Below are 71,197 nucleotides of genomic sequence, written 5' to 3' on the forward strand. Positions count from 1 at the left end.
GATGGAAAATGCCACATGATTGCTGCTATTCACTCGATTCAACATGTATGCCATAATGACACAATGTGATCTAGCGCTGTTTACACAACACTGTATCACTTCCCGCTGTCAATACTTCCCCATTTTAACTATTTTTGACCAGTGCCAACTGGTCCAATGAATGACAGTGTGTGTGGCTGGCTGGCTGGGGTTGTGTGTAGCATGAAAAACAATACCGTTCCTGACTACTGGGTTCTCAAAGTGCAACAGCACAGTACAGAAGACTACCTAAGGTATGGCTAATAAAGGCACTGGTCAGTTCACACTGGTGTCATTTTTTATTATTGAATACAATAGAATTGACTGGCCCTAATATCACCTGTTGATTTTGGCGGTGTTGGCGAGAAACTTCCAGTCTGACATTGTTTGGACTCCGTGGCTCATGTGCACTATAAAGGACTTTATCCGTGACACCTTGGATCCAGCGTTGTTTCGTGCATTCAGACTGGGTTCAGCTCCCTGCCGGGCGTGCTGAAAAGTCTCGAGGACCTTCTCTGTAAAGACAATGTAACACGCACATACACACACACATGCTGTAAGCTAGTAGATTCCCTGTTTTTGGTGCATGATACGCTGCCATACAAGACTCGTTGAAATCTATGAGATCAAAAACACTGAAATCAGTCTTGGGGACTGAGAACTTTAATGTGTGTGTGTGTGTGTGTGTGTGTGTGTGTGTGTGTGTGTGTGTGTGTGTGTGTGTGTGTGTGTGTGTGTGTGTGAGAGCGTGCTCGCGTGCGTGCGTGAGAGAGAGAGAGAGAGACTCGCACTCACCAAAGGATGCAGGCATTAGGAGTTTGCGCATTGGGTTTCCGCGCCCCCTAACAGACCAGGGCCAGTCTGGAGTAGTCAACTCCAGACTTAATGAATTAAAGCCCTTTTTAGATGACACCGTCTAAAAGGAAAAAAAAAAATAATAATCACAGGTGAGATTCTGCTACCTTCAGTGACGAGCATGCAAACAGATTGTGTGCTTGACACAGAATGTCTGCTTGAATGTACACCAAGACACAGAGCAAACATACAGTACTCATATTTATGGATACAGTGGATTGTTTACCAGTGGAGTTGCCATGCTTTTTCAATACATTACCCTTACCAAGAACTTAATGATTAAACAGACACTTTAACATAGCATTCTGACATCAATGACTAATAAGAATTATTTTCAAGTGAAGTACTTCTTAGACCATGGTATAATGAAGACAAGACCAATTTGAACTCTTACAACACATCTACAAAAAGTCAAGATAAAAACATTAATGGTTTTGGAAGATTTCATTGTATGCGCAAAGCATGTGGAATTATGCAAGTTGCACTATTTGAAGTTAAATACTGCAATAAAATCAACCCTTTTTTAATAGTATTCTAATTAATTGAGCAGCACCTGTAGAGTGCATGTATGTGCTGCTACTCAGGAATGCCGGTGTAGCATAAATAAATTATACGTAAACAGAGTGATATTAAAAGACATCACTACATGAATTGTGCTTGTTGCATGGTACAGTGAATACCTTTACTGGGGTCCCCTTCCTTTTTGAAGCTCCGGCAGAGCCCATTGCATCGGGTGGCATCTGTCCACACAAAATAAAACAAAGTTTAGTATTCTATCCTATTTCTATTAAAATAAATCTCATAAAGGAGGGTATGCGCGTGACATCATCATCATACCTGGAAGTTGTTCATAAACACTATAATGAGTGGCAAAAAACTACTGTCTGGCCTTGACGTCTCATACAGTCATTGAAAAGTCCTGATTTAATGCAGTCCGATTGGCTTAAACAATGTTAAACTCACTTTGTTACTCTTGCCACTTGATTTGCCATAGACGATTGACAATTTAGATTTTATGTTGTATGTGTATGTGTAAAACACCACACTACAAAAACAATTGCCTAAATTATACATGAACAGAATGTGATTAAAAGACATCTCTACATGAGGTGTGCATGATGTTGAGGAGAAAGTGAAATTATTAGAGGTTCATACCTTTACTGGGGTATGAGAGGGGTCAGGTGTGGCCATGTGAGAAGGGCTGCCGGCGGTAACCATCTGCCCACCCTTTCAATAAAACAAAGTTCAGTAATGTACCAGCCCAAATCAACCATTGGATAAATTAAACACAAACAGAAGACATCTCCACATAATGTGTGCCTGATGTTGAGTGGAAAAGTGAATTTATTAGAAATTAATACCTCAATGCGGGTCTCCATCTGCTGGGATGTGGAAGCTGTGGCCACGTCCTGTGCTTGGTCCTCACTGGGGAAAGGTCCAGGCCCATAAAGGTCTGGACTGGACACCAACGGAGCGTCATATTGTGGACTCCGCTCATGGAGGGCGTCATAGTGGAACCGGGAACTCTGCGCAACCATGGCATCATTGTGTTGAATCAGCTCAGCGTCAGTGCCTGGTCCTCGTTCATACCTGGGGGACTCTGGACTCGGCTGGTGTGGAGAAGTGAACTACAGTTAAACAACCTGGACTTCGTTTAGTACAGCAAGTTAAACAGTTGCAATCTAAATTATTCCACCCCCACTGCAAATGAGGTTTATTTGTAAAACGTACAAGCGAGCAGCTATTTAGAAAACAGTGTTCAGTCTTAGCCCATTGCTCATGGACAAGGGCCTCCAGGACTTAGGTATGCTTTGGATCATTGTCCTTGGTCCAATGACACCTAACATTCAGTTTCTTGACAGATAACAACAAATTAATGTCCCACCTGCAGAGAGCTCTGTTGCAATTGGGCAACCCTCCTGAAGGCCCAGAAGTCTCTCTTGGTTTTTCTGAGCTTGGCCCTGAGGCTGTTGTGCTGCCTTTGACTGGCAGACAGCCGCCTTTGCAGAACCTGCACTTGTTGCCGGAGGGCCCGACATCCAAGCCTGTCACAACGTTCGGCTTGCTGGTGGTCAGGGCTTGGATCGTCTGGCTGGTCCACAATCAGCTCGTCCATAATCACCTCATTTACCTGTGAGAGGGAGAGAAGATAATGGTCAGGAGAAGCACAGACATCCAAAGACATCTGACGAGTGCCAGTCAAAGAACAAAAACATTAACTAAAGCAAAGATATGCACGCCATCTAGTAAACCTCCGAACATTTCTTCTCAGAGGGTTTGCCACAATTGGAGCACTATATAGATCAAATCAGGGCATTAGGTGGTCCGGTGGCCACATGCGGTCTTTTTGTGTGAGTTTGACCTGCACTTGACAAGTTAATTAAAAATTGAAAAATGCAATGCTTTATTATTTTTCCTGTAACTTCCTTTTTTCGACAGTATATTAAAAGTCAAAATGTGTTTACATTGACCCCAAAACTGATGAGTTATAAAAGTGTTATATTTTGTTTACCATTCTTTAGAAAAAATGCATTGAATAAACAACATTTCTGTAAGGTAACCTCACTGTTCCATTGCCCAACATATAGTACGTATACTCCAGGGGTGTCCAATCGTTTTTTTTTTTCAAAAGGGGGCAATATTAGAAAATAATTAAAACACCCAAGGCCAACTACAACTGACATAATGCACCTTCGGACCATAACGAAGTCACACATGTACATATTCATCACATTTAAACACTTAAACCCAAGCATTGGTATTGTGAGGAAAGCTTTCACTGACATTTACAGACCGACAAGCGCACGGCGCGTCGCGTTGAGTCACGTTGAAAGAAAACTGGAAATACACAAGCATTGAACCCTGAGAGACTCCGGACACCCATACAGCACAGGGTTCAAGTGGATAATAAAGATTTTCAATGTAAAAAATGTGGCACATACATTGTCCAAGGTGGTCACCATCGGAACCGTGGGGTTGCTATCGCGAAGCTCCTGGAGCAGCTTCTTCGTCTGCATCCTCCTGACCTGGTCCTTTAAAGTGGAACATGCAGGTTAAACACTAGTTATCAATTATATGTAGTGTAGTAACTAAGTTGGCATTTCATTTCATTATTTATAGTTTACCTTATTAACCCATAAATTCTGCTCAAAGTTTTTAAATGGACAATCACGAGGAGCTTGAAGGGCACTTATAAAGCTATGTGACATCACAGCAGACCGCCCCCCTTGGAATTGATAGCATGTAAAACCATGTTTGTGGCTATCAAGTCAGTCAGACAAAATGTCTGATAAAATCGCAAAAACTGAGTCAATAATAATATAAATATATATTTTTAATCTTCATGAAAAGCATTGAATTGAGCTCACACTAAATTCAACCTGAAGGCTTACCAATAGGACTATGCATTGGGCATGGCCGAGATTCTTATGGACCGATTCCACGTGTCTCTCCAACTGTTTTCCCTCGGCAGCACACTCTGGAATCGGGCATGGGCATTCCCGAATCCGGGTTTTCCTATTGCAGAGGTTCAGCATAATTTTTCGCTCACGCCCATTTTCTACCTGGTGCTGTTCCTTGAGGTGGGTGGGCAGGTAGCCCACCGTGTACAAAGTACCACACAGGTAGCAGTATGGCATGCTAAAAATTAAGAGGGGGGGAGAGAGAGGGAGGCATTGTCAAAGACTGCAACAGGAAAGAAATTATTGTCTCTCATATTTAGCCTGAATTGATTGTAAATATTGCTGATAGAGACATTGGCTGATGTCATAAGGCATGGCAAAGTAGTTTGATTTGCAAGTAAAGATTACAATATTGGCAAGAATGCTATTGTACAAAGAATGTCTATAAATCAGGGATTCAACTGATTGTGAGCCAGGGACCACCACCCTTACTAACTCAACCACTGGGGCCCACCATTATTTTGGGATGGGTGATATAACCTAACGCTTATTATGCGTTCCATGTATATACACATATCGTGAGCAAATAGACCGCCATTTGATGATTTAGCATCTCAGAGACAAAACATTATTACGAATCACATAGCCTACCAAACCTTTTCATGTCAAGGGCCCCAAAATTGACACACGTTTGCAGATCCCCATTTGAAAAGATAAGGGAGGGAGCTCCATTAAGAGGATATTTTCACACCTCTATCACGTTGTGACCTTGTGAGCTTGTAGATCTGCTATTTTTGGTGAAGAGAGTTGGTGTAGATAGAGTAATGACTCAATCGAGTACACACATCAGTTATTTTACTAAGTATACATAGTAGTACGCGCACCCCCTTATTCTTTTCTAATTTGGATTTTTGGCATCCTTATGACCTCTAATATAGATATTTTGATGATCCCAAGAATCTATAGACCTCTGTACTGAATCAATAACCCAAAATACAGTATACATAGACCCTTGTACTGCACCTGTAGACCACACGCATTGACCACTGCACTGTATTTATAGACACTTATACTGCATCTTAACTCAACCAACTCTAAATGTATTTATAAAGCACATTTAACATGACCTGGCCACCCAAAGTGATGTACAGGTTAAATCAAAGCATAGTAATGCTATATAAGTAGGCATTAGCATAAAAATACCAATTAAATAGAAACAAAAACAAAGATATTTGCACCAGTTAAGGAAACAGATGGACTGTCATGCTTAGCTATCACTAAAGGACCGGAATCTCTGTAGTACAAGTGAATATGTGGACAACTGTACTGTACAGAGGTGTCATAGGGGTTATAAAACATTGAGGAAAAAAAAGAAAAACACAATAGGGACACTTTTTCTTCTTGGGATCATCAAAATATCTATATTAGAGGTCCTAAGGATGCAATAAATCCAAACTAGAAAAAAATAAATAAAAAAATAAGGGGGGTGCGCGTGGACCCCTCCTGGGGGCTCTACTAAGAGGATCTAATTGGTTAAACTTAATGAAGTGATGTTGGTGAATTCCAAATATTATCAACTGATTCTGAGGCACTGTCCTAGAGAAAGGCTCTAGGCCAGAGAGAAGCTCACACACCTGTGACTTATTATTGATCAAGCCACCCAGAGAGCAGACAGCAGAGTTTGTTTGTTGAGCAAAGGACTTATTTCATGTGCCATTCCGTGTATAAACATAAGAAGACCTTTACATTTAGAGAACCAGTGGCTTAAACAAAGTTAAGTGTTGGTTACCTGATTCCTGTATATTTCTGTCTTCTCTGTCTGTGTAGCACTGCAGCCTGTTCACTGTGCAGATCCAACTGGCCTGGAAGGGTCCATTTGATGAGGGGTGTTCCCATCGGGAAAGACCAAACCTTTTGGAGGGGTGTTTGCTTGACACTGATAATATCCTAATCCTTATGTTGAATGTCCATTCCACTGTAAAGTGAATCAAAAACCGAAAACTGTAATAATAATCAAAATCTACAAAGTGGTCAGGACCAGGCTAACAGCCAAGCTTAATTAATCCAGTGCCTTGTTCTTCAAGTTTTGTGATATAGCTGTTAGTCCAATGACTCCAATCTTTAACCAATGACTTTTTCCACAGTTAATTCAACACATATTTTCTTTTATATGGACTCATTTTAATGACCCTGCATTCAAATAAAATGAAATAAATGCAATAAGATATATCAATTTAATTATATTACTGAAATAGTGTGTGACCATGAATCATAATTGTTTCACAATGACTCATGTGATATGTCATTGTCACTCTGTTAACACTATAGTTCACATTGTAGATGTTTGATAATATATTCGGGTTTTTTTATTATAAAAAATGTCTGACATACATACATACATACATACATACATACATACATACATACATACATGTTTCAAATAATTGTAGTGGAGTAAAAATATGAGATTTAGTGGAGTAGAAGTAAAAGTATTGGAAATTGGAAATACTCGAGTAAAGTACTAATGCCTCAAAATTGTACTTAAATACAGTACTTGAGTACATGTACTTCATTACTTTTTAATTATTATTTGATTATTGAGTATTACATTGATTTGATTATTATTACAAAACATACAGTAAGAAAATAGCCGATCTACAAGCTCACAATGCATCACAAATCACAATTTGATGCATTGTGAGCTTGTAGATCTGCTATTTTCAAAAGATTTGTATACATTTGAAAACTTGAATTGGGACATTTTGTATGAGTACTTTTACTTTTGGTATTTTCGTGTGTGAGCTGTCAACAGGTGTTGACTGATTGATTGGCAGACAGCTGTCAATCAGTGACTGTCAATCAGTCTGGCTGCCCAGCGAGAATCTTACTCTCTCTGCTCTTTGGATACCTACACAAATGTATGTAGAGTGTACATGGATACCTACATAAATGTATGTAGAGTGTACATGGATACCTACATAAATGTATGTAGAGTGTACATGGAAAAACAAGAGCAGAAAAAAATGAGTGATATGTTTTCTTTTATTTTCCTGAAGCGATTATTTTACAATGATCTCAATCATTCAGAAATAATGTTTGTTCATGAGCTGCTCCAGCTGGCTCCATCCACTGCAATGTTATTCATCGAACTTCCGGTGCGATTTTGCCACCCGTGAGTGTCACGTCATATATCTGGAGAACGGACGGACTCTGTCCTTTCCTTTCAAAATCTTCCTTGAGGGGACTCAGGGGTAATAACATCACACAGATGTTATTACAATAGTTTCACAATATAGTAAAATAGTAAAGCAATAGCTTCTCTGTGACTAACTCCCTAAATTTCAGACTGAAGCTCCACGATGCTTCGAGTTCGGGCTGACAATCAGAACTATCTCAAACTGCTCTTCCTCCTCCTCCAGCTCCTCCTCCTCCTCCTCCTCCAGCTCCTCCTCCTCCTCCTCCTCCTCTTCCTCCTCCAGCTCCTCCTCCTCCTCCTCCTCCTCTTCCTCCTCCTCCTCCTTCTCCTCACAGCGTCGTGGAATGTCTTCAGGTTCCATTCTGTACAGTTATCATAAAGAGAAAGATTTCAGATTGCAAATCACCTTTTTACATATCAGGTCATTTGACTCCCTACTTTCAGATTTGGGCTCCCTAACATGTGTTGGTCATCAACGTTCAACTCTGTGGACTTTAATATGTAGAGTGGGCGGAGTTGCATTAGAGCCCTTCAATTTTGGGCACTCTGACCATATATTTTCAATTCCAGGTATCCGGGCATCAGGGTCAATCTATACACATGTTTGTTTCAGTGTTTTTGAACTGTACTGTACAGAGGTGTCATAGGGGTTATAAAACATTGAGGAAAAAAAAGAAAAACACAATAGGGACACTTTTTCTTCTTGGGATCATCAAAATATCTATATTAGAGGTCCTAAGGATGCAATAAATCCAAACTAGAAAAAAATAAATAAAAAAATAAGGGGGATGCGCGTGGACCCCTCCTGGGGGCTCTACTAAGAGGATCTAATTGGTTAAACTTAATGAAGTGATGTTGGTGAATTCCAAATATTATCAACTGATTCTGAGGCACTGTCCTAGAGAAAGGCTCTAGGCCAGAGAGAAGCTCACACACCTGTGACTTATTATTGATCAAGCCACCCAGAGAGCAGACAGCAGAGTTTGTTTGTTGAGCAAAGGACTTATTTCATGTGCCATTCCGTGTATAAACATAAGAAGACCTTTACATTTAGAGAACCAGTGGCTTAAACAAAGTTAAGTGTTGGTTACCTGATTCCTGTATATTTCTGTCTTCTCTGTCTGTGTAGCACTGCAGCCTGTTCACTGTGCAGATCCAACTGGCCTGGAAGGGTCCATTTGATGAGGGGTGTTCCCATCGGGAAAGACCAAACCTTTTGGAGGGGTGTTTGCTTGACACTGATAATATCCTAATCCTTATGTTGAATGTCCATTCCACTGTAAAGTGAATCAAAAACCGAAAAATGTGCCTAGTTTGACATCCATTTAAGCGGTTGTTGTTCATGCTTATTGGAAGTTTATCTTGTAGATCTGCAGATTTCAGGTTATTTGTGTATTGCTATGCTCCTCGCCCAGTGTCTCTAGTTTAGTTTATTGATCAAAATTGTGAAAACACACCCAAATATGGAGACACGCGTCATGTCCATGTTTACCCCCCCCCCCCCCCCCCCCTTCTAAACCCAGAGGCCAAATCTAGCTCAGGCTTAGAATGCGGCCTCTGCACCTTAAATTGATTAAATATTTCAAAGAAACAATCCTTTTGTTCCAAGCAAGACTCATTATGAATATTTGAGGCGGGCTGAATCCAATAAAATTGGTTATTGTGGGAAAAGCTTTTTGCAGAAAATAACTGCTCGACAAGCTTACAACTGTGACGCATTGTAAGCTTGTCGAGCTGCTATTTTCTGCAAAAGCCTTCCCCCCGACCTTTGTCAAACACATTTTTGGACACTTCTCGCCCTGCTATATCTCCGCGACCATTGACCCTATCTACGCCAAACTTTGCACACACACTCCTTGGGGGATAAATTTCAACCTCCGGCCCTGATTTCTCACATGGACCCCTCTAGCGCCACCACCAGGCCATCCAGTGATGCAACTTTCCCTATAACTGCGACCTGACGGTCGCTTATCTCCCGCTTAGGGAGTCTTACTGGTAGTAAGTGGCTCACTGCGTTTGCAACTATGGGCGGTGTACAGTGTACACAGTGCATAGTTAGAATAGTTTCCCTTAGCTTACTTACTATTAGCGGTGTACAGTGTACACAGAGGCCAGTTATAATAGTTTCCTATAGCTTATTTCATGGGCGGTGTACAGTGTACACAGAGGCCAGTTATAATAGTTTTCTATAGCTTATTCCATGGGCGGTGTACAGTGTACACAGAGGCCAGTTATAATAGTTTCCTATAGCTTATTCTATGGGATGTGTACAGTGTACACAGAGGCCAGTTATAATAGTTTCCTATAGCTTATTCCATGGGCAGTGTACAGTGTACAGAGAGCACAGTTCTAATAGTTTCCTATAGCTTATTCTATGGGCGGTGTACAGTGTACAGAGAGCACAGTTCTAATAGTTTCCTATAGCTTATTCTATGGGCAGTGTACAGTGTACAGAGAGTACAGTTCTAATAGTTTCCTATAGCTTATTCTATGGGCGGTGTACAGTGTACACAGAGGCCAGTTCTAATAGTTTCCTATAGCTTATTCCATGGGCAGTGTACAGTGTACAGAGAGCACAGTTCTAATAGTTTCCTATAACTTATTCTATGGGCAGTGTACAGTGTACAGAGAGCACAGTTCTAATAGTTTCCTATAGCTTATTCTATGGGCAGTGTACAGTGTACAGTGTACAGAGAGCACAGTTCTAATAGTTTCCTATAGCTTATTCTATGGGCGGTGTACAGTGTACAGAGAACACAGTTCTAATAGTTTCCTATAGCTTATTCCATGGGCGGTGTACAGTGTACAGAGAACACAGTTCTAATAGTTTCCTATAGCTTATTCTATGGGCAGTGTACAGTGTACAGAGAGCACAGTTCTAATAGTTTCCTATAGCTTATTCTATGGGCAGTGTACAGTGTACAGAGAGCACAGTTATAATAGTTTCCTATAGCTTATTCTATGGGCAGTGTACAGTGTACACAGAGGCCAGTTCTAATAGTTTCCTATAGCTTATTCCATGGGCGGTGTACAGTGTACAGAGAGCACAGTTCTAATAGTTTCCTATAGCTTATTCTATGGGCAGTGTACAGTGTACAGAGAGCACAGTTATAATAGTTTCCTATAGCTTATTCTATGGGCAGTGTACAGTGTACAGAGAGCACAGTTATAATAGTTTCCTATAGCTTATTCTATGGGCAGTGTACAGTGTACAGAGAGGCCAGTTATAATAGTTTCCTATAGCTTATTCTATGGGCAGTGTACAGTGTACACAGAGGCCAGTTATAATAGTTTCCTATAGCTTATTCCATGGGCAGTGTACAGTGTACAGAGAGCACAGTTCTAATAGTTTCCTATAGCTTATTCTATGGGCAGTGTACAGTGTACACAGAGGCCAGTTCTAATAGTTTCCTATAGCTTATTCCATGGGCAGTGTACAGTGTACAGAGAGCACAGTTCTAATAGTTTCCTATAGCTTATTCTATGGGCAGTGTACAGTGTACAGAGAGCACAGTTATAATATAGTGTCCCATAGCGTACTATGGGGATGTGTACAGTGTACAGAGAGCACAGTTCTAATTGTTTCCTATAGCTTATTCCATGGGCGGTGTACAGTGTACAGAGAGCACAGTTCTAATAGTTTCCTATAGCTTATTCCATGGGCAGTGTACAGTGTACAGAGAGCACAGTTCTAATAGTTTCCTATAGCTTATTCTATGGGCGGTGTACAGTGTACAGAGAGCACAGTTCTAATAGTTTCCTATAGCTTATTCTATGGGCAGTGTACAGTGTACAGAGAGCACAGTTATAATATAGTGTCCCATAGCGTACTATGGGGATGTGTACAGTGTACAGAGAGCACAGTTCTAATAGTTTCCTATAGCTTATTCTATGGGCAGTGTACAGTGTACAGAGAGCACAGTTCTAATAGTTTCCTATAGCTTATTCTATGGGCAGTGTACAGTGTACACAGAGGCCAGTTCTAATAGTTTCCTATAGCTTATTCCATGGGCAGTGTACAGTGTACAGAGAGCACAGTTCTAATAGTTTCCTATAGCTTATTCTATGGGCAGTGTACAGTGTACAGAGAGCACAGTTATAATATAGTGTCCCATAGCGTACTATGGGGATGTGTACAGTGTACAGAGAGCACAGTTCTAATTGTTTCCTATAGCTTATTCCATGGGCGGTGTACAGTGTACCACAGTGTAAACAGTAAACACAGTGTACACTGTAAACTAACCACAGTGTACACGGTAAACTAAACACAGTGTACACGGTAAACTAAACACAGTGTACACTGTAAACTAACCACAGTGTACACGGTAAACTAAACACAGTGTACACGGTAAACTAACCACAGTGTACACATGAACTAACCACAGTGTACACATGAACTAACCACAGTGTACACATGAACTAACCACAGTATACATGGAAAACTAACCACAGTGTACAAATGAACTAACTACAGTAAGTGGCTTACTGCAGTCGCACCTATAGATGTCTGTGTACACATGAACTAATCACAGTAGATCTGTAAAACACGTGGATGGGCTAATTAGATCTGTAAAACATGTGGATGGGCCTATTAGATCTGTAAAATATGTGGATGGGCTAATTAGACATGTAAAACATGTGGATGGGCCAATTAAATCTGTAAAACATGTGGATGGAGCAATTAGATCTGTAAAACATGTGGATGGAGCAATTAGATCTGTAAAACATGTGGATAGGCCTATTAGATCTGTAAAACATGTGGATGGGCTAGTTGGATATGTAAAACATGTGGATGGGCTAATTAGATATGTAAAACATGGATGGGCCAATTAAATCTGTAAAACATGTAGATGGAGCAATTAGATCTGTAAAACATGCGGATGGGCCTATTAGATCTGTAGAACATGTGGATGGAGAAATTAGATCTGTAAAACATGTGGATGGGCCTATTAGATCTGTAGAACATGTGGATGGGCTAATTAGATATGTAAAACATGTGGATGGGCCTATTAGATCTGTAGAACATGTGGATGGGCTAAATAGATATGTAAAATATGTGGATGGGCTAATTAGACATGTAAAACATGTGGATGGGCCAATTAAATCTGTAAAACATGTGGATGGAGCAATTAGATCTGTAAAACATGTGGATGGGCCTATTAGATCTGTAGAACATGTGGATGGGCTAATTAGATATGTAAAACATGTGGATGGGCCAATTAAATCTGTAAAACATGTGGATGGAGCAATTAGATCTGTAAAACATGTGGATGGAGCAATTAGATCTGTAAAACATGTGGATGGAGCAATTAGAACTGTAAAACATGTAGATGGATGGGCTAATTAGATCTGTAAAACATGTGGATGGGCCTATTAGATCTCAACAAATGGCTCACTGCTGCCCTCCATTGGAAAATTGTAGTCAGCACAGGTGCCGTACACGACACCCAGTTGCAAGTGTACACGCCCCATTATAACTATGGGGGCGTGTACGCTCGCAAGTGCTTCGAGCCTATATTGTACACGAGGCTTATATTTTTCTATTGGGACTCCCTATCGTGTACGGCTTAACTATTGTTATTATTATTATTATTATTATTATGTGATGTGGATTGACGTGATGAAGCTTTACTCGCAAATGACGGCACAAATAACGAGTAACTACACGTGATGCACATGCCGACATCCGTCACACACCTTCACATCACATACTGGTCATATGTGATGTGATTTGGCGTGATTAAGCTTTAACGCAAATGACGCAACCTAAAATCAATTGTGCCAATATTTGTCAGCAATACAGCAACAGCATGAATGACATTAGTACACAACATACAACACTATGAATGACATTAGTAAACAACATACAACACTATGAATAACATTAATACACAACATAAAACACAAGCAACAGGAATAACCAAAGTCATTATCCCTTTAAGACCTGAAGCCGATTCTACATGTCTCCTAAATCCCAACAGTTTTCTGAAAAACATATGTTTCTATATCAGTGGTTCTCAAACTTTTTCATGTCAAGGACCCCCAAAATGATATGTATTTGGCCGTGGACACCCATCAAAATATTTTGTTCCAGGGACCCCCCCAGAAGCAAAGATTTGAGTTAAAAAATATTCGCTTTAAAAATATATATATTCAAAGATTTGCACACATTTTCAAAAAAAATCAAAAATAACAGATCTACAAGCTCATAGCGTGGCACTCGGTGCTGCGCTATGAGCTTGTATATCTGCTATTTTTGAATAGCCAAAGTGTAAAATAAAGCTTTTTAGCTCAAATCTAAAAATGACACAGTTCCAGGTCTTAATAGGTTAAATGCATATGATATGAATGATGGCCCTACATCTCTTCCTGTTCTGACCTACTGTAAACAACGGCGTGTACCTCGCCTAAAAGAAAAAAATTGCCGACCGATGTGAATGACGAGCTATCCGCAAATGTCGTGAAATAATCACAAAATCACATAAATCCACATCACATTAACTGACCAGTAATGTGATGTGGCCTGACGTGATTTACTCGCAAATAACCTTAAACGGTACAACGCCAATCATATTACGTGAAACGACACGACGTAAAGGACGACATGCATCACATACCTCCACATATGTTCATATGTGACGTGGACTAACGTGATGATGTTTTACCCGCATATGTTGTGAAATGACACAACACAACACATACATCACATCAATGCACATCACATACGGCCCCCCTGTACGGTCATATGTGATGTGGGCTGACGTGATGAAGACTTACCTGCATATGACGGAAGCGACGTGAAATCAAATGTAATTTTTACCCGCATGCGTTGTGAAATGACAACACATACATCGCATCAATCCACATCACATACTACACTACACTACACCATGGACTTATGTGATGTGGGCTGACGTGATGACTTACCTGCACGGATGTTACGTGAAATCCTGAGACGCGACGCAAATCAAATCAAAACGCTGGCCGTGACCCAATAATAAAAAAAACACTGGTCCAGTCCCTTCTTACTTATTCTTCACGAATGACGGGCATTGAACGCAAACGACGCAAACCGCTGGCCCGCCACCCGTTAAATGACGCAACGCAAGCGGCGCTAAGCGAATGACGCTGATAGTGCAAATTTTACAGTTAAAACTAAAAAAGGTTGATACTATGACAGGGCAAAAAAAAGCTATATTTTTAACTTTATCAAAAATAGATAAAGCGCAAATAGGTTTAACTATGTGAGTTTGCTATGTGACCAAGAGCCACATATACTATACCCTGTCACTATATTATACAACCTAGTATACATATACTGTACCCTGTCACTATATTATACAGCTTAGCGTAGGCCTACATATACGGTACCCTGTCATTACATAAACAGCCTAGTATACGTATGCTGTCAGTACTACAAATGGAACCAAATGGACCAATGACGGGTCCATTTGGTTCCATTTGTACACACAAAAACCACACAAAGACACACTTGGGGGGAAAAAATTAATAACTTTATTAAAGCAAATAATAAAGAGAAAAGAGGGAAAGTTAAAGTATGGAGGTCAGGTAGAAACCTTTTATGTCCAAAACTTACTTTTTAAAATGGACACAAAAAATAAACTGTGTTCCAATGGAGCCAATGTAATTATCATGATCTTTGCTTTGCGAGCTTGTAGATCGGCTGTTTGTACTGCTTTAGTGTGTGACACTGTAGTATGACCAAGTAAAGAAATGTATTTACAAAAAATAATGTTTAAATATGGAGATACAAGGTTTCTGCCCGACAACCAATGATAGACCGTGTCACTACTATCACTTACCTTGAACAGCAGCCACGACTCAAACAGCAAATGAAATTAAAAAACACTAAGAAAGAAGCAAATGACACGACGCACATCATTTGCTTTCTCTTTTAGTTTGCACAGACCTACAGCATAGATGACTGTAAACACAGTGTTAATGGGGCTACATGCTACCATAATGATACCAGACATAAATCACATACCTCCACATCACATACATTTGTACACACAAACCACTAGTGAAGAACTAGTGCAATAGACAGGCAAGAAGAAATAAATGTGTTTGTGAAAAGAAAGAAAGACAAAAATAAAAAATCGATCAAATAACTCAGACACAAAAGTGAATAAAAACAAATCATTTTGTTATTGCTTTATTAAAGCAAAGAATAGAGAAAAAGAGGAGAAGTTACGACCACATATGGTCGTATGTGATGTGGACCGATGTGACCAAAGCCTTAGCCGAACAATTACGTGAAACGATAAATAAATCACATAAATGTGATGTGGACAGACATTTGTCATTTGTGGCAACGCAAATGACGTGAAACTATACGATAGACGAAGCGAATGACGACATACATGGTATGGTAGCATGTAGCATGTAGCCCCCTTAACAAGCAGCAGCAGAAATCAAAAGGTTCCTACCTTCCTGCCATCTACAGACGTCTTCTTCTTTGTCAACTTCATGTTCTGTAAAGACACAAGAAAACAAAAGGTTGAGTTGTGCCGGCCCTACAGGGTGACATTTTGGAAGCCATAGTGACATGTCATAACCTAGTCACTGACAGGCTGTGTCACCATTATGACATTTTACTTCATTAATTGTCACAAATAATTGCAATTAATGATTCAATTGTGTTTGTTTGGCATTGAACATAAATAATATATTTTTGGCTGGCTTTTAAACTTCGTAAACAGGGCATATATGACAAATAACTTAAATGAATGCCATATTACCTGACTTGACTTTCTAATGTAAAAAAAAAAGCGATCTACAAGCTCACAACGTGTCGCGATCACGGCACGGTGTGAGCTTGTAGATCGGCCATTTCCTCCATTTTATGAACTGGAAACTATGACGATTTTATGCAAAATAATTGCAATTACCTCAAATAATTTGCGATTATGTAACCGGAAGAGTGGGCACCTGGGAAAAGTGGGCACTTCAATGTGTAATTGGCCATTTAATTTCCTCACATTCGACTTAGGCTTTATTCACATCGGGTCACGTGACGTCTATTTACTTCCTGGTTTCCATTAGGAGGGGATCAGTCTATTTTCTCCATTGACTTACATGCATTCTGCTCATCAGACACAAGCCAACTAACGTCTTATTTCAAAAGGTAAAGTTATTCTAATACTGTGTGCTGTATTATTATCTTGTTTTCTTGATGATGTTAATGTTCTTTTACATCTTACCATTTGGAAATTGACTTTAATAGATAGATTGAGAATGCTAGCAATGTTACCTGCCTGTGTAGAACACATCACCATACAGTGGTGTAAAGTAACCAAGTACATTTACTCAAGTTTTACTTTACTGGAGTATTTACAATTTCCAGTACTTTTACTCCACTGCATCTCAGAGGCAAATATTGTACTTTTCACTCCACTATTGCATTGTGAGCTTGTAGATCTGCTATTTTCATAAGACTTTTTATACATTTGAAAACTGGGACATTCTACATAATAATTATATTCTACTTTGGTACCTTAAGTAGCCTACATTAACATTTTGATACCAATACCTTTTACTCAAGTACATTCTGAATTTCTGACCATACATACATTCATACACACATATGCTAAGTGAAAGTCAGAAATTCAGAATTTACTTGAGTAAAAGGTATTGGTATCAAAATGTTAATGTAGGCTACTTAAGGTACCAAAGTAGAAAGTACGCATTATGTACATATGTAGAATGTCCCAGTTTTCAAATGTATAAAAAAAATCTTAAGAAAATAGCAGATCTACAAGCTCACAATGCAATAGTTGAGTGAAAAGTACAATATTTGCCTCTGAGATGCAGTGGAGTAGAAGTAAAAGTACTGGAAATTGTAAATACTCCAGTAAAGTAAAAATACCTAAGAAATCGTAGGCTACATAAGTACAGTACTTGAGTAAATGTACTTCGTTACTTTACACCACTGTATGGTGAGTATATATATATTGGTATAAAAAGGAAATGCTAAAATAAGCCTGATGTGTTCTACACAGGCAGGTAACATTGCTAGCATTCTCAATCTATCTATTAAAGTCACTTTCCAAATGGTAAGATGTAAAAGAACAATAACATCATCAAGAAAACAAGATAATAATACAGCACACAGTATTAGAATAACTTTACCTTTTGAAATAAGACGTTAGTTGGCTTGTGTCTGATGAGCAGAATGCATGTAAGTCAATGGAGAAAATAGACTGATCCCCTCCTAATGGAAACCAGGAAGTAAATAGACGTCACGTGACCCGATGTGAATAAGGCCTAATACAGCCACTGTGGGCATAAAACAATACGTTGAAGGGTACGTTTAGGTCTGATAATGATGTACAGTACACATGTTCACATCATGTATACTTCACATCACTTAAGACCATTTAGCAAATTCTTAATTTGTTTAACATTTGAGAAACAAAAATAGCCAATTTAACAAAGACGTGCCCACTATTCCTGTATCAAACACCATTTTCAAGTAAATACACAATGCTTAGCATTTAATCCAGTTTTAGAAACAACTAAACAGTGGCTCTCAAAGGTTTTCATATCAAGGACCCCAAATGAAAATGCATTTGACCAAGGATTGGGCCTCTTCCGTACTTTCCTTCACAGGTGTTACAAATGATACTAATTAAGAGTGTACAGATGGAACCAAATGGACCCGTAATTTGTTTCCATTTGTACACTCGGAGTCAAAGGGATATTTCATTTTCAAAAAAAACTTTGGGTCATTTTATCGTCTACTGAGGCTTTTGTGAGCCCCCCAGACCGTTTTTAAGTTGCTTGATTCAGTATTTAGACATTTGATATTCATTTTATCAGACACGCGCCCTTGACACGCTCCCTTATCAAACAAGCTGGTTGCTTGTTTCTCTCACAGAATCTGGCAACACCGAGGACAAGCTTCAGGTCGTTCTGCATGAACAGCAGCTCATAAGGGACATTCAGTGCATGTTTGAGTGTCAGGACACTGCATAATGAGGATTAGTGGATAAAAAACGAACTTTGACACAGATGCGTTCCCGGTCTTAATGGTGACACAGCCCTATAGTTTATAGTGTTCAGGTGTGATCCAGGTACGTACCGTGTGGGGTCTCCCGCCGCGTGGTTGAAGATAGCTGGTATTAATAGAGCCGCGTAGGTTGTATGGCACCACGTCCCGAGCACCGTACGCCTCGTATCTCGACGGAGAGCGTTCGTTGGCACCGTTATACGTTTCAGCTCTCAGGGCTCGTTGCTTCGTCGACTCCATCGAGGTTCCATCTTCAAGCCCCTTGTCCTGAGTTACAGACACTCTATTACCAGCTATCTCCTGATGACTCCATCCATCCTTTGAACCTTCCCTGAAGCATTCATACAGCGAGTCAAACGCTGAGTCATAGCTAGAAGCCATGACTCAGCGTTTTTAACTCACTGTATGAAGTAGATTTAGTCCACTCTGCTGAAGGTCACCACATGATTAACCTGCAAGACACAGATATACACCAACATTACATTTAATATATTGTGGAATAATAATAAAAAATCGAGTTTTTAAGTAGGCTATAGTGCAGGGGTGATGCAACTTTGATGATGCAGAGGGCCACTATATTTCCACACTCACTGCAGAGGAACACACTGCATATTGTTGTTGTCGGGCAGAAACCTCTCATCTCCTTATTTTAACTTTTTTTTGTAAATTAAATTTGTCATTCTAGTATGTCACACAAAAGTTGCAAAAATAGCTGATTTACAAGCTCAAAGCGCACCGCGACGCGCTTTGAGCTTGTAGATCTGCTATTTTGGAATTGGAATCCTGAATTCTTTTTGGGTATTTTTTAATTGGAATCCTGCAGTTTTTTTTATATTTAATTTCAAATGGATTTACTTATACTTAAGATAACTTTATGAACTTAAATACAAATACATTGGACATAAAGTCATTAAAGGAGTAGTTCACCCAAAAAATGACTTATTTTCTATCAATTACACACCCCATGAAGCCTTGAGTTCATGGAGATTTCTTAGTTTGTGTCGCATTCCTAAGCCAATAATTTGATGATGATAATAATAAAGATCCTTATGTATCCGGTAGTAGACTCAAAGGAGACTCTTTGTGTCTCCTACCGGATAGACCGCTGGTCATCAAATGAATGTCTCAGGAATGCGACCAAAACAAAAAAATCTCCATGAATTCAAGGCTTCATGGGGTGTGTAATTGTTAGGAAATAAGTATTTTTTTGGGTGAACTACTCCTTTAAACTGATAATATAGACTGAAGTAATTAAAGCGGGTCATGATTGCATGTGTGGAATTGTAACAGCTGACATCAATAATATATCACTATTAACCTGCTGGCCGCATTAAGTGAAGGTGAGGGCCGCATGTGGCCCCCGGGCGGCCGGTTGCACATGTATACTATAGTGTTAAGTATACGTTTGTTGTTGTCGGGCAGAAACCTCTCGTCCTATTTGATCATACTACAGCGTCGCATAAAAGCATCAACAGAAGCAGATCTACAAGCTTGAAACGCACAAAGCAACATGTTTTGAGCTTGTAGATCTGCTACTTTAGCCATTTTTGAATCCTGAAAAGTAAAAGTTTTTGGACATTCTGAGGTTTCCTCCCGATAGAGATGATATTACAGTTTCATCTTAGCATTAGATCAAGACTCACATTTCTTCTTATTGATTTTGATATCGATACTTAGTTTAGATTAATCATTCTCCTGCCTGAGTGTCATTTATCTTATGTTACAATTTATAGCTCCGTTATCTCTCCTATCCTTAGGCTTTTACATTTGTTTTGTTCTAGATATCAGTGAAGTGCAAAGACATTTTGAGGGGCAGGTGCTCAAGTAAATTATACTTTTTTTGGTTTATTTGGTCTGCTCTTTTTTCCCTCTACACCTATACCTCTTTGCCAAAAATAGCCGATCTACAAGCCCACAACGCCTCGCAGCGCGAGGCGTTGTGAGCTTGTAGATCGGCTATTTTTGGCTAAAGTTCTCCTCAGAAAAGGGATGCTAGGTTTCGAGTGGTTATGGTAAAAAGAAAAATCATATCACATAAAGATTTGGCGGACCCCCTGTAGTAACTCTGAGGACCCCCTAGGGGTCCCGGACCCCCTGTTGAAGACCCCTGCTGTAAACTGGAAAAAAAATGGCACTTCTGGTCAAGAGGGCAAAGGGCAGGTGCTCTAGCACCACCTAGAGTCTATCTGTGCACGTCCCTGCTAGATATTTTACGAATATTTTATGTGTAAAGTGCTGTACAAATAAAATGTCATTATTATTATTATTACCCTTATTATGATCTCATCTATGACATTCTTGAACACTCTCCAAAAATAGTGTTTATAGTTAGTTCCATGTTAAAGTCTCAAACATCTTGATAAATGTATATTACTCTAAATGTAAAGTGTTTATCCCAAAGCCACAGATGTTATCCCACCATACGGACCCTTTATGTTCAGTAATATTCCACATTATCCAATGAATAAATGGTTCAATCTGGTCTGTCTGAACATCACCATCCATCCATCCATATCTATATCATGTGATGGGTTGCAGCAGGTGAATGCCGGTATTACACCCCATGGAATCCAGGAAATACAATGACGTTCATCCACAGACGGGATTAAATCACTTTTTTATTAACCTATACTGAACATTAACTGAACACTAACACCCCGTATGTACGGATAACATCGGTGGCTTTAAGATAATCGCTTTATATTTACAATGCATACATAAATGTAGACGCACGAGCCTTAAAACACAGAACCACAAACTATTTGGTAGGTGAACACAGGTATTACACTCCATGTAAATGTGGAAATATAACGGCGTTCCGACACACACGGGATTGTTAAACTTTACGCAATATTACGGAACACAACTGACCCGTATGGACGGGTAAGATGCGTGGCTTTGGGTTTAAACACTTTATGTGTTGGTTTGGGTTCATTTATGGGGATTTATGAGTCGTTTAAAACGACCAACAAACATCAGACTCGATCACCATCAATAAAATCCCTGACCGTCTTGATCCAAGGCTTAAATAGATTACAAAACGCACATTAATGTATGTATGGCGGGATTAGATCTACAAACCTCCTCACAGTGAGTGTGGTTTAAGTTTTAAACTTTAGGTGACAATTTAGTTCAGTGATGATCATTTGGAACAAATGTTTGTTTGATGATAGCCTTGGATCAAGACTATCAGAGATGTATTTGATCGATTTAGACACTTCATTTCAGGTCAGACTCTATAGAAATGACTAGTTTGATGCATTTTCTCCCTCAGTTATAAAACATAATATTTCACATATTTGTCCATGTTTGGTGTCATAATTATTCACAGTCCTAGAACACCTTGAAAGCTTAAATAATAATGGTGTTAAATATTGGTGGATAAAAACGTGTCATGTTGATATAAATACCTTCTAAAGAGCAGTGGCGCTCTGCACCCACACCAAACAATTCAAAGCAAACGAGCGTCGTGCGCCTACGTCCAATTTAAACCCGTATTCACATCCGGTCTAAAGCCCCGCCTACTGGATCCGGTGTGTTGAGAAAGTTCACCTTACAGGGACGTAGCATTTCCGTTTCCGTTTCCGAACCGGATGTTCAACCTGCAGAGTGAATCGATCCCCAGACTGCTTTCAAGTCATCAACACTAAACCATTTACACCTGTGTGCAGTGGTGGAAAAAGTACTCAAATTCTTTACTTAAGTAAAAGTATCAATACTGCAATATAGAAATACTCTGTTACAAGTAAAAGTACAAAAGTATTGGCATCAAAATGTACTTAAAGTACCAAAAGTAAAAGTACAAAATATTTTAAAATAGCAGATCTACAAGCTCACAACGTGTCGCAATGCGACGCGTTGTGAGCTTGTAGATCTGCTATTTTTTTTTAATCGTGAAAATTTGTGCAAACCTTTGAATATATATATATATATTTTTAAGCGAACATTTGTAGCTCAAATCTTTCCTTCTGGGGGTCCCTGGAGCAAAATATTTGAGATGGGGGTCCACGGCCAAATACATATCATTTTGGGGGTCCTTGACATGAAATAGTTTGAGGACCACTGATGTAGACAGAGTTGCTTTTTATGAATTGAAGGTGGAGATATGGAGATAAAATAGATTTATAAAAAATACAATACAACATATAGAGAGAATAAACAGACATTCCAATATTCAACATGTATCAATATATTCATGTTTTAATAACAGATTATGTTTATGTAATTGACTCAAGACTTGTAGATAATAACCAACAAACAACTTAAAGACATTTTAAACAGCCAAGACAGGAAAGTTCAAATATATATATATATATATGTAATAAAGAAAAACATCACATGGATGCAACTGGGACGTATCATCAGTGTTGTAGCCTGGGGTCATCGGGTGTTTCGGGTCTCGCAACATACACCCTCGCCCAGGTGACCCAGCGGGGTTGATCAAGCCCCGACTTACGTCCCAGTAGCACCCACGGTCAGTCCTCTTAGGGAAAGACAGGGCCACTCAGTCCACTTCTCCGGAACTACTCTGCCGGGACTCGGGGAGGCTCTGGCACGTGGAGGGACTTGGCTCTGTGGGTTGTCTCCTGGCCGGGCTCCTCCTTCGTCTCACTAGGTCCAGGACCTGAGCGCTGCGCCAGATCAGGTGCACCACCCCGATCCAAACATTTCTTTCTGGCGTGATGGTTCCTTGGGCCGTAATGGTACTGCAGGCTCCACTTGCGGTTTGCTTGAATGGCCCTCCTAAAGGCCTCACCGTGGGTTTGTTGGGCTTCTTAGAAGACACAGCCTGGGGCGCTAACCCATACCGCTCCATATATGTATATATATATATATATATATACTAACCCATACTGCTCCATATATATATATTAGGGCTGGGACTCGATTAAAAAAATGTATCTAATTAATTAGAGGCTTTGTAATTAATTAATCTAAATTAATCACATGTTTAATAGCATATCAATATTTGACCTGAGAAGCAATTTCTTTTCAGTTAAAACAGATTTTGGTATATGAGTGAATCAATGAGTGAATACATAAGCTTAAGCAACAAAAAATAGTTCTGCACACAACCGTGTTTTTATCCACGCTTCCATCAGAGAGTTTTTTAAATCTAAATTTCCCATCCACTGGGCCAAGCAAAGCAGTCTGATCGGCTTCTTGTCCCATTGCGTGCACTGGGGTGTGTTGGCTGTTGGTTGGTGCACTGGTATGATCGGTACACCTGAAACTCGTCCAGTGTGCATAAACTAAGCGCGATTAAAATGCGATACATTTTTTTAATCGCGTTAATTTTCTGTAATTAATTAATCTAAATTAATCAGTTAAAGTCCCAGCCCTAATATATATATATATATATACACTAACCCATACTTCTCCATATATGTATATATATATATACTAACCCATACTGCTCCTGGGTGCCGTGTACATTCCGGCTGTCACCAGTCTCTCCTGTGGTCACCAAACTATTCCTGGTTGTCACATAGTCTATTCCTATGAGCCACTATAAATAGAATAACTAATAAAGAAAAACATCACATGGATGCAACTGGGACGTATACACATATATATATATATATATATATATATATATATATATATATATATATATATATATATATATATATATATATATACATACATACATACATACATACATACATACATACATACATACATACATACGTACATACATACACCAAAGATGGCGGCCGCACGCTGTCGCAGCCAAACGGCGTCTCCGAAATTTTCTGACAAAAGAGCAGGATTTCGTTCTTATTGTCAGCAAATCTAGAAGATTAACAGTGAAACAAAGACAAACAAAAGGGAGTGATGGCGGCGGCAAAAATGAGGAAGGTAGAAGACGAGCTGGAGGAGATTAAGGTGACGTTGGGCTCAATGTCTTTGGAAATTGAGAAGGTGGCAAAGCAACACGGACTGTTAACGAGCATGATGGACCAAATCGAAGAGCTCAAGAATCTGGTCAAAGAGAAGGAAACAGGTTTTTGGGGGAACAATTTTTAGTGACACCATTGTGTCACTACCGAAACGAAAGTTAAATCCGAAAAAATCACTAAGTGTGGAGGCCAAAATCGTCCCCCCAAAAACCTGTTAGGAGTACGTTTCAGGCAATTTAGAGTTGATTGGTAGTACTTTGTAGTGGAGTAATTTTTTTTCACCTTTGTGTCACTACCGAAACGTTTTTGTGTCACTACCGAAACGAAAGTTAAATCCGAAAAAATCACTAAGTTTAGAGGCCAAAATCGTCCCCCTAAAACTTTGTAGTGGAGTAATTTTGTTTTTCACCATTGTGTCACTACCGAAACGTTTTTGTGTCACTACCGAAACGAAAGTTAAAGGCAGGCTTACAACTACATACTTACGCCTAGTAACCTCATTCATACTTTAAAATGTTCATCTTACTGTGGACATGTTTGCCTGAAAAGGAATCTTTGAAATGTTGCATAGTTTTAGAATTGTACTCCTTCAAAAGTTCAGAGATTTATAATGGAGGCGGATGGAAGGTTTTGGGACCTAAAAAAAACACTTTCAACTCCATTCACAGTTCAAAAAATCCACCTTACTGTGGACATGCATCCTTGAGATGTTTTACTTTGAAATGATTTGTAGTTTTTGAAATATTTAACTTGAAGCGCTCAATGCATTGTCAATGCTAATGGACATTTAAACGGGAAAACATACAAACTTTGGCAGGCTACTAGTCCTATATACTTACACCCACAGTGCAATGTACACAATGAAAACCCTATCTAATTCAAGGTATACAGATAGGTTATTATTCCATCAAGAAATAAAAATATATAATAAAGAAAGCATGCACACCCAGATCCAAGTAATCAAATGCACAGCAACATCCTATGCCTATGCTTGAACCACAATGAAATTAAAACATGCAGTCAGCATGTGGTGAATATTTTGTGTTGCTCAGTATGCAACCATCTTTCACATGAACAGCTTTGTCTCTGTCTATATCAGTCCAAAGCCCATTACAGTGTCAACGACAGTCCAAAGTACTACTACATCTTCAAATATCTCCACGCCGCTAGAGCGAACTCTCTCTCCTCTGTCCTGATACTCCTGGACCTGTCTGCAGCGTTCGACACAGTGAACCATCAGATCCTCCTCTCCACCCTCGAGGGGATGGGTGTCTCAGGCTCTGCACTCTCCCTGTTTGCATCCTACCTGACGGGTCGCTCCTACCAGGTGATGCTGGGAGGGTCTGTGTCAGAATCACACAGGCTCACTACTGGGGTTCCCCAAGGCTCGGTTCTGGGTCCTCTTCTTTTCTCTCTCTACACTACATCTCTTGGTGCTGTCATCCACTCCCATGGCTTTTCCTACCACTGCTATGCCGATGACACCCAGCTGATCCTCTCATTCCCCCCCTCTGACACACAAGTGGAGGCACGCATTGCTGCTTGTCTGGCTGACATCTCGGAGTGGATGTCGACGAACCACCTGAAGCTCAACCTGGACAAGACCAAGCTGATGTTCATCCCGGGGAAGGGCTGTCCTCACCGAGACATGGCCATCACCATTGAGAACGCTGTGGTTACGTCAACTCGGACTGCGAAGAATCTGGGTGTGACCCTGGACGATCAACTGTCGTTCTCGGCTAACATCGCATCAGTGACACGGTCCTGCAGATCCTCTACAACATCAGGAGGATTCGCCCCTTCCTCACGGAGAAGGCAGCCCAGGTGCTCATCCAGGCTCTTGTCATCTCCCGCCTGGACTACTGCAACTCCCTCCTGGCTGGTGCTCCGGCATCTGCCATCAGACCTCTGGAGCTTGTTCAGAAAGCTGCGGCTCGTCTGGTGTTCAACCGCCCCAAGTTCTCTCACACAACTATCCTTCTCCGTTCTCTGCACTGGCTCCCCGTAGCGGCTCGCATTCAGTTTAAAACCCTGGTGCTAGCCTATAGGGCAGTGAAAGGAACAGCTCCTTCTTACCTCCGGGTTTTGGTCAATGCCCACACCCCTGCCCGACCACTCCGGTCTGCCACCTCGGGGCGACTGACTCCCTCACCACTCAACGGTCCTTCTGGTCGATCGACACGGTCACGACTTTTTTTCTGTTCTGGCCCCACAGTGGTGGAATGAACTTCCCACTGATGTCAGGACAGCAGAGTCACTGCAGATCTTTCGCCGCAGGCTGAAAACCCACCTCTTCAGGAAACACTACCCTTCCTCTTTGCCTGGCCTACTTGTTGTTAACTAGTTGTAGGAACTATTGTTGTATTGTTGTATTGGATCTATTAGCTCGTGCTCATTTGATTTCAACAAAGTGATTGGTCAAGCTTCACGTGACACATGGCTATAAACACATTATAAACACATATCGATGACATAATGTATCAAAGGCGCCGCTACCTTCACACAGGGTGTGATTTTTTATATAGCATCAACATCAGCTATAGCCACTATAAACCCTATACATCAGCTATTTGAAAATAGCTGATCTACAAGCTTGTTGATCAGCTATTTTCAAATAGCCAAAGTTTGTGTGTGTGTGTGTGTTGCTACTAACGTGGCACACATCATCCACCAGGGGGCAGTACATTGGTACCAGATGGGTTGGGTCCCAGAACACTGCAAGTGTTGTGGATTTGGACTCTTTAGTCTGACCTCTGTGACCCCTGACCTCCAGGGATCAAGGGTCACAGAGGCACGCAAGCCTCCATGCTACGACAAGGCAGAGTCCATGTGGAGGGAGGGTCTGTCATTTTAGATGTTAACCACTTTAACCATTACACTTTGGCTATTCAAAAATAGCAGATCTACAAGGCACAGAGCTCATAGCTCACGCTATGAGCTTGTAGATCTGCTATTTTTTGAAAAATCATGTTTTTTTTTTTGCAAATCTTATATATAATATATTTTTAAAGCGAACATTTGTAACTCAAATCTTTGCATCTGGGGGATTCTAGATTTTCTAGATCTCTGTCTTTGTGTTGTGTGTGGGTGCAGACTTGCCTCCGGTCGATCAGATCGGGAGCACCTGTTATCCCGTAAACTATTCCGTAATCTGTACCCGCTACAGCCAGCTACAGTATCTAGCGTTCCTCTTTAGAACTGACGCTCGGTTTATACTAGTTGCACGCCAAAGTTGTGCTCCAAAAATAGCTCTACAATCTGATGATGCAACATTGTCGGCTTGTAGATGAGCCATTTCTTGTGACAGTATGAAACAAACTCATTGTCAGCTTGTAGATCAACTATTTTCGGTGTGTGACAGTATGAAGCAAAGTGTAAATCAGGCATAAGCTGCATGTCTACCAGCTTTGTTTTTCATTGATTTATCTTCAATTGCAAGTGTGGCTCAACACACTCTGTTTATACATAAACATGTTCAATACCTGTATATGACTGAAACCTTGATTTGTTTTGTAGTCAGCTGATATGTCAGTTCAGCTTTGGGTCTGGCTGTGTTCTTTTTTGCATGCATGTTTTGTTACACATGACACATGGACTGATTTTCCAAAATTCAATGTTTGAAATAAAACTCATTCAGTCAATTTGTGTTTTTATTTTGCAGATTAATAAACGTCATCTCTGTAATCAAACAATCCATTTCTTTTGCAAACTGACACTAGTTCAGTATAACTCGATTACGATCATTTGGCAAAGTAGCTACAATGGCTATGAGCTAAAATCACTGAGTTAAAAGCCTTTACAGGTAATCAAGGCATAGTGTTGATTGCATAATCAGTGTATATATATTTTTTTCTTTAATAAAAGGACACTTGGGTATGTCAAGTAAGGGGTATTCTGCCGCATAGAAAATACCATACACCAGAAGTTATGACATTTAAGTATTACAAGGAACTTGGCACTGGAATATGGCATCTGTTACCCCTGCAATAGTCTCAGAGCCAGACACTTTACTCAAACAATTTTCAAATAGGCCTACTTCCCTCATACAGTCTGTGCAACTGAATCGCTGAAACAACAGCAGATTTTTTTTTTTTAGGGGCACTCGAGTGGCGCAGTGGTTAAGTGCCTGCCCACCACCACGGAGTTTGTGGATTTGAATCCACTGTGGCGCATCTGGCTTTGTCGAGCGTCTATATACGAACACAATTGGCCCGTGTTCGGAGGAGGGAAGACGGGTGGTGACGGTGATATTACTGCATGTATTCCTACGAGTGGCACCTGCCAGCAGGGAGTGTTGGGCGGGAGGAGTAGGATGAAGGCTCTACGTCCTCCCGGTTGGGGCTCCTCACTGGCAGGCGAGTCAGTAGGATAAAACAGCAAATGCAAACACGTGTGTGGGGAGTAATTCATTGGCATAATGACTACATTAGGGAGCAAAAGGGGTAAAAAGCTAAATAAATGAATAGAAATGTAAATTAAAAAATATATTTTAAAGATTTTTTTTTTTTCGTGAACGGCAATGACTTAACAGATGACAGCTTACATTTGCGTCTTTCAGGAGGTGTAGTTACAGACTATATAGTATTCGGAGATTGTGGAGTAGTAGTTGTCTGGCTTGAGAGACCAGCCCTGCAATGAAAACAATACGATAAGTTATAGTTTCAAAATGTAAAGGCATTGCTTTGTTGTCATGAAGAAACAATACAAGATATAGTTTCAATGTAAAGGCATTACTTTGTTGTCATGAAGAAACAATACAAGATATAGTTTCAATGTAAAGGCATTGCTTTGTTGACATCACAAAGACAGGTCAGAAGTGAAATCAAGGATGTAACTAGGACTGCAACTATTTGATTCCCGGTTCTGTCAAACAAAAGAGATTTATAAAAAAATGATTGACTAAATTGATTAGTCTGATTAACCACTTCATGATCCATTTATACTACTGTAGGCTATTTAAAAAATAAATAATAAAAAACAAAAAGTAATTTTAAACTTTCCCCCAAAAATGTATATATTTTTGAAGAATCGATTGTTTCCATTAACTGTTACAGTTGCTCCCCTAGATGCCACAGTTGATTACAGTTTTACAGAATTTGGCTTGAACACTTGGATCACTGTCGAGGAGTGGGTGTGGCTTTCTTTCTGCCTTGCGGATTGGCTTAAAGCCCCCGTTACACTTAAAGAGTCCGTAAACAGGGCAGGGCATTTCCTGCAGAGAGCAGTTTACCTGATGACACGCTCAGGTGATTTTCAGAAATGTCATCAGTCACAGATGGCATAATTCCTAACTACACCAGTTTTCTGCCAAGTTAGACAACTGGTCCCAGTCATTAGCAGAAAAACGACAGCTTCTTTTTCATGACTTTGAAACGTAAAGTTTTTATATACACAATTTGAAATCATTCTAATTTGGCCGGGTAGTTAATAACATATTATACTGTGGTCTGTCAAAAAAAGTTATACATAATACTGCTTATAGGCCTACTCATACTGGGTTAGTGTACTTCCTGTTTACGGGGCTCTATAAGTTGCGCGTTGGTGTTACATGTTGTTGCGGTTGTAACACAGCATGTTGAGCTTGATGTTCTCGTCCCAGTGGCGGAGCAGCAGGAACAGCTGCCTGGCGGCTCCCTTCAGCCCGGCCAGGTCCACTCCCTCCGGCAGCTCCTGGCCGCGCAGCCAGAAGTCGGCCTTGGCCGCCACCAGCTCCCACTCCATGAAGTATCCGGCGCAGCGGTGCTCCAGCCAGGCCAGAGCCACGGCCGTGGCCCAGCTGGAGCCCTCCAGGTCCCCTTGGGCCGGCCCGCCACTCCCCTGGAACCAAATTAGTATTAGAGTATTTTTGTTCTTTTTTGATTTTCATTCGTTTTCAATTTCAGTTAGTTTTAATTCATTTTTAAAAGTAGGGTTGCGGTTTAGTTTTCCTTTTGTGAAAAATGCAGTTTTAGTGTTGTTTTTTGATTTGTTGTTTTTATAATACTTATCAGGGGGGTGAGAGTCAAAAATGTCAGAAAAAACGTTGTGTTAAAACTGACACTGTAGAACAAATGGAAGATTTAATATGAAACCAAAATACTAGGCTTATACTGTATGAAATAAATTGACAAAGACAAAAATTAAAGACATTTTGTGAATGATTTGATTTCGTTTTTAGGTTTTCTAAGCACACAACACCGTTTCAGATATTTATTTTTTTAGTAAAGCCTCATTTTCATGTTTATTTCATTTAACTAAATACTTAATTTCAATTTTAAGTTGCAGTCACTTGGTTTAGTCTTATAGTTAACTATAATAACCTTGCCTGGAACTCTGCCACGGCCGCGTCCACCGGAGAGCCCGCCTCGCAGACGTCCGTCTCCGAGCCGCGGCCGCTGTCCGCCTGGCCGTGTCCGCCGGCCGTCAGCTCCGGGGAGCCCTCCTCGGAGCTGAGGAGGTCCGAGGGCGAGGTGACGGCGGGGTCTCGGTCGGCGGGGGACAAGGCGGGGGCGGCGGGACCCCCTCGGCCCCGGCGGCGAGACGACCCCCTGCTGGGGTCCAGAGTCAGGGGCGTGTCCTCCGGGGTGTGGTGGAAAGGAGGAATCGAGGGGGGGGCGGGTCTGACGATAAGGGAGGAGGAGGATGAAGGAGAGGACACGTTCTGATTGGGTGATGACGACGATGTACCGGCGCGGGGTTTGCCGGCGGCGCCGGGCGGGACAGAGGGGGGAGGGGCGTTGGGGGAGGTGCACCGGAACGGCGGGCTGAGGCTGCTGCGGTGGAGGCTGTAGGGCGACGCCCTCCTCAGGCGGTCCAGAGGGATCTGGATGCGCTCCGAGTAGCTCTGGGTCAGCAGGAAGGCTCCCGACGCCAGCTGCAGACGCACCTGAAGGAGACCAGACGGCATATGGACTCCTACCATTTACAATTTGGGCATTTAGCAGTACGCTCTTAATCCATTAAGACCGGGAACGCATCTGTGTAACCACTTAAACCATCATTTTATCCTTTGGCTAATGGCCATTAAAAAAAATCTGATATACAAGCTCGTAGCACGACTAGATCTGTTTTTTGTGCACATCTTTGAATATATTTCTTTAAAGCAATTTTTTGTACTCAAATCTTTGCTTCTGGGGACATACAAATGTCTTCTAAATCAATAACGACAGTTAAAATGTTTTAAATAAACTTATGTTGCTATAATATCAGTGGTTCTCAAACTTCTTTCATTTCAAGGGCCCCCAAAATGATGTGTATTTGTCCGCGGATCCCCATCTCAAAATATGTTGTTCCAGGGACCCCCAGAAGCAAAGATTTGAGGTAAAAATGTATATAAATTTATATATTCAAAGATTTGCACACATTAAAAAAAAAAAGCAGATATACAAGCTCATAGCGCGGCACTCAGTGCTGCGCTATGAGCTTGTATATCTGCTATTTTTGAATAGCGCTATGAGCTTGTATATCTGCTATTTTTGACAAGCTAAAGAAATCTTAAAATGACACAGATGTTCCCGGATTGAATGGGTTAATCCAGAGCGATTTACAGTAAGCAAGGTAAACACGAGGTAATACATCAAATGCATATTGTATACAGTACTTTGTCGTACAATGGTGTGGTACAAAAATACATGAGGTGTGTGTGTGTGTGTGTGTGTGTGTGTGTGTGTGTGTGTGTGTGTGTGTGTGTGTGTGTGTGTGTGTGTGTGTGTGTCTCACTAGAGGCAGGTAGTCCGGCGCCTCTGTGTCAGCCTGTTTGTCCGTCTCTGCAGACAGACAGTGAGACTTCAGAGGAACCTGTTTCCCTGATGAGATGGAAGACCTCAGTCTGCCCAGAGGGAACCTGGAAGTACAGAGAGACACATGGATGTGTGTGCTTTTTATTGCCAGAGTGTTCTGATCTAACTCAACACGCAAGTTATTCATAGCACAGTACTGTAGTTATCTAAAACTGATGTGTGGTGGTTATTATCATCATCTGATCAAACCACACACAGTATGTGTGTTAGCAAAACTAACTACAATGAAACAGAATTGCATGTAAAATATATATTTGTATTTTTTTTTACATCATATCTGATGTCATACATTCTTCAAAGGTAGGGTAAGTGATTTACTTCGGTTAAAATAAGTGTTAAATAGCTCTATATTCTGATACTCATTGCTATAGAGTGTTTGTTCAGTAAAAGGAGTCTCCCATGTCTCTCCAGCTCTTTATTAAACAGAAAATGCATTTTCAATGATCTCTCCTGATTGGCTTAAATTTTGTCACCTACCTTAAAATGCACTATATTCTGTTTACTAAAGAGCTGGAGAGACAGCTGTGACCGAACAAACGCTCTGTAGCAATGATTACTATCAGAATATAGTACTTTAACCTTTTTTAACAATAATAATAATATCACTTACCCTACCTTTAAATCTTCATTTTTAAGCTTGTGTGTGTGTGTGTGTGTGTGTGTGTGTGTGTGTGTGTGTGTGTGTGTGTGTGTGTGTGTGTGTGTGTGTGTGTGAGAGAGAGCGCCACCTGGAGCTGAAGAAGCTCTCCATGGACCGGCTCTCCACTGAGCGCTGGGAGCGAGTGGAGGGACCAGTAGACATGGCAGAGGGGCTGGTGGCAGGGTAGACGGCCCCCCCTGAATCTGACAGGAGGGTTGCACACATCAGGGTTAACTATGAGGACAAATGTTCGTCGACTACCTTTTTTTCACTGACGAAAACTACATAAAAACTAATCTATGATGACTGAAACTAAGACTAAATAAAATAAAAACTAGACCAAAATGTTAGGGAGGGGCTAGTGGAGAAGAGATCCAGTAGAACTAAAAGTCATTTTATGTTTGGTTGCGCTCGGGTGTTGCGCTCTGAAAATAGCAGATCTATTTACGACGCCATCAGGGCCTGCCAAAATATTTTTGGGGCGACAAAATCAACTGTAGATTTAGTTGACTAAAATCTTATGATATTTAGTCAACTAAAACTAGACTAAATCTAAAACTTTTAGGATGACTAAATATGACTAAAACTAAATGACATTTTATTCAAAAGATGACAAAACTAAATAAGAATTTGCTGTCAAAATGAACACTGGTACACATACAGAAGGTCAGTGCTTCTCAAACCTTTTCATGCCAAGGACCGACAAATTGAAATATATTTGGCTTAAACACTGCAAAAAAAAAAAAGCCAGGAATAATAACTGAACTACAGATTGTGAAGTTGGGAGAATTTATTTTTATGGATTAATAAGAATGAAATTAGCTATGTCTCTGAAACAGTGTTCAAAGGAGTTGCATATGTTATTTAAAACTGCAGTTTTTATTACACACCTAGTAATGGTTTAGCTTGCCGCAAGCTGGTATAAATTATGACTATAATTTCTTTCTTGTTTTTTCTGAGCAATGGAGGAGCAGCACTTACTGGAATCCCAAGACGTGAGGCTACAGGGCGAGGCCGGAGTGTCATCCCTGTCTGAGAGATGCAAAAGGCAACAACGCAATAATGATGCATAATCTGTGTTGTTGGGGATGTTACTTTGAAACGGTAACAGGTTACATATTTCAAAAAGTAAAAAAGTTATGTTACAATATCTGTGCCAAGTAGGGGGAGACCGGGGACAAAAGTAACACTTTTTGTATTTGCCTTCATAATTCACAGAATACTTGAAATATCCTAGTCATCTTTTGCTATAAGAAACATATATATGTGCCCTAATTAATAATACAATTTTAAAGCTTTCACTAATAAGGACAAGACTAAAATATTAATTTGAATGCAATGAGTCACAGTGTTACAATTGCCCCCGTGACGGGGGCAATTGTAACAGTGGTTGGAGGCAATTGTAACACTGAAAAAATAAGTCATATTAACATACTTTATCTCAAATAAAAGCACATCACTAAGTAATATCTATTTTTTATAATTTAACATTTTTACTTACAAATGTTTTATATACATAATTACAATTATTTTGTATTTTTATAATTATTTTATTTTAAATTTTTGTTTTTTCAAATGTATGTCTATTTTTTATTTAAATGTATTTTTACTTTGAAATGTAGTCACATTTAGTGAAATTATGTTCATTTACTAACATAAAAGTATGTAATCCCAGACAAAAAATCTGCTATATATACAATTCACCTAAATTTAAATTAGCTGACATCTTATCTTTAGACAGCAGAAGGAAAATACCGTACACTCAAAAATGTACGTTTACACCTCAAAATCAGTTTTTTGTTGAAAACTTCTGCTGAGATGAAATGATCATTCTATCCTTCCAAAGGCAGAAAGAGGACCCTACTGAGCATGTGCACAAGAAGTCTCACCCCTCTAGTTTATTTCTAATTAGAATTATTGAGCGTGTTACTTTTGTCCCCTGTTACTTTTGTTCCCGGTCTCGCCTAATGTGTTATAAGACTTTTTGTGTTATGAATTATATGAAATGCATGGCCGGTGGTGGTACTGTCTATACCTGTGGAGTTCCAGAGGTCCTCTGTCTCTTCGCTGTCTTTACTGGAGCGCCGGCGACCCAGACCAACAGAGTAGGCCCTCTGTCTCCTGCTGCCTGACTGAGAGCTCCGCCTGTTCCCCAAACGCACCCCTACACACACACACACACACAAATGTTTTATAATTTTCACAGCATGTAACTTTGTGGACCGCCATGTTTGTGTGATGTTGAGTGGGTGGACACACACACACACACACACACACACACACACACACACACACACACACACACACACACACACACACACACACACACACACACACACACACACACACACACACACACACACACACACACACACACACACACACACACACACCTGTGGCTTTGATTTCGCCGCTGCCGTCGGGCAGGTCTTTGCTGGGGTTGTTGCTGCCCCCGGTGGCCTTGAAGGCAGTGTACATGCAGATGATGTTACAACTCTTACTGGTCTGGATGGCCTTCATGCGGAACCGCTTAGCCGGGCCTGCATGGGAAAAGAACCACCGTGCATTATGCACCAGAACAGCACGAGGCGCTGTGGTTAATAGCTAGATCTGGGGTTCCCGAACATTGGGTCACAGACGCGTTTTTATGTAAAATATGATTATTATTTTCAAAAGATTTTCTGATGTTAAAATAAAGTCTGATATTTAAAAAACATTCCAGAAATGCTCTAAAACAGGGGTCTTCAACGTTTTCAGGCCAAGGACCCCCTAGCGGAGAGAGAGATGAAGCAGATTTTCAGATTTTTTACTTAGTCTGCTCTTTTCTTCCTCTCCACCTATAGCCTCTTTGCCAAAAATAGCCGATCTACAAGCTCACAACTCCTCGCAGCGCGAGGCGTTGTGAGCTTGTAGATCTGCTATTTTCGGCTAATGTTCCCTCAGAAAAAGTTCTTTCTAGGGTTCAAGTGGTTAATGTAAAAAAAACTAGATCCTATCACACAAAGATTTGGCGGACCCCCTATAGTAGCTCTGAGGACCCCCTAGGGGTCCCGGACCCCTTGTTGAAGAACCCTGCTCTAATAATATACACAAATAGTGAAAATAGTCAATCTACAAGCTCACAACCTGTTGCATCGTACGTTGTGAGCTTTTAGATCGGCTATTCTGACTATGTTTGGAACAGGGCTGTTATTGAATTGAATTCTGAAAACGTTTGGGAACCCCTGGAGCTAAACAATCAGGTCACAGTTTCGTCAAGTCGAACCCTGCAACACTCACCGTGTTCGATATCGTTCTCCTTCTCCGCCATCTTCTCAAAGTCTCTGATGACGGAGCGAGCGGTGAGCTGGTGAATGATCTCCTCCCAGGGCTCTCCTCCACCACCACCTCCTTCTCCTTCTTCTCCTCCTCCTCCTCCTCCCTGACCTTCAGGGGTCCAGAGGTGTCCCAGGTCAACGGTGACGTCCCAGGACAGAGGCCTGCCTCCCAGCAGGCCGTGGATGAGGGCGCGGCAGTGGCCCGGAGGAGGGTCGGGGGGTGCAGCGGTGAACAGGTACTGGGGGTCCGTGAAACTGTCCCAGTCCAGAGGGGAGGCTGGGAACAGCAGCCCATCTGAGGAGGGGTTTAGACACACAAGACACGCTGGTGTCGGATGGATCAATAGAGAACAATCAACTTTATGGTCACGTCACAGATTTACAGGTGTAAAGAAGTGGGTGAATCATTATTATTATATTATCATTTTTTTTGCGTGGTTCTCCATCATTTTGTTGTTTTCCAGAAAGGGAGAAGAAGAAAAAGGATGGAGGCAGGGAGTGGGAGAGCAGGGAGAAAAGAAGAACAAATGACATGAATGTAAATTATGATTGTGATAACAGTCTGAAAACAGGGCGGTTCCTCAACCTCCATGGGAGGCGGGTTTTCGTGCACAGGCCGATCAGGGAGCGAAGGGCAGACTCTTGTAAGCGTAGATCTACAAGCACCGGCCAGAGAAAGCCGCCCGCGTCCGCTTCGAGGAGCGCGCTGTGGCCGTCCCTCCAGAGAATGGGAACTTGGGAAGCGATAGCGAACCAATCATCAAAATGTCCAGCGAAACGCCCACATTTTGAAGAAACGCGTTTTGTTTTTCGCCAGCTAAATGTAGGACTGGTTACCCCAGTCAAAAATCAAACATTAAAGAATCATGTTAAAGAGAACACACGCGGTTGCATGAGACTAGACATATAGATCAGGGGTTCTTAAACATTTCCATGTCAAGGACCACCAAACTGATATGTATACGCGGACCCACATCTGAAAAGCGTTTGTGCCAGGGACCCCCCCCCCCCCATACAAGATTTGTGTCGTTAAAATGTGTCCAAAAAATATGAAGGATGGATGGATGGACGGATGCAGTATAACTTACTGGAGTCGGTGAGACTCCTGCGGGACAGCGCTCCTCTTGAGACGGGCTGCGTCTCCCCGTCACTCTCCTCCAGCCTCCCCCCCCCCAAGGTCTGGTCAAAGGAGACCCTCTCTAGCGCCCTCCGCAGACGATGCATGTCCAGCTCCCCCTGAGGGGAGGAGAAGCTCCGGGCCGCCATGGTGGAGCGAGCCAGCGTCCTCTGTCTCCTACGAGACTCCTCGCCGCCACCGCACAGGCGGCCATTCTGCGCGGACAAAAACACTGTGTTTAAAAGACAAAGGCTGTGTTCACACTAGTCTCGCGTAGCTACACAGCTGTTCCACAGCAGTGTTGCAATTTTTGATTTAGTCATAGTCTTTTGAATAAAATTCCATTTAGTTTTAGTCATATTTTAGTCATCTGAAATGTTTTAGACTTAACAGGGAAAGATCAGGAAAAGTGAAGAGAAGTGTGAAGAGGTCAGATGTCATGCCTGTAATTGGACTTAGAATTCTATCCTCTACCTGTCTACCAGCTTGACCCCAGAGAGTCAAACAACTCACTCCTTCAGCGAGCTCCACAGAAGGAGCCCCCGTGGGTGTGGCGATCCTCTGCGCCCCGCCCCCAACCCTCTTTTATTGCATAGCTACCCAGGCAATTCCAGATACTATTGATCATCTTTATTATAATGTCTGTGAGCGAGAAATCCAAAGTGATTCCATTCACTCTCACTGTATGGAGAAAAAGGTCTTTAAGTCATCTTAAAATTATGTTGAGACCTCTTACATCGGTGGTTCTCAAAATGGCATTCGGGGACCCCCAGGAGTCCTTGTGGGGGTCCCAGGCGGGTCCCCAGCAAAAGTAGTTAGTATTGCATCAAAATCAATTCAACAACTTCAACCCTATAGGCTAAATACAAACTGAAAAGTTTCTCTTGTGGGGGTCCCTGGAACAATTTTTTTTCAGATGGGGGCCAATTATATTTGAATTTGGGGGTCCTTGACATGAAAGAGTTTGAAAAACAAACGGTCTTTAACATATTATAAAAAATAATGAGCAAGCAATGAACCTTCTTAGCCCCGTCATCTGTGCTTTCGGTGGAGGGGTTCTGCTGCCAGGAGGAGTCGGCCCATCGGGACAGGGAGGACCTGTGCTGCAGAGGGGGGGCCACTCTCTCCAGGCCCTGAGGCAGGGAGCCCGTGTCCCGCAGCAGGACCCCGGGGCAGGGGGCGGCGTGAAGGGGCTCCGAGTGGAAGGGCCTGCTGCTGCTGCTGCCTGCGGCCAGGCCTGTCACCGTTACAACATTCCACGTGCCGATTCATTGTCATTCAAATAATTATGATTAAGGATTTATAATTGTGTTATTGACATTGATCACTTTTTGACAGTGTGTTGCCTTTTAGGCTTTGTGAATAAACAATTGCACAAGGCAGATATGACAAATAACTTAAATAGCACATAAACAGGAATTGCCCTGTTCTGGGCATTTCCTGCTGAGAGCAGTTTTTCCGGGGATAAACACCTAACCCGATGACACACTCAGGTGCGTTTCAGTGATGTCACTGAAATGATGGCATAATATGGCATAATTCCTAACTACACCAGTCTTCTGCCAAGGTACACCAGTCTTCTGACGCTATAGCCTAGTGCATCGCTAATATTTGGCTATAATACTTTTTTCATTGCCTTCAGTGGTCATCAGCAGAAAAACTGCTTATTTGTCATGACTTTGAAACCAATTTTTATATACTTCACCTTTTCTTTTATCATTCTAATTTGGCTGGGTGGTTTATAACATATTATTCTATGGTCTGACAGAAAAAGATAATGCATAATACTGCTTATAGGCCTACTAAACTGGGTTAGGATTCTTCCCGTTTACGGGCTCTACAGAGAAAGTGACAATGAACTGTACCAATAATCAACATAATGTACATACAGTACCTGTGGCCTCGGAGGTGGAGGAGCTGTGCGTGTGGAGGAGACTGCGCTCACTGCTGACGGAGCAGCGGGTCAGAACGTACTGCTCCTGGATGTAGGAGCTCCGCTGGATCCTCTTCCTCACGTCACTGGACCAGTCCAGCTCCAAACCTGCACACACACCAGTGTTCACTTTGGGTGCGTTTGAAAATACAGCACTGAGCGCACTGGCCAATACAAACTAATAGGCGAGTGTGCTCCGGTGCGTAATTTCCAAACGCACCCATAGATAGCAGATTAACACACACACACGCACGCACGCACGCACGCACACACACACACACACACACACACACACACACACACACACACACACACACACACACACACACACACACACACACACACACACACACACACACACACACAGCATAATTGTTGCCAACGGATGTTAGAGTTTGTAATCTTTCTAGTTTAACCCATTACAACCTGGGAACGTATCTGTGTCATTTTAGATTCTTTTAGCTATTCATAAAATAGCAGATATACAAGCTGACGCGCTATGAGCTTGTATGAGCAGTTTTGAAATATCTTTAAAATCTGTGCAAATCTTTGAATATATAAAAAAAAATTAAGCGAACATGTTTAACTCAAATCTTTGCTTCTGGGGGTACCTGGAACGTGGCCAAATACATATAATTTTGGGAGGTCCATGACATCAAAAAGTTTGAGAACCACTTATATTATAGCAACATCATTTCTTTCAGAAAACTGTTAGGATTTAGAAGACATTTGTAGAATCGGCCTCAGGTCTTAACCCATTAAGACCGGGAAAGCATCGGTGTCATTTTAGATTTCTTTGGCTATAATAGCAGATATCCAAGCTCATAGCGCGGCACCGAGTGCCGTACTATGAGCTCATTGAGCTTGTATATCTGCTATTTTTGGGGAAATCGTGAACATTTGTGCAAATCTATATATTTTATATATTTTTTATAACATATATATTTTTTATAACATTTTTAACTCAAATCTTTGCTTCTGGGGGTCCCTGGAACAAAACATTTTGAGATGGGGGTCCGCGGCCAAATACATATAATTTTGGGGGTCCTTGACATGAAAAGGTTTTGAACACACCACTGTACCAACATACGTTTTTTCAGAAAACTGTTAGGATTTAGAAGATTTATTTTTTTATAAGCCTCAGGTCTTAATGGGTCAAAATGTGACCTTTTGAGCAAGGCGTGACATTCAACCGCTGACCACCAGGTGTCAGTGACAGTCTCCAAACCTGGGCTGCCGGTGGTGGTGTCGGTGTCTTTGGCGCAGGAGAACTCTGAGGAGATTTCCCTGGAGATCTCCCTCAAGGCCTCCTCCAGGTCCGCTCCTCCTCCTCCTCCTCCTCCTCCCCCCTCGGCAGCAGGCGTCATGGAGGCCAGGAGGTCTGAGGCAGGAGGAGGAGGCGACAGCTCGTCATTGGACAGGCCGAACACGGAGCCCGTGGAGCCGCGGTGTGTGGCCTTAAAGCCCCGCCCACCAGCCTAGAGCAAAGCAACAGGTCTGTCATGATTATTACACAATCGCCCTATCACAATTACTTGAGATAATCGCATTTGCTTTTGCATAATAGACATAATCGTTTTGCATTAATCTGTATAAAATCGGTTTAAAAATAGCAGACATTGTTCATTTTGACCATTGAGGCCAGTCATTGTCAATACTTTCTTTGTATAATATCACAGTTATGCATTATATCTGTCCTGTGCATGTTACACAAACAGAAATGTTATTTTTATTTCCATATGTTCAAACATGCAATGCCAAAAACACAATTTATCATTAATCAATGATTGATTTGTATGACAATTAATCATCAACAGAGAAGTTGATGATGATTGTGACATCCCCACAAAGGAGTCTGGTTGAACACATGGATAGAAGAATACATCCATTCTTAAACAGGCACGCGATTGCGCACACACACACACACACACACACACACACACACACACACACACACACACACACACACACACACACACACACACACACACACACACACACACACAGCGAATCTCAGAGAGCATTTGTTATACCTCAGTGTTTTTGCCTTTAAAAATAGACATATCATACAAAGTGCAGTAGCCAATCAGGCGATTCCCTGGATAGAGAGGAGGAATCTCATTGGGTGAGAGGAGAGCCTCCATGTTGTCCGGCAGGTACCAGTCAATGCGCACATCGGTCAACACGGGTTCAAAGGCTTTTTTCAGGGACTTGATTAACTGAAATTGAGAGTGACCTTCATTATATTTAGTTTTATATAATATTTTGATAAATAGAATATATTATATATATATAAATACTGCTAATAGGCTTTTCATGGATTGAAAACAAAACGTATAGCCCCAAAGAACATACTGTATAACGAAGCTTATATCCCTTAATTTTGTACTTGATCTGCAGTTAACATTGTGTCCACTAGATGGCAGTACAGTCATGTGTCTAACCTTGGGCTGGAGTCTCTCCTCATCCTCCAGGAACTCCGTGGTCCCTCCTGTCAGCTTGGCCACGCCCTGCAGGAGCCTCCGGCATGCTCTGGGCCCCAAGCCCAGACCAAAACATCTGGAGAGGTATTTGAACATTCAGGCTTACATACACCAGTGGTTTTCAACCTTTTTCATGCCAAGGACCCCTAAATTGATATACATTTGGCCGCGGACCCCCATCTGAAAATGTTATGTGCCAGGGACCCCCTGAAGCAAAGATTTTGATTAAAAATGTGCTTTAAAAAATACATACAGTATATACTCAAAGATTTGCACACATTTTCAAGATTTTTCAAAAATAGCAGATCTGCAAGCTCGGTGCCGCGCTATGAGCTTGTAGATCTGCTATTTTTGAATAGCCAAAGCTAAGTGGTTAAAATGATTGTGACGCTATGTTAACTCATTTTGCTGGGGACCCCCTGGTACCCCCCCCAAGGACCACTACCAACCAGTGGTCCGGGGACCACTGGTTGAAAACCACTGACATACACCAACACATCTGAAATGGTATCTAACATTCAGGTTTACGATGTACGCCAAAACAGCTGGAAATTCATTTAACATTCAGGTTTTCATACACCAAAACATCTGGGGAAGTATTCAACATTCAGGTGTACGATGTACACCAAAGAAATGGCAGGCAGGTTTCTGAACTGTCCACAACCCACCAATGAGACTACAGATTGAGTAGACAGAAATGGTGCCATCTCATAATGAGCATTATCAAGGACCAATTATGAAGATACTTGTTGAAAACGGGTGAAGCGCTCCTTAAATTATAAGAGCCGTCTTCAGTCAGTTCACTCAAAGTCTGTCACATTTTTTTATGTGCCCGTTGATACTGTGTGCTACTTGGCATATGGATGTTTCTGCCTGTATCTTTATTCAAATGTCATGCACATGTTAATTTAAACCGTCAGATATTTTACGCACACACAATCAGGACATAAATATTTATAGGGCTGTAAACCGTAATGGCTCGCTCTCTCTCTCTCTCTCTCTCTCTCTCTCTCTCTCTCTCTCTCTCTCTCTCTCTCTCTCTCTCTCTCTCTCTCTCTCTCTCTCTCTCTCTCTCTCTCTCTCTCTCTCTCTCTCTCTCTCTCTCTCTCTCTCTCTCTCTCTCTCTCTCTCTCTCTCTCTCTCTCTCTCTCTCTCTCTCTCTCTCTCTCTCTACAGAGCGACAGCGATCAGAAGCCATTTGGCTAATTGAGAGTTTGAAGAAAGCATGCGGGTGACAGACTCATTGAAAATGCTCGGGTGCAGGGTGGTCACCAGTGGTTTTCAACCTTTTTCATGCCAAGGACCCCTAAATTGATATACATTTGGCCGCGGACCCCCATCTGAAAATGTTTTGTGCCAGGGACCCCCAGAAGCAATAATTTGAATAAAAATGTGCTTTACAAAATATATATACTCAAAGATATGCACACATTTTCAAGATTTTTCAAAAATAGCAGATCTGCAAGCTCATAGCGCGGCACTCGGTGCTAGATCTGCTATTTTTGAATAGCCAAAGCTAAGTGGTTAAAATTATTGTGACGCTATGTTAACTCATTTTGCTGGGGACCCCCCCCCCCCCCCCCAAGGACCACTGGTGGTTTGGCCATTTGGCTAATTGAGAGTTTGAAGAAAGCATGCGGGTGACAGACTCATTGAAAATGCTCGGGTGCAGAGTGGTCCCTCTATAGCTTTTTGCCTGTAGCTTTGCATCTTCATGTCGCTCACTTCCATTGAAAATGTAGTGGGTAGCCTGTAGCTGTCAGTGTGAACACAGCAGCATGATGATGATGATGATGATGGGCTGTCACAGCAGCCATGCTCATGGCCGTGCTGCTGTGACAGACCCAGGCGGTCCAACAGGAGAATACTAATGAGGCATAAATGTAGTTATTGAGCGATGCCCAGGGGGGGTGTTGTAGAGGGACTGACTGACTGACTGACTGCGTAGTGAGACTAGAGGTGGACACACACACACACACACACACACACACACACACACACACACACACACACACACACACACACACACACACACACACACACACACACACACACACACACACACGCACAGACCACTTAGCAAGATTACTGGGTGTGGCTCAGCAATACATCTCTCTCTTTCTATCCCCCCCAATACATCCCTCTCTCTCTCTGTCTCTCTCTCAGTTCTCTTGCTCTCTCTCTCAAGATATGGCTGCCATACAGACACGTTCTCATGTTTTTTGTACAGTAATTTAGGTTTGTTTTCTTTATCACAAGAATGTCATTTAGATAGCATGTTACTTAAACAGATGCTATAGGTTTGGGGCGCCGTCGCCTTTACGGCGCATACCACATGTACAGTAGGCTCCAATGCAGCCTGATACAGCGAGTCGCAGGTTCGATTCCCAAGACCGGTGTACCTTTGCTGCGTGTCACTCCCCGCCTCTCTCTCCCCCTGTTACCTGTCAATCTTCACTGTACTATATCCAATAAAGGCAGAAAAGCCCCCCCAAAAATATATAAAAAAATCACACCCTGTGTGAAGGTAGCGGCGCCTTTGATACATTATGTCATCGATATGTGTTTATAACCATGTGTCACGTGAAGCTTGACCAATCACTTTGTTGACGGGTCTGAGCAATCAGAACGTTGACGGGTCTGACCAATCAGAACGTTGACGGTGAACACGGACAAAGTCAGGTGTAGAGCAGGATCCGCTCTATACCTAAAGGTATAGAGCGGCTAGCGCCGCTAAAAATAAAAATGAAACAGATGCTATAGTTTCAGGTGGTCTTGATAGCATTTGTACAGATTGTTATTTTGATAGTTTAGACTGATTCTTGGTTTACCTGGGATCTTACTGTCTATGCATTCTGTGTACTGTATGTAAATTGTAGATAAATGGCTGGTACCTGGCAGTGCACGTGTTCCTGCGGACCAGCTCCAGCACCTTGCCCACGTTGCTGACGCTGCCGTCCGTCACGACGAACACCTGGCGCGGGCAGGACCGCTGCCCCCCCTGCTGGTACACCCACGACAGCGCACCCAACAGGTTGGTGCCCCGCATGTCGGCCCGCATCTTCTGGATGTACTCGCACGCCTGAGCCAGAGTCACCTGTGTGTGTGTGTGTGTGTGTGTGTGTGTGTGTGTGTGTGTGTGTGTGTGTGTGTGTGTGTGTGTGTGTGTGTGTGTGTGTGTGTGTGTGTGTGTGTGTGTGTGTGTGTGTGTGTGTGTGTGTGTGTGAGAGAGAGTGAGTAAGAGAGAGAGTGAGAGCAGCCTGTAAAACCGGTCTAAAGGGCCATTCACAGCAAGCACGATAACTATCGCAATAGAACTATAAATATGTCGTTTTAAAAATCGTTCCATTGAAATGGATGACAACGTGCACGCCACAACTATAACGACAACTATTGTCGTGGACGATATCGTTTGGATCACTTTCAGCGCGATATTATGAACGCTAGAAACATAATGACAACCATTAAAATCCATCGGAAGGACATATGGGATGCAGTTTTGTTATGAACCCATTAAGACCTGAGGCCGATTCTACTGTACAAATGCCTTCTAAATCAGTAGTTCTCAAACTTTTTCATGGCAAGGGGGACCCCCAAAATAATATGTATTTGGCCATGGAGATTCTTTTCCCCAAAAAAGCTGCGAGCTTGTAGATCTGCTATTTTTGAGAATCACTGTTCTAAACCACTGTTCAAAAATCCTAAGAGTTTTCTGAAAAACCTATAATCAGTCAGATTATCTATAGTTATATCCCGTCTTTCAGCACCACGGAGGAGGAGATCTCTCTCTCTTCAACTCTCTCCTTCCGTGTGGGCTATGGCAGTGGTTCTGAAACTTTTTCATGTCAAGGACCCCCAAATGGACACTTATTAGCCCACGGACCCCCATTTGAAAAGATAAGCCAGGGACCCCCCATAGAGAAGATTTTTACGGCTCTAGCAGTGATTCTCAACCATTTTAATTTTAAGGACCCCCAGTTTGACATGCATTATTAGGTCTGCGGACCCCCATTTAATGGCATTTCTATCTCTGGGACCCCAATTTATATTGTAAAATCAATGTTAGTTTAACTCTGAGAGTTTACAAATGTGTAAACATTTGTAAACTCTCAGAGTTACAGACCCATAAGGGTCCAATTGGTTCCTATCCAGCTGGGGACCCCCTGGAACTCCCTCAAGTACCCCTGCGGGTCCCCGGACCCCACTTTGAGAACCAATGGGCTACGGTATATCCTGACACAGCTACAGTACTGTACACTGCGCAGATGCACTGTTTACAGAACTTTATCGTTCCTCGGTGTGGACGGCAACTTGATTACCGCCATACTGTAGTTATCAGTGTGTGCTCAGTGTGAGTGGCGCTTAATAAGTGAATCAACTGTCATTGGCTGTGTAAATATCATGGTGTACATTATTGATATCAGATGTCCTGGCAAGAATTTAATTAGCCTCTCTCCCATCTAAGCAAAGAGTAAACTCATTATGTTAGCACCTGCCTTGAAGCACCATCCAATCACACGGCTTGACAGGGGGGGGGGGGGGACTGTTGGAGTGCATCAAGTACTGTACTTAAGTAAACAAATTTTGTATTTTGAGTATTTCCAACAACCATTCAATACTTCATACTTCTACTCCACTACACCACAGGGGTAAATGTTTTACTATTTACTCTCCCTCTTTACGCTACAAACAATTGAAAACTTTAGTTACTATGACAATTTAGATTATTATTACAAAACCTACATTGACCACTCAAGCCCTATTTCATACTATTCTAACATATCTGATCTACAAGCTCACAATGCATCGTGATGATGAACACGTGAACACATCGTGACGTGTTGTACATCTGCTATTTTTGGAAAGGTTTGAGCACTTTCACAGCAGTCATCAGGCACTGGAGTAGTGCTGTGGTTGTTAACCTGCAGAAACACACTGCCCTCTCGCTGCATTTTGTTTTTTCATTTTGAAAGGCCACCATAGTTCCACATGGTGTGTTAAAGGGATAAAAATGTTTTACAAAAGTTTCATCAATTAATCTCCCCATGAAGCCTTGAATTCATGGAGATCTTCATTGTTTGTTTTTGTTGCATTCCTGATCCAATATAAACAAAAAAATAACCACCACTTAAAGCCCCCAAGCCTTAGTAAAACAGACCTGAGTTGCGACTGTACTTCGACTGCTTTTTTCCATCTACACCAAATCTCTTCGCCAAAAATAGCCGATCTCCAAGCTGACGGGACACAGATTTTTGGCTAATGTCCCCCCTGCCCCCCCCCCCCAGAATATAAAGGCTGGCTTTCAAGTGGTTTAATTTAAGTAAATAGGAGGCCAAACTTAACAAGAGAAATAGCCCATTATATTAAAAACAATCACTTATAAGCAGCACCATAGTAGACCTTTCAGAGAGGTGAACTCTGTGATTTCACAGAGTTGTTAAATACATCATTGATTTATTATATAGTTTTACCCTGGCCTCCTATTTACAAGTAGTTACATATTGGAACATTGGATCAGGAAAATTAATGAAGGCTGGTGGAGTAAATGTACTTAGTTACTGTCCAGCCCAGACCCCAGCTCCCTGCGTTGCCTTAGCAGCAGTGGAGGATCAGGTTTAAGCCAGACGTGGGCTCTGCCAGGAGGACAAACACTACTTTAGCACATCATGTTAAACCGACCATATGGTGACCTTTCATGCATGTTAACCAAGCAGTAGATAGCCTCCAAAATCAAACCCTTACGGGTGTGTAACTCAGCGAGTGTACAAAATGGAATGGAGACGGTCCACCCCACAGGCGTCCTTGAGGGGGTTCCAGGGGGTCCCCAGCAAAATGAGTTGATATAGCATAACAATCTGTTTAACCACTTTAACCCAACACTTTAATCATTTGAAAATAGCTGATTTACAAGCTCACAAAGCGTCACATTGCGAAACGCTGTGAGCTTGCAGATTTAAACTATTTAAAGTCTTGAAAAACAAATCTTGTATGTGGGGGTGGGGGGGGGGGGTCCCTGACACAAATTATTTTCAGATGGGGGGTCCGCAGCCAAATACTTAATACGTAATTTGGGGGTCCTTGACATGAATAGGTTTAACCCATTGACACCTGAAGCCGATTCTACATGTCTCCTAAATCTCAACAGTATTCTCAAAAACGTATGTTTCTATATCAGTGGTGCTCAATCTTTTTCATGTCAAGGACCCACAAAATGATATGTATTTGGCCGCGGACCCCCATCAAAATATTTTGTTCCAGGGACCCCCCAGAAGCAAAGATTTGAGTTAAAAATGTTTGCTTTAAAAATATATATATATTCAAAGATTTGCACACATTTTCACGATTTTTCAAAAATAGCAGATCTACAAGCTCGTAGCGCGGCACTCGGTGCCGCGCTATGAGCTTGTAGATCTGCTATTTTTGAATAGCCCAAAGTGTAAAATAATGCTTTTTTAGCTCAAATCTAAAAATGACACAGTTCCAGGTCTTAATGGGTTTAAGAAGCACTGAGACAGGTGACAGAAGGGAACTCACGTCGGTGAGGAGCTTGCTGCTGGTGAACAGCGTCCTGACGGTGGTTCCAAAGCCTACGATGTTCAGCATGGTGCCAGGCGGCAGGCTCTTCAGGGCTACCACCATGCCCTCCTGAAAGACACAGCATATGGACACATTCATATCGCTGGGTTAGGGTGGAAAAACTGTTACTTTTCAGGAAATGGTGGAAAAAAAAAGAACCTGTGTTCCAATCAATCCAATGTAGTTATTACAGTATTTAGTCATACTTGTTAATACTTTTCATTGGTTAATAATGTTTATAAAACTCACAGACACAATTTATTTTCAAATATTTCAATCTTTGAACAGTTCACACTGGAGGATAATCATGCCCGACATTCGCTCCCTATCTACAGTAGGCTGGTGTCCCCCCGATACTTTGATTGACAAAAGCACCCCGATTATCTTTAAGTGTGAGTCCAGCTTTAGTCACCTTTATGTGTGATGTTGGTGCCACTCATATAACTAAGTCACCTTTGTGAGCTGGATGTTGGTGCCACTCATGTAACTAAGTAAGTAACTAACTAACTAACTAAGAGGATTGATCGTCTAGTCAGTAAGAATACTCTGAAGATTCTTGCAGGGGCCCTCATACAAGGTCATTATGATTATGCATGCACTTCATGGTATCACAACACCTCCAAGGCCTTAAAAACAAGGCTCCAAACATCCCAAAACAAACTTGTAAGGCTACTTCTTGGCCTCAATCACAAAACCCATCTAACCCCTGCTCATTTTGCTAGGATTGGATGGCTTAGGGTTGAGGACAGAGCACAGCAACTTGCTATGGGCCTGGTCTTCAAGATACACCACAACATTGGGATCCCCCTGTATTTGTCAAAATACTTCCAAAATGTTAATGAAGTCCACGATCATAACACCAGAGGCAGCTCCACAAATCATGTTCAACCCAGATTTGGCTCAACAAAGGGAATGAACTCGTTCTCATGCTATTCATCAAAAATGTGGAATGCCCTACCAAAAGGAGTAAAGGAGTGTAAAACCCTACTCACTTTCAAAACTGCCCTAAAGATACACCTACAGGAGGCTGCAATTCAAAAATGCCCCCTGTCCAAGTCCTAACCTACCCCCCTACCTCTTTCTTTTCTTGTACATATTTTTCACTCTTCATACCAGTAACCTGTAAACTGATTGTATGACTTTCTGTATAGTAGTGTGTATATATGTCTGTCTCTTATATGTCATCATGATTTGTGTGCATGGGGATCTCATCTTAAACAAGCTTAGTGCTTAATGAGTTTTCCAGTTTAGTATTGTGAATTTGTACTTCCATGTACTGTTATGTACTGTCATGTACTGTTCTCATGTCTTACTAAATAAAGTACATCAATCAATCAATCAAGTCACCTTTATGCGCTGGATGTTGGTGCCACTCATGCTGCCACTGCGGTCGATGATGAACAGCAGTTCCCTGGTGGCTCGGTGCAGCTCTGCAGGCTCACACAACACATCTGGACAGAAGTTCAGCATCAGCACCGGCCCGCTCAGGATGTCCTTATGGTGCCGCTTCCTCACAAACTCACACTGCCAAGCAACACACAATGTATAGGCTCTGTGCATAACTAGGGCTGTCACCGTCATGACAATTTACTAGTAAATGTACTTTGTTACTGTCAACCACTGCATAGGACAAAGGTTGTCAGTTATGTTTAAAGACAGGGCAGTGGGGGAAAAAACTAAAACAGACAAAAACAGGGTCCACTGTTGTGACGTTCGCGAGCGATTCGTTCAAAGTGATTCATTCTTGTGGGTGAACGGGAACGAACTAGGTAACATCCTCAAAAATAATCGCTGTGTGGAAAGCCTGGTGACACGAGGTTCTGTCAAATGCAGCGAAAAGAGAGACGTTCCTCTTTTGCCATTGGACGGGAGGAGGGCGGAACCGGAAGCACTAAACGGTGAACGATGAGCCAATCATCACGTTTTATAATCTTTTCAGTGAACAGGAACTAAATGACCAGAGTCACTGAAAAGAAAGACAATTCCCACCACTTATCCACTGACCTTTTTCTCAGGATCACAGTCTTTGCGGACGCAGCGAATGAAATCACGGCGTGAAGAGATCTGCTGTTCGTATTGGCTGAAGGAGAGCCGGCCCCTCTCCAGGATAACCAATGGGCTGTGAGCTTCTGTCAAGTTTGTAGAAGGCAAATCACGTTTTGGGGAAAACAGCAAAACGGCATACAAACAGGCCTTTTAATTGTAAGATCGTATTATTATTATTTTCATATTGTATAAAATATTGGTTATATTGAGATATTGAGGTTGCTACTTTTACTTAAAGGTGGGGTTAGTGATATTTATTGGTTAAAACTAAAGGTTTTTTGTTAAAAGGTTAAAGCACTATATTCTGATAGTAATCATTGCTATAAAGTGTTTGTTCAGTAACAGAGGATTCCCTGTTTCTCCAGCTCTTTAATAAACAGAAAATACATTTTCACGTAGGTGAAAAAATGTCAGCCAATCAGGACTCTCCCTCTCTCTCTAGGTCGTCCTCAGACGAGCCCTCCATCGTTGCTTCCAGTCAACCCGGTTCTCCATACATCTGGCCAGCTCGTTGGTACTTTGCGCTCCTGCATCATTCTTAAGTACATGTATGTTATTGTGGGACGTCCTCGCCTCGTGACCGAGGCCCGTGCGTTGGTTCCCACTGGTTGCTGGCAGTTCTTGATGTCTCAGGAGAGAGTACCCATTTATCAGTTTCAATTGTGTCTGCTCATTTCTTTGGGTCATCACTTCCACTTCAATTGTTTAATCTGTATCCTGACTGAGTTCTCTATCCTGATTGGATAAAATTGGTGTCCCGACCTGAAAATGTATTTTCAGTTTAATAAAGAGCTGGAGAGACATGGATACTCCTGTTACTGAACAAACACCCTATAGTAATGGGTACTATCAGAATATAGAGCTATTTAACACGCTGATTTTAACCAAAGAAAATCAACTACACTACCTTCAACTACAACACAAATCTTAGTACATCTTCCACCACTGGTTGTATTTTTAGGAGTGACTCACCGCTCAGGTGCAGAATGACCTCGATGTGTCGGTCATAAGGGTGCTCCTGTGCCAGGGTGATGTAGGTGGCAGAGGCGCTCTGGGCGCTGGGGTCTGCATCTGCCCTCAGAGCATGAGTGGGACTCTCCAGGCCTAACAGATGACAGTGTTAGGAAAAGTACTCAAATGTTTTACTTAAGTAAAAGTATCAACACTGCAACATAGAAGTACTCCGTTACAAGTGAAAGTCCGGAATTCAAAATGTACAAAAGTACAACAGTATTGGTATAAAAATGTACTTAAAGTACCAAAAGTAGAAAGTACTCATTACGCAGACTGTCCCATTTCACAAGTTTTCAAATGTAAAAAATCTTTTGAAAATACTAGGTCTGCAAGCTCACAATGAGTTCAAAAAAATTTCATCGGCCTCCTGGTGGTGCTATAACAGGCCAATCTGAAAAATTCGGGCCGGACGTCCGGCTTTGGCATCCAGGGAGTGTGTGTGCACAGTTTCCCAGCGACCGGGCCAACAGTGCCAGAGATTAGCTGCTCACAGACAGACGGACGGACGGACGGACACACAGACGGACAGTGTGCAAAACGTAGTCTCGGCCATGCCTTTCGGCCTGGCAGAGACAACGAGGCTTTAGTGCTAGAGAACATTGAGAAGGCGGGTCATACCGGCCAGCAGGCAGGCTCCTCTGACCAGCAGCTGGAAGTTGAGTTCATAGGGCGCCAGGTTGGCAGGCGGGCTGGTGAAGATGGCATGAACACACTGCTGCTCGGAGCCCAGCGCCCGCTCCTGCTTGCCGGACGTGGCACCAAAACAACTGGTCTGTCTACGGACAAAGAACCACGGAGAGATTATTATTATGTCATTAACATATTTAAGACCTGAGACCTATTCTACAATATATGCTTTCTAAATCAGTAGTTCACAAACGTTTTCTTCCCAAGGACCCCCAAATTGATATAGATTTGACCGCGGAACCCCATCTGAAAAGGTTGTGCCAGGGACCCGCCAGAAGAGAAGATTTGTGTTACATTTGTTTGCAGATGTACAAGCTCACATCGTGGCATGAAGTGACGTGCAGGAAATGGAAAAGAAGAACCTGTGTTCCAATCAGGCCTGGAATTTCGTCATTTTAGGCCCGATTCAGACTATGTTACCGAGTCCACTTGCCAGATGTTGCGATTAGTGTGAAACTGCGTACCGTACGGAACGCCGAACCGTACCAGGGAACGCCTGGGGAGGTAGTCTGGGGTCCGATTGATGCGTACTCTTATACGGAAAGCTGCAATGTGAAAACTGCTAATCATATGTCATTTATATATCAAATTAGTGACACATTATTTTACCCGGGTTATACCTTCTGATAGTTCTACTTGAATGTTGACCTGAGGCACATAAGTACCATTACAGTTGGTACTCGGGTACGTAAGAATCTTGGCCATTGTGAATGCTGGCCAGCGGGGAGAGGGCAGTCTTACTTGGGAACGGTTCGAATCAATGGGACCCGGTCTGAATCCGCCCTTAGGGTCAAGACCACTTGGCCTTTTGGTATTGTACATTTGTTGAGGGCACAAAGGCCAAATGCCAGGGGAGGAAGGCCATCAAATAAAACAATGATTTTGTCCACGGAAATCATGTATTTTATTGTATTTATAAAATGTTCAATAAAACACGTTATAACTATCAGTGAAATAAGTAAATAAATAAGCTGTTTATTTAATAAAAATAATGTATTGGAATCAAGGCCTCAGGGTATATGATTTTTTGAGGGGCAAAAGGCCAAACTGAGGGGCTACAGCGGCCATGGCCTTCATGGCCTCCGTGAAATTCCTGCCCTGGTTCCAATGGATCCAATGCAGTTATTTAGTCACAAGCTCTTGTTAATACATTTTAATTGGTTCAATATTCATGAAGCCCACAGCACAGACCACTTTCACTCAAAATTGTTTAGAAATAGCTAAAATGGCTGATCTACAAGTTCACAACGCGTCGCGACACGTAACATTTACGGATTGCAGCTTTAAATAATTTAAAACTTTTAAAATAAATGTACATACTTTCAAGTGTTTGTTTAAAACAATTACATCGCTGTGTTAGGGCTGTCATAATCATTACATTTTACGATACATTTTCGTACTAATAATTACGATTAACGGTTTTAATTGACATTTTTGGCATTGAACTTTGGTACAGTATGAATACAAAATTACATCTGTTTGCCTTTTAGGCTTTGCAGCCAAAGCTGCACAAGGCAGGTAATAAATGATATATATTTAATAATTTTACACTTTCAAAATATTTAAACAAAATAGCGGGAATAGACAATCAGGTTATTTCTGCTATTTTGGGAAAATGTATGAAATTATTTCAACATGGAAACAATTAGGACGATTTGAATTGTGATTATCTCAAATAATTGTGATTAGGTGATAATGTAGTAATTGTGACAGGCCTATATATCATCTCTGTCGGGTGGAAACCTCATATGTCCAAACTTTTACTTTATAGGATTCAAATTAAAAAATAGCAAAAACAGCAGATCTACAAGCTCGATACCTGCTACTTTTGATGCTTTTCTGTGACACTATAGTTAGTATGATCAAGTAGAGCATTAATGTACGAAAAAAATAAAAGTTAAAATATGGAGATAATATGGAGGTTTCTTTATACATAACTATATAAAGAAACATATACATATACAGCTATAATGATATCTGTGCACCCACCCGGTCTCCTCAGACTTCCCCCCGTTGTCGGCCTTGCTTGGCGTCATGCGTCCGGTGACGATGGGGGTGAGCAGCGCGGGGTAGACGATGTGGATGGCTCCGTTGTCCAGCGTGGGCAGCTCCAGCGTGGTGCTGATGACAACCGACACGATGTCCATGGGACCGATCACCCCCGTGCCCACGATGAACGTCGTTCTCTCCAGGTCTTCATCCAAGATGAGATGCCCTGCATGGAGGGTGCAACCGTTAATCAAATTGATCAATTACATTTTCATTATTTTTGTGCGGCACTGTTGTACGACATACACTAAAATAGCTATTAAGTGGTTGATCATACTAATACATTTTGTTGATTATAAAAATCTAAATCTATTAGCTGTGGGAAATTTCACTTTCAAATAAAATAAACATAAATAATATATATAAAACATTTTTTATGCTACTGAAAAAGTAATGAAAAACTCACAGCCCCGCCCTCACGCATTAGAAGGACATTCTAATGTTTTTAATGTTTACTTTATTTGAAAGTGAAATATCCCTTTAACCCTGTATTATACCTTGTTGTACAAATGGCATGGCATGTACGTGGCATACAAACATTGTGTAAATCTTCTATTTTCACTACGGTATTTAAAAAAACAGTAGATTGTGTTATTGTAGAGATGTTGAGATTGAAGTCGGTCAATGTGTTTTTGTTGTTGCTTCCATTACACATAGTAGTTGTAGTAATAATGTATCTATCTATTTATCTATCTATCTATCTATCTATCTATCTATCTATCTATCTATCTATCTATCTATCTATCTATCTATCTATCTATCTATCTATTCTGGTGACTGAGGAGCACTGATGACTTCTCACAGACTCCATAAATAGATTAGTCTCATTACAGCACCATGATTATCTGAGTGATTTATTGGAGGCTACTATAGGTTCCAGAGCAGTGTGTGGTTCTGGAGCTCTGCCGGGGGCATTGGCAAATGAAGAATTCAACACATACATGATTCTTATGTCTCCTTTTCATAGAATCAGGGAAGCAGGGTTCAATCGTTTGATTAATGTACTTTATTTATTATCGTTAAGACTTGCATCGTTCCAGAGTAGTCAAATGTTAAGATAAAACGTATTTTCTTTATTTGTGTAAAGCACAATGAATTGTCCTGTGGTTGAAATGTACTAATTGCCTTGCCTTGCATCGTTCTCGAGTAGTAAAAATGAATGACCAGAGTTGGATATCAAAAGCAGAGGCATTTCCCCCACCCTCCCATTCCCCCCAGTAAATCAAACCCTGTGGAGATTGGAGAAGCATCCCTGTGTAATTAATAGCTCAAATGCCAGCAGAGGTCTGCACTGTTAAATGTATTGTATGTACAACCTCATCAGTTCTCCGCTGCCTCTGCTGGACTTTTTCTCCTTCACTAACCCCTGCTGTCCGTCTGTCTGTCACAGAGCAAGCAGAGTTCCCAGAAGCTCTCGCATAAAGTCGCAGACAAGAGCGTTTCCCCTCACCGTTTGTGCACTGCATGTCTAAGTTGGAGCTCCCGCAGCAGCCCCACTCACGGCTGCTCCCACACTGGCCGTCGAGCCCCGATCCTGGGCAGCAGTCCAGACAGCAGTCCTCTAGCTTCCCCCGGCTCTGGATCTGTACTCCCACCAGCCTGCCGGCGATGATGGCCTCAAAGCCCACCACCACCTCCCTTTCACCCAGAGGGTACACAAACACACCTGGAAAACACACACACACACACACACACACACACACACACACACACACACACACACACACACACACACACACACACACACACACACACACACACACACACACACACACACACAGTTACTGATCCAAAAAACGTGAACATAGAAAGTCCAAAACAGCTCTGGCATTCTCTGGCTCTGGTAAAAAAAAATAACATTTTGTCCACCCATGTGCATAGCATAGCCTTCCCCTATCACCTGTCCCAGATAAGGAGAGGTGTGGAGAGGTGTGCCCCTTGGTGTCCAAAAACAATAAACTAATAAACCAACTAAAACTAATACTACTAATAACACCTAATAATCATAATAATAACCAATCAAACTAAAACAAACAAACAAACAAATAGAATGGCTTTGTAGAATGGCTTCTACAAAGTGCTCAACCCCAGTACTTGAGTCAAAGTATAGATATTCCTGGTCAAATATTACTAATACTGTAACTACAAATGAAAGTTGCTCAGTCAAATGTGTACTTTTAAACATACTTAGTGAAAATAGCTACAGTACAAACGTGTTGCATCGAACTTGCAGATCTGCTGTTTTCACTATATTTGAAAAGAATGATAAAAATAAATTAAAAGGGCTTTTGTGAGAAAAACAAGTCTCACAAAAGCCTGAGTAGACGTGAAAAATGACCACAAACATGTTTGAGAGTGAAATATCACTTTAAGTCAGGGGTCTTCAACAGGGGGTCCTCAGAGTTACTACAAGGGGTCCGCCAAATCTTTGTGTGAGATTTTTTTCTTTTTACCTTAACCACTTGAACCCTAGCATCCCTTTTCTGAAGAGAACTTTAGCCAAAAATAGCAGATCTACAAGCCCACAACGCCTCGCAGCGCGAGGCGTTGTGGGCTTGTAGATCGGCTATTTTTGGCAAAGAGGTATAGGTGTAGAGGGAAATAAGAGCAGACCAAGTAAACAAAAAAAGAGTAATCTAAAACACAATTGTATACAATATAGAGGGGGTCCCTGCTTCATCTCTCTCTCAAGCTAGGGGGTCCTTGGTCTGAAAACGTTGAAGACCCCTGCTTTAAGTTGGGTGAACGTGAAGCGTATATAACTCGCCTTCTACAGACTCGGTGTCAGCGTTGGCGTAGGTCAGGTGTGCGGTGATGCCCAGGGAGCAGCCGTTGGCACAGGACTTGATGCAGGAGGCCTTCAGGAGCAGCGGTGCCCACGTGGCGCGGTTCCTCAGGCCCACCATCTTCTACTGGAGGAGATGCCAACCAAACAGACACATGTATGTCAGATGATGGGGTCACACTTGTTATAGCGTTGCTGTCGGGCAGAAACCTCCTATCTCCATATTTTAACGTTGTGTTTTTTCCTAAATTAACGGCCCTACTTGATCATACTACAGCCTCACACAAAAGCATCAAAAATAGCAGATCTACAAGCTTGAAACACAGCGCAAAGCGAATCCTGCATGGTAACCGTTTTGGACATTTTCCACCTGACAGTTTTGGACAGTTTCTACCTGACGCAATCATTTGGGATAATCGCAATTATTTGGGATAATCGTTTCCATGACAATTAATCGTCAAGTAAAATGTCATTGTGACAGACAGCCCTGGCACTGGGGGCCACAGGTACAGAGACACAGCATATCGTCTCTGTCGGGTGGAAACCTCACATGTTCAAAACTGTTAGTGTTACTTTCCAGGATTCAAATTCAAAAGTGACAAAAGTAGCAGATCTACAAGCTCAAAACGTTTAGACTACTTTTGATGCTTGATGATCAAGTGGGGGCGTTAATTTACAGAAAAACACAAAATGCTAGAATATGGAGATAAGAGGTTTCTGCCCGACAGCGACGCTATGTGAGTATGCATTTCAATTACATCGTTTTTCCATTCGCCGGTTTATCACGTCGATCTTGAGGACACGCAGCGCTTTACCATGCAGAGCAAACACAATGGAGTTTCCTTAGTCTACATATACAGTTAAAATTCTCAGTGCTAATTGGGGCATGAAACCCTGGGCTGATTTTGTAGGGTTTATCCCCCCAGTTCATGGTTCAAAACTGCAGCAGGGTAAAAAATAAAAATAAAACACATGTCAGACTGCATAAGGCTGACCTTATAGTACACTCTGATGTCAGCCCAGTGGTTCTCAAAGTGAGGTCTGGGATACCCACAGGGGTCCTTGAGGGGTTTCTAGGGCGTTCGTTCTCAAAGTGGGGTCCGGGGACCCCCAGGGGTACTTGAGGGGGTGATTTGGTGATTTGAGGGGGTGATTTGATGGAACCAAATGGACCCTAACGGGTCCATTTGGTTCCATTTGTGCACTCTCAGAGTTAAATTAACATTGATTTTACAATATGATTTGGGGTCCCAGAGATAGAAATGCCATTAAATGGGGGTCCGTAGCCCTAATGCATGTCAAACTGTGGGTCCTTGAAATTAAAATAGTTGAGAATCACTGCTAGAGCAGTAAAAATCTTCTCTTATGGGGGTCCCTGGCATATCTTTTCAAATGGGGGTCCGCAGGCTAATAAGTGTCAATTTGGGGGTCCTTGACCGGAAAAAGTTTGAGAACCACTGTTCTAGGGGGTCCCAGCTAAATTAGTTAATAGTGCATCAACATCACGTTAACCACTTACAACCCTATGTGCTGTACATCAGCTATTTTCAGAAACTCTTGAAAAATGTGGAACATAAAAAATCAAATTAGGGAGACATGGACATGAAAAAGTCTTAGCAACACAGCTGCAGCTAATACCATTAATAATGGGTGTGTTAGATTTAGATGCACCCTGCAGTGTGCAAGCAATTGGCAGTACTGTTGTTGACTACTGTGTCTATGCTTGCACATTGGCACACATACTCTCTAACAAACCCATTATTAATTTCATTAGCTGCAGCTGTGTCGCTTACATCACAGTGTACTATAAAGGTCAGCATGTCACGTGTTACTACACCTGTATCTTTTAACCCGTACAGCAGGGGTCTTCAACAGGGGGTCCGGGACCCTAAGGGGGCCATCAGAGTTACTACAGGCCAGGGGCACCGCTAAATCTTTGTGTGATAGGATAATTTGTTTTGCATTAACCACTTGAAGCCTATAGCATCCCTATTCTGAGAACTTTAGCCAAAATACTAGATCTACAGGCTCACAAGTGATTGTGAGCTATTTTCAGCAAAGAGGTTTGGTGTAGAGGGAAAAAAGAACACACCAAGTACAGAGTTTAAGTGGTTAAATGTCTGAAAATACGCATTAACATGAATCCAACACAACGCTTGACAGTGCTGTCAAACAAGTCTATGAAGCTATCTATGACACCTAGAAAAAAAGTTTAATCTGCAACACAGTTTTATACCTCTATGTAATGGGGGGGGGGTCCCTGCTTCATCGTCTCTCAGCTCCTTGGCCTGAAAAGCGTTGAAGACCCCTGCTGTGCAGGAAAACAACCTTGTGTACATCCATGATAATTCTTGTGTCCTACCTGTATTGTGTCGGACGGGTCTCTGCAAAGCCGATATAATCCCTGGTGGAGCTGGTTACCAAGCTATTCCATCTGCAGCTGCATAGCAACCCTACCTGTGAGTGTTGTAGCGTTAAGAGAGGCCGGGTCAATCATTAACAGTCAGGGGCTGCTGAGCACCACGTCATTTCTCTATGGAAAGCAGTGTCCATCTCTCCACCTAAAGGCTACAGCCCTACTATCACATAACTGTATGGGTGATAAGACATAGCAGGCTATGCTATGTATGCAGGGTTAGTGGCTCATAAACAGTGGTGCACAAAAGTAACTTGAGTCAAAGTATACATACTCAAATATTACTCAACTACAAGTGAAAGTTTCTCAGTTAAATTCATACATCGTTGCTGTTTTACGTAAATGAACGCCCTACTTGATCATACTACTACAGCGTCACACAAAAGTAGCAAGAGTAGCAGATCTACAAGCTCGAAACGCGTCTCGAAACGCGGCGCGTTTTGAGCTTGTAGATCTGCTACTTTTGCTGTTTTTGAATTTGAATCCTGAAAAAGTAACAGTTTTGGACTTGTGAGGTTTCCACCCAACAGAGATTTTACAGAAGTTTCCCAAAAACCTTTAATAATAGTTAAAATAGCAGATTTACAAACGTGCAGCGTGACCCAACACATTGAGAGCTTGTATAACTGCTAATTTCACCATATTTGAAATAGGGCTTAGCGGTTAATTCCTAATTCATATACTTTTCCCCTTCCTCGAAATTTAGTTGAGTCAAAAGTACATTTGTCTTTGAAACATAGTGGAGCGAAAGTATTCAAAAATACGAATACTCAGGTAAAGTAAAGATGCTCAAAATATGTGCATAAGTAAATGTACTTAGTTACTGTCCCCAGCCGATGATGGATCACTTAACCAAAAGGGCACCATGCAGGTGCAGACAGCCAATCACAGCCCAGCGAGCAGGAGTTTGCTCAGAGCTGTGTGTGTGTGTGTGTGTGTGTGTGTGTGTGTTACTGTACTTGTGAGGACAAAATGTCCCCACAAGTATAGTAGAATATGAGACATTGACGTTGTGACCATTTTCCTGATTTCATTTCCTTGACTTATGGTTGAAAAAAGATTTGTAGAGTTACGTTTACAACTAGAAAAATATTCAGATTGGGGGTTAGGATTGGGATTACAACATTTAGAAGTTAGGGTTAGGGGTTGGAATTAGAGTTAAACAGGATTTACATACTTAGTTGCGTGCCAGTGTCATGCACCGAAAAATAGCTGATCTATAAGCTCACAAACGTGTCGCAGCGCGACACGTTTGTGAGCTTGTAGATTTGCTATTTTTCAGCTTTAGGTAACATGTTAACAATGGCAAATATTTGTAAACAATACTGTTAATAAAACTGCTGTACTAAAATGTTGATGTCCCCACAAGTATAGTAATGCATAGTGTGTGTGTGTGTGTGTGTGTGTGTGTGTGTGTGTGTGTGTGTGTGTGTGTGTGTGTGTGTGTGTGTGTGTGTGTGTGTGTGTGTGGTAATGGCCCCTTCGCATCGACCTTTCTAAGTAGATCAACAGTCTCCATCTGTGCTGCCATTGCCCTCAGCCCATAACTCAGTTGAGGGGAAACCTAAGCCAAACACATTGGTACAGGTGGTTATGATCGTGATGGATTTTGAGAATCCCGCTGTCACACTAGGCCTGTCACAACTTAAGTATTGCAGATCAACCGTCTAAACACAATTATTTGAGATCTTCGCAATTTATTTTTTGCATAATCGTCATAATCCCTGTTGAAAAATACTTTTTCAAACGGAAATAGCAGATCTAGCAAAGCTTGCAACGCGTTGTGAGCTTGTAGATCGGCTATTTCCAGTATTTATGTTTTACATTTTGAAAATATAAAGTTATTCTGCCCTGTGCAATTTCTGTTTATGAAGCCTACAAGAAAGGTATTTTTTTTATTTACACGTTGCAATGTTAAATGCCAAAAACAAATCCTACAGCTAATATACTGTAGGACAGGGATCTTCAACATTTTAGCTGAGAGAGAGAGAGAGATGAGGGACCCCCCGCTACATATTGGATTAATGTTAAATGTGTATTTTCAGACATTTAACAACGTAAACCCTCAATACTTTGTAAACTTGACCTTAAGGCTCTGTTCTGCTCTGTTTTCCCTGAAGACCAAACCTCTTTGCCGAAAACAGCCGATCTACAAGCTCACAACATAGACCTGCTATTTTTGCCAAATGTTTGCCCCAGAATAAGATCACTAGGGTTCATTGTTTAAGAAGAACGTACCCCATTTCTATTTGAGCTTGGATAGGGATTTTAACCTCAAAATCCTTATCTCTAACCCTAACCAATTTCTATTGAACCCGAGCTACAGTTGGGCTAACACTAACCTTGAACTCAAACTCCTTCTTCATAAACCCTAAAACTACCTCTGACTGTAAGCCAATTTCTACTGACTAACTTAATTTAGGGCTAAAACTAACCCTATCCTAACCTCAAAATCCCTCCCTAACCAACCCTTACCCTCAAAATCCGTCTCCCCTAAAACCAACTCCAACACTAACCCCAACAGGAATATTTTCCTAGTTGTAATTCTTTCAAAAAAAAAAAAAAAGATCCTTGTCAAACATAAAATTATAAAAAATGTATTAAATGATCCGCTTTAACAGGAAAAGGTTGCCACAATGTACAGTAGATTATTCCTACTGTAGTTTTACTATGCGATCCCCAAAAATCATGACACGAGCACCGTGGACGCTAAAAAACGATTGATGAGTTCATGTCACGATAAATGAATGATAAATGAAAGTAGGCCTACAAGTTGTAGCCCCCCCCCCCCCCCCCCCCCCCAAGTAAAGTTGACACCATAATAATAGCCTACTATAACCTACATTTTGTCTGTAGTGATGATGATGTGGTATCTTCCGCTAGTCCTGTCAATAGAACAGCTGACCGGCAGTGCAGCCCTCTTAGGCATCTTAAAACAGCTGAGATGAAATGCTAAATCAATACCGTGAGTCACTTACTTTTCTCCCGGCCGTCTCTCTTGGAGGTGCTGCTCTATGCAGTGTCTGGTGCACCTCACACTCTGCAGCATCCACCCCACTTCTTATCCAGGGTTCCCCAGAACAGTGACGAGGATAAGCCTCTGTGGATGGAGTTCTCCAGGAGGAGAGGAGAGAAACCCTGCTTCTTATCCAGGGTTCCCCAGTCCAGTGATGATGATAAGCCTCTATAAGGATGGAGTTCTCCCGGAGGAGAGGAGAGGAGAGAAACCCTGCTTCTTGCACTCGCGCGCGCACGCGCATCTGAGCCCGTCTGTCTGTCTGTCTCTCTGTAGCCTGATTCATACTTCGTCGCACGACGGTGTCTTGCGAGCTTGTACTGGGTCTGCTGTTTGACCAGTGTTGCCAGATCCTGCGAGAGAAATGAGAAACCAGGTCTATGAAAACATGGACAAATAAATACATTCATTTAGTGGTTCTTTCTTTACATGAACATTTTTGGGAACCACTGGTATAAAGGACAACTTTGTTTTTTTACAACCAAGGTTTATATTTTAGCTTGTAATTAAAGTAAAAAAAAGACGAGTGTAATTTTTTTTTCATTTACTGCTTTCTATAGTCTTAGCAATTTTCGCGATATTTTTTACAGTGGGCGGGGGCGTTCTGTCCGGTGGCTAAATATGTCTTTTTTTACACAATAACAAAGGTCCTGTGGTCTTTGATGGCCAGATGTGAGTTATTGGGGGCTAGAAGAGCTACTGTAAATAATAATAAAGAAAACGCCGGGTTATTGTGTAAAAAAATACATATCTAGCCACCGGACAGAATGCCCCCGCCCACTGAAAAAAAGATCGCGAAAATTGCTAAAACTATAGAAAAAAGTTTAAAAAAAAAGTTTAACACTCACACTTTATTTACTTTGATTATAATCTAAAACATAAACCTTGGTTGTAAAAAAACAAAGTTGTCCTTTAAACAATAATCAAAAAAATTTGGAAGCAAGCCCAAATAATAATAATAATAATATCTGGGATTTATATAGCGCTTTTCTAAGTACTCAAATACGCTTTACATGTGTGAGGGGCCAGGGGAGAGGACAAATAAAGAACAACTTTATTAGGAAAACTCAGATAAGCAAAAGATAAGAATTAAAAGCAATACAACACTAAAAATAACGAGTTGAAATCAAAGTCAACTCGGAAAGGCCATTCTGAACAGGTGGGTTTTCAGGGCGGTTTCGGAGGTAGGGCGGGAGGGAGCGTCTCTGATATGCCTGGGGAGTGCATTCCAGAGGGAGGCCCAGCCACAGAGAAGGCCCTGAGACCCCAGCTACGGAGCCTGGTCTTGGGGACCTCGATCGAGGTAGGGGGGGAGCCAGGTTGTGCAGTGCCTTGTTGGTGGTGAGCAGCATTTTAACCCATTGAGGCCTGAGGTTCCGATTCTGCAAAATGTCTTCTAAATTCTAATGGTTTTCTGAAAAACGTATAGACCCCTTAACAGACGACGTCACACTGATAAGAACCAGTATGCGTGCAACCAGTATGCGCGCAATGAAACCCATTCTGTCAGGTCTCGCTAGGACGCGCCTCACTAGCCAACACACAAGAGGGGGTTGGGGTGTGCTGAAACCAGCGCACCCCAAAACAACAGGTTGGGAATTGATTGCATGAAACAATCACCTGTGCATGCAGTCTCAATGTTGGTAAACAAATAATTGGTCTATATATCAGTGGTGCTCAAACTATTTCTTGTCAAGCACCCCCAAAATGTTATGTATTTGGCCGCGGACCCCCATCTCAAAATATTTTGTTCCAGGGACCTCCAGAAGCAAAGAATAGAGTTAAAAATGTTTGCCTTAAACAATGTATATTCAAAGATTTGCACACATTTTCACGATTTTTCAAAAATAGGGTGGTGGGTGTGAGATGTCCTGGGTGGAGCGGGCAAGGGAGTTGGGTCCAATGATAATGATTTCTGATTTATTGCAGTTACATTTGAGAAAGTTCTTCCGCATCCGGTGTTGCCAGATTCTGTGAGAGAAACAAGCAACCAGGTCTAGGAAAACCAGCCCAAAAGAAGCGATTATGGGCCACATGAGCACTTTAACATAATACATCAGCTATTTGAAAATAGCAGATCTACAAGCTTACAACGCGAGCTTGTAGATCTGCTATTTTCAAATGAAATCTTGCGGGGAAATTATAATAAGCAGATCTGGCAACCCTGTCTGCGTCCAGGTTTTTTGTCTGTGAGGCAGGTGGTGAGGGTTGAGTGGGTGGCTGTATAGTTAGTTAGTGATGGTCGTGGTGGAGAGGTGTGTGTCGGCGGCACAGCAGTGAAATTGAAGGCCATGGTGGCAGAGGATCTGTCCGAGGGGTAGGATATACATATGGTGAAGAGCAGGGGACCAAGCACTGAGCCCTGGGGGACACCGTGGGTAACTGGGGCAGCAGTGGCGTGCACAGACATTTTGAGGGGCAGGTGCTCAAGTAAATTATACCTTTTTTTGTTTACTTGGTCTGCTCTTTTTTTCCCTCTACACCTATACCTCTTTGCCAAAAATAGACGATCTACAAGCCCACCACGCCCGTTGTGGGCTTGTAGATCTGCTATTTTTGGCTAAAGTTCTCCTCAGAAAAGGGATGCTAGGCTTCGAGTGGTTATGGTAAAAAGAAAAATCATATCACATAAAGATTTGGCGGATCTCCTGTAGTAACTCTGAGGACCCCCTAGGGGTCCCGGACCCCCAGTTGAAGACCCCTGCTGTAAACTGAAAAAACAACAACTTTTTTTTCTCTTTTTTTCAAAAGGGCACTTCTGGTCAAGAGGGCAAAGGGCAGGTGCTCTAGCACCACCTAGAGTCTATCTGTGCACGTCCCTGTGGGGCAGTGGAGGAGTTGCGTATTGTTGATTGCGTTGAATTGTTGGCGGTCGGAGGAGAGGGCCGTGCCTAATAGACCAATGGAGGAGTGGAGGCGTGAGATGAGGATGGAGTGATTGACGGTGTCGAAGGCGGCGCTGAGATCGAGGAGGATGAGAATGGAGAGAGATTCATAGAGGTTATTGCAGTCCAGGTGGGATTTGAGTTGAGCCCAAATAAGCACTACACTTTAGAAATAAGCCCAAATAATTTTTGGGGGGTGGTCTTTTTGTGGGTGTCCCTCGTGCCATTTCACACCAGAAATGTAGTAGGCTACATTGGATGTCTTATTTGCTACTGGAGCAAGATGTTCCACAATAACTTGGCCCATGTCACTACTGATATTACCCTCTCCTCTGCCTCCTGCATCGGATACAGGATAGGTGGGCACTAGGGACATCTGGGCACCTCGATGTAAAATGTCGAGGTGCCCACATTGTCCAAAATGTTTGATATTAAAATGTTAATGTTAATATTTGAAAGATGGTCTTAAGTAACGTAAAGAATACATGTGAACATGCACGGTACATCATTATCAGACTTAATTGTATCCTTCAACAACAGGTTTTGTAGCAATTTGTAGCAATTGTAGAAATATTAGACCTTAATTGCCAAATGTTTAAGCATGTTCTAATCATGTACACTTTTTTAAAAAACATTTTGGAGAAAATAGCCAATTTTACATCGAGGTGCCCATGTCCTTATAGTGCCCACATATCCTGTTACCCCTGCATCATACCACAAACAGCCTAACATGTTAACTTTAAGATGAGGGCAAAGTAACTAGTTTCATTAATCATTTGACTGCTTCAGTCCATGTGGGACTTTCATCAGTGCAAATTGCAGTAAAATAAGCAACATTTCTCTATGTAGCCTATTGGCCATCATTGCCATTTGCATTCTTCAATACTGATGATCAAATAAAACAGATAAAGTCAGGTGAAGATAAAAAAAATTACTAAAATATGTATCTGAAAACATTTGAGGTGAGAAACAGCTAATGCAGTTACATGCATGCTTCAGCAGTAGCAGACAAGGGAGAAAGAATTCTGCAGCTACAGTCAGGAGCCAGTTTACTTAAAGGGGAAATCCACCCATTTTCAATATTCAACTATGTCATTAATATAGCATAAAGGAGTTGTGTGGAAATAAGAAAAAAGTTCCCCCCTTTCTGTGTTGCCTTGAACTGGAGGATTGATTGTGGGTTTAACATTGCAAATTACAACATGATGAGTCATCACGTTGTAATTTGCAATGTTAAACCCACAATCAATCCTCCAGTTCAAGGCAACACAGAAAGGGGGGAACTTTTTTCTTATTTCCACACAACTCCTTTATGCTATATTAATGACATAGTTAAATATTGAAAATGGGTGGATTTCCCCTTTAATAATCACATTGATTTGAAATAGGTGGAAAAATTAACCTGACTCTGACCAAACTAAGCTAACAAAATCTCATGAAAAAACGTGAAGTGTAAAACCAACAATGCATTGATGGGGGAGTGAACTTACCATGCTAGCTGCCTGTCTCAAATCAAGTTGTTAGCAGCTGCAAGGTTAACGAGGTGGGAGGGCACTTGACATCACTAATCAGGTGAAAAGTGATACTAAAACTGACTGATGGTAACCAGCTCATTTAAAATTATAATTAATAAATAATAATTATGATGGTGAAATTATAATTATTTGTCTTGATAAGGGCCACGGATGTTGGGCAGGCCATTATTTTATTTTTTTGTCTTTTGGGAAAAGGGCACTTTGAGGAAAAAGGTCAGGTGCTCAAGCAGCAAAAGTCCCCCCCGACCCCCCACCCCGTACGTGCCTGTAAGCAACTACACTTTAGAAACAAGCCCCAAACAAATGAAACCCGCAACTACCAATATTTACAAGGGACTTTACAGAAACAAGCCCAAAGTCGCTTATAATAAGCAGACCTGGCAACACTGTTTTCGACGCGCGACACCGCCGTGGGAAGGCGCATAAATTATCCCCCCCCCCCCCCCCCCCCCTCTCTCTCTCTCTCTCTCTCTCTCTCTCTCTCTCTCTCTCTCTCTCTCTCTCTCTCTCTCTCTCTCTCTCTCTCTCTCTCTCTCTCTCTCTCTCTCTCTCTCTCTCTCTCTCTCTCTCTCTCTCTCTCTCTCTCTCTCTCTCTCTCTCTCTCTCTCTCAGTCTCTCTCTGCCTGAAGCAGTGCGACTGGAAAACAATGTTCTCTCCTAAAATGGAAATATCAGGCTAATGTCCTGATCAATGGCTTCTAAAGTGCAGTGTTTGCCTGTGTTTACCTTTCCCTATGATGCTAGACCATCATGGAGCTGCTGCTGAAACAGCTGTTGTTGTTGTTGAGGCATACTGCAAAATCATAAGGGAGGCAGAGTCTGTTTTTTATCCAGACAATTGGCTGTGATATAGCAGCACCATAATTCAAGGCTAATGGCCGGTTTACCCCAAAGAGGAGGGGGGGGATGATGTGTATCTACCAGTGGTGGAAGAAGTATTCAGATTGTTTACTAAAGAGTAAAAGTAGCTAAATATAAAACATAGTCAGACTGTTAAGTAAAAGGCCTGTATTAAAATTGTACCTGAGTAAAAGTACAAAGGCATCGAAATAACACTTATGTTAAAGTGTTACTATAAACTTTACTATAAAGTAGGCTACAAAAAGACAAAAGATTTATCATACAAAAAAAAAAGATCTACAAGCTCACCCCACACCACACCGCGTGGCGCAGACCCCCATCTGAACATATTTCGTGCCAGGGACCCCACAAAAAAGTGGAGAGTGCTATTGGTTCCCAATGAGGCAAAGAAATCCAATGCAAAAACAACTACTGAGGAGGGAGACCACTGTACAATGCAAAATAATAGTTTTAATGCCTTCAAACAGCTATTTTTTAAGTGTGTGAAATCATGTCAAATATGAAGGGGTCACACCATAATCACTTGAGTACAGGCAGGTGTGCTAAGGGTGTGGTCTGTGAAGTATACCAATCAAGATTGAATAGCACAGTCAAAGCATCAATACAAGGATCAGCTCATCAATAACAAAAGTTAAGCTAATTAATAAAAACATTGGGGGTCCCTGGCATTTATAAAATGTTTTCCCCAAATGTTCTGCTTTATTTTTGAAGCTTGTTTTGAAAGGTCGTAACACGTTGCATTGTGACGCATCGCAACACGTTGTGGGCTTGTACTTCGGCTATTTTCACATAGCATATAATAGTGTTAAAGTGGTTGAATTGACTTTGATGCTATAATCAAATTTGACTGGGGTCCCCCTGGAACCACCTCAAGGACCCCTGGGTGTCCCGGGACCCCACTTTGAGAACCACTAATCTATCGAGTGCCCAAATATGGACATGTGCATCACGGCGACCTCCGCAACTGAACGCCCAAATATGGACACCCCGCATTGCGCTGATGTCACACCCACGTCACAATCGTACATCATATAAAAGGGGCCAGTGGACCCTGCATTGAGGTCTGTCCACCAATAGCAGACCGCTAAAAAGTCTCTTTTCACCAGAATTGTCCATCAATAAATCTGTTTAAAACAGCTTTTCACAAGAGCGACAGAAGGAAGAGGGAAGGAATAGAAGAATATGGCTGCAAGGTTACTGCTGCGTTCAGCATACCGGGCTGTTGCAACCACACGTCACCGGCCAGTCCTCGTCCCCGCTCTGACCCGCAGCATGGCGGCGGCCGCCGGAGGGATTCCGACCAATGAGGAGCAAGCCACTGGCATGGAGAGGACCATCATGGACGCCACGAGAGAGGGCAAGGACCCGTACAACATGTTGAGGCCAAAGCAATACGCCGGCTCCAAGGCCGACCCCCATCTCGTGCCCTCCGTCACAAACAAGAGGATCGTGGGATGTGTGTGCGAGGAGGACAACACGGCCGTGGTGTGGTTCTGGCTTCACCAGGGCGAGGCCCAGCGATGCCCGTCGTGTGGTGCCCACTATCAACTAGTGCCCCACGAGTTGCCACATTAAGATATACAAATCGTCGCTGTCGGGTGGAAACCTTGTAGGCTATGTCCACAACTGTGACATGTCAGGAAATGGGGAAAACAAAGCTGTGTTCAAATGGATCCAATATAGTTATTAGTCACAAGCTCTCTTGTTAATACTTTCAATTGGTTCAATCTGATCTAAGCTCATTGTAGGTCTGCTATTTTTTGGCTGCTTTTGTGTGTCACTACTAGTATGACAAAGTAAGGCTTTCATTTACAAAAAAAAACATGAAAAGTTTAAATAGATACAAGTTTTCTGGCCGATAGCAGCAAAATAAATATAATGCTATAATTATAGCTGCATATCTGACTGAACAATGTTACATTCTCACTGAAATATTCCAGATATCTTTTAGAATGAGTTGAAGAAAAAACATTGACAGAGCAGATGAGAGGAGGAGCGATGAGTAAAAGTATCTATTAATCTGAACATTTTGACAACATCTGGACTTGTGCTATGAGTCTGATCTTGACTTCCAATTGTTCTACCTCGATATATTGGGTAACCACCTCGCCAGATGTTTCTTTACATTACATATTTAGTTTCAACCTCAGGATGGTTATGGTTATGCGATGGGACACAATCTTTTATTTCAAACATGCAGTTTACATTGACACATGTACTGTATAATATGTCTGGGCACCGATGCAAGTTGGGATGACTTGGGAACGATGCAAGTTTGGATTGCCTGCCCTCCCAGTGCAATACCCGTTTTTACCAGTCCGTCCGTCCGTGTCCCTTTTATTCCCATATATGGAAATCTCTATATCCGTCTGTCTGCCTGTCTGCCTGTGTCCATTTTCTGCCCATACATGTATAGTATATGGAGATCCCTGATGTCATCAGTATTAGACAGGGCAAAAGCTATAACAACCTGATAAACGGGTGTATCAAATTTCTCTCAGTTGTTCCTAATGTGATTTTTGACGTAGAATCGAATTCTGCTTGGGACATTTTTGTATCGTGCATAGTTAATTAGATAATTTTCATATGAGACACATTAGCTGAAATAATGATATAATAAATATGTATGGATACTAGAGGGTCGGGGCGCTGCGCGGTGCTTTGTGTTTGTTGGTCTCTATAATATATAAAGCCATAATAGGAGATGTTCCCAATGGAGCTATGCCCAAATATGGAGTGTGTTGTCTGACCTCACTTGGGTCTCGTTGGGCGGTTATATAAAGCCATAATAGGAGATGTTCCCTATGGAGCTATGCCCAAATATGGAGTGTGTTGTCTGACCTCACTTGGGTCTCGTTGGGCGGTGGTCGGCGATGACGCTAAGGAACAACATGGCCGACTGTAATGTTGTGAGTTTGTGTTGGCCGCAATTAATTATGCTGCGAGGGGGCAGATGTGTGCTGAGCAGTATGAAGTGGCCTACAGACTGCGCGTACTAATTCTGCACGTTGTGGCGTGTCTTGTTAGTGACATTGATATGTTGTTTTTGTGTTTAGTCCCACACAGTGGCAGGTTTTTTTTTGGGGTTTTGGGTTTAGAAATGTATATATAGATAGATAGATAGATGGCAGTAGGCTGACAGAGTAATATCTTAAGGGCACAAAATATTCACATTTATCAAATATAATGTATTTTTATGTGAAATTAGGTTTTTAGGTGAGATTAGGAGATCAATTATGCAAACAAGGTAATTCTTTAAATGTATAGTTAATATATGAATCATTCTTTAGATGAACAACATAGCAAAGCAGATATTGATGTTTTTTGGCTTAAATATGGTATTCTGTGCAATATTAACTTGCATGTGCATCATTTCATTAACTAATTTGCATTTGTATTTGTTTAATTGAAAAGCTAAACTGATTGGAAAAAATGAAACATGGTACCTTTGTGAGCTAATATTCACTGTGTGCTAGCTTAGATGCTTGACCTGTGTATTTAAGGTAAACACATTTTGCAGTGTAAGATTCTAGCATGTTTATTGTGGTTAATCAGTATATATTATATTTTAATTAAATTGTGGCATATGGAAAGAGGAAGTCCAGAGGGCCTCATATTAGTCACAAAGAGGCTATGTGCACTTCTGCACTTCAA

At 41.8% G+C, this 71,197-nt stretch overlaps 2 protein-coding genes across 2 annotated transcripts; one reads left to right on the forward strand and one right to left on the reverse strand.

Moving 5' to 3' along the window:
* Positions 1-29,949: 29,949 nt before the first annotated feature.
* On the reverse strand, positions 29,950-56,951 carry vwa5b2 (von Willebrand factor A domain containing 5B2; the record flags this gene model as incomplete). Its single annotated transcript, XM_084056950.1, has 23 exons — positions 29,950-30,222; positions 30,710-31,270; positions 32,104-32,227; positions 32,912-33,026; positions 33,805-33,855; positions 34,859-34,987; positions 35,217-35,363; positions 36,103-36,435; positions 37,229-37,472; positions 38,277-38,450; positions 39,147-39,298; positions 40,419-40,668; positions 41,224-41,409; positions 41,635-41,749; positions 44,568-44,770; positions 48,208-48,318; positions 49,597-49,773; positions 50,254-50,378; positions 51,268-51,399; positions 51,928-52,085; positions 53,986-54,211; positions 55,496-55,711; positions 56,813-56,951. The coding sequence occupies 23 exons, from the start codon at positions 56,949-56,951 to the stop codon at positions 29,950-29,952; spliced, it is 4,341 nt and encodes a 1,446-aa protein (XP_083913076.1).
* Positions 56,952-68,725: 11,774 nt separating this feature from the next.
* On the forward strand, positions 68,726-69,118 carry LOC311045344 (cytochrome c oxidase subunit 5B, mitochondrial-like; the record flags this gene model as incomplete). Its single annotated transcript, XM_084057188.1, has 1 exon — positions 68,726-69,118. One exon carries the CDS (start codon positions 68,726-68,728, stop codon positions 69,116-69,118), a length of 393 nt encoding a protein of 130 aa, XP_083913314.1.
* Between the last annotated feature and the right edge of the window lie 2,079 nt (positions 69,119-71,197).

This window comes from Gymnoscopelus microlampas, assembly GCF_963454915.1.
Source record: "Gymnoscopelus microlampas genome assembly, chromosome: 5".
In the NCBI taxonomy this organism is placed as follows: Eukaryota; Metazoa; Chordata; class Actinopteri; order Myctophiformes; family Myctophidae; genus Gymnoscopelus; species Gymnoscopelus microlampas.